Here is a 72,089-nt window from a genome sequence, read left to right as displayed (position 1 = left end):
TTTGTTGCCATGAGCAGTTGTGGAGGCCAAGTCACTGGGTACATATAAGGCAGAGATAGGTAGGTACTTGATTAGCCAGGGCATCAAAGGGTATGGTGAGAAAGCAGGGAAGTGAGAATGACTGGAAGAATTGGATCTGCCCAGGATTGAATGGTGCAGCAGAGTCAATGGGCCTACTTCCGCTCCTGTATCTTATGGTCTTATGATTTTATGATTATTAGGGATGAGGTCTCAGGGTACTTGGAAGCACATGATAAAATAGGCTGTAGTCAGCATGGTTTGCTCAGGGGAAAATCTTGCCCAACAAACCTGTTGAAATTCTTTGATGCAAATGAAAGCAGGAAAGACAAAGGGAAATCAGTTGATGTTTCATACTTGGAGTTTAAGAAGGCTTTTGACAAATTGCCACACATGAGGCTGCTTAACAAGCTATGAGTCCATGGTATTACAGGAAAGATTCTAGCATGGATAAAGCAGTGGTTGATTGGCGGGAGGCAAATAGTGAGAATGAAGGGAGCCTTTTCTGGTTGGCTGCCAGTGACGAGTGGTGTTCCACATGTGCTCATGTTGGGATTGATTCTTATAGGTTGTTTATCAATGATTTGGATGATGGAATTGATGCCTTTGTTGCAAAAGTTGCAGATGATAAGACATTAGGAGAATGGACAAAGAAATTGCAGATGGAATACAATGTCAGGAAGTGAATGGTCATGCACTTTGGTAGGAAAAATGAAAGGTTTGACTATTTTCTAAATGGAGAAAATATATTTAAAAAACAGGTGCGAAGGGGCTTGGGAGTCATTGTGCAGGATTCCCTAAAGGTTAATTTGCAGGTTGAGTCTGTGGTGAGGAAAGCAGGTGCAATATTAGCATTCATTTGAAGAGGACTACAATGTAAAAGCAAGGATGAAATGTTGAGACTTTATAAAATGCTGGTGAGGCCTCACTTAGAGTATTGTGAGCAGTTTTGGACCCCTTATCTTTGTAAGGAGGTGCTGAATCTGGATTGAACTTCTTGTCATATGAAGAGTTTTTGATGGGTGGGCTTGTATTCACTAGATTTCAGAAGAATGAGAGGTTACCTAATTGAAACCTATGAAATAGTAAAAGACCTTGATAAGGTGGATGTGCAGAGGATGTTTCCTCCGGTGGAAGAGTTGAAGATGAGAGGAAACAGCCTCAGAATAGAGGGGCGTTCTTTCAGAACAGATGAGGAATTCTTTGCCACAGGCAGCCATGGAGGCCAAATATTTATGTACATTTAAGGCAGAGGTGGTTAGATTCTTGATTGTTCAGGGTATGAAGGGATAAAGGGTGAAGGCAGGAGATTGGGGCTGAGAGGAAAATTGGATCAGCCGTGATGAAATGGTGGAGCTGACTCAATGGGTCAAATTACCCATTTCTGCTCCTATATCTTATGGTCTTATGTCTTGGGTGGTGAGGGTCCTTGATGTCAGACGCCTTCTTTTTGAGGCAACACTTATTGGAGATGTCCTGGATACTATTGAGGCTGGTGCCCATTATGGAGCTGATTAATTTGACAACTTTTTTATTGTTTATTTTTATTGTGCAATGACATTGCATTTGATCAGTTTTGATTCAGCCTGAGAGTGTGCTGCAGTGTTACAGTAAGAAGTTGCTGCCAAAGTGTCAGACAGATGAAAGTAATAGACTTGAACTTGATACAACGGTACTGAAGCGAGAGGTTAAAGACCTCAATGTACACTCCATCCAGTTGATCAGCACAGCTCTTTAGTAATTGGCCAGGTACTCCGTCTTGGCTGAATAACTTTCATTGGTTCACCCTTAAGGCAGCTCGCATGTTGGCCTCCGAGACTGAAATCACTGGCTCATTGGAGGCTGTAATGCCTCTTCTGTGTTTTGACAATCAAAGCAAGCATAGAGGGCATTGAATTCATCTGGAAGTGAAGCCCTGTTATTGTCTTTGTTGCTTGAATTAACTTTATAAGAGGTGGTAGCATTCAAGCCCTGCCACAACTGTTGAACACCCTTCATTGATTCAATCACAAACAAGAGAAAATCTGCAGATGCTGGAAATCCAAACAACTCACAGGAAATGCTGGAGGTGCTCGGCAGGCCAGGCCAGTCTTTTCCGTAGACACTGCCTGGCCTGCTGAGTTCCTCCAGCATTTTCTGTGTGTTGTATCATTGATTCAAGCTTAGTCTGGAATTGTCACTTTGCCCGTGAGATGGGTTTCCAGTGATTGTACCTGGATCTCTTCTAACTTTCTTGGTCTTGAATACCTCTGATCCGGCCCTCTGTAGTTGGCAAATCTCATGGTTCACCTGGGGCTTCTGGTTGGGGAAGACTCTGAATGATTTTGTGGGGACACGCTCATCTACAACTGCTTTAGTAAACTCTGCAACAACCAAGGTGTATTCGTTCGATTCACCGAACATGGCCCAGTCCATTTACTAGAAGCAATCCTGTAGCCACTCCTCTGCCTCCCGTGATGACATTTTTGTTGTCTTAATCTCTGGAGCTTTAATATTTAGCTTTTGCCTGTATGCAGGTAGGAGAAGAATCGGCAAAAGATCAGATTTACCAAAATGTCTGGCACAGTAGGCACTCCTTATCTTAGTCTAACAGTGGTCTAGTGAATAATGAAAACTAGTAAATTACAGAGAGCTCGTTTATGATCCGTAATCTACCCATCAGACCCAGTTAACAAATTCGGAGTGAAAACTGAGGAGCTTGTTCAGTGGGCAACTGGGGGCTCCTACTTCTCAGAAATCAGCCCAATGATCAACTTCTTGCAGAGGGAAGATAGCAATTATGACCTCCTGCAATACCAGTAAATGGCTATTGGTGGCACTCCTGAGCTTATAGATGTGACTTGCTGCATCAGAGGGGGAAACAAACATTCCTCCCTCAAAATTCCAGACTATGCTAATTTGACTTTCTATGACAGAGGAGATTTGGAGTACATCTTATCTTCTGCCACTCTAATGAAATGATAATTTGCTTACTTCAACTTCTTAAATTAGAACTGGTGAAAAGGTGCCTGCAATCACCAACAAGTTTTACTACAAGCAAGGAGTAATGTCCGGATCATAGAAGAATACTTAGTGTGTAAATATTTTGAAAGCAAAATGAATTTTATTCCATTAGGTAACATTTCAAGACCCTATAGAAAATCCTGGCAATTCTGGGCAATGTTTCTCATCCTCTGCATGTCACCTCGGATGACAGAGGAGCACCTTTATTAATAGACTAAGGTAACTGTGCTGTTCCAAAGAGCCCTATCTGAGGTCATCCTTATCCTTGGCTATTAGGCTCTATAATGAGTCAACTTATGGCAGGGGAAGTGATTACTTCCCCAACCCCCCAGTCCTGTTAGACTGTGTGTAATAACTTAATTTTTTATTCTTTCTGCTTCTTTTCAAATGTTTATTATATATTATTATATTAATACAGATTTCATATTTTTCTTCAATTGTAATATTTGTACTTTGTATATTTGAATATCTGTGTAATACAACTGAGATCAATAAAGTGTCTATCTAACCTATTGATCTAATGCTCACCATAAGCCTGAGGGGCAGCCCCTCATCTTTGATCTTAGCACCCTATTGCCATCTACATTCAGTACTGCATACTCTCTATGTATCAGAACAAACTAGTTCTGTTGCAGTCATCCATCTGTAATAATGTCTTGGTTTTTCTTTCTTCACTAGCATGGCCGTTTCCAACTCTGCATCTTGCAGCTTTAATGTCCATTTATTTGTGCTTTCTCTCTCTCTTTCATATTTCTTCCATATTTAATTCCTTCTGCCATTTCTCCACCCAGATATCCAATTGATCTATATCTTCTTGTATTATTTGACAATTATTTGACAATTTTCCTTCCTAACTACCATTTTTTGTGTCATTTGAAATCTTCCTAATTAAGCCAGCTGCATTTTCATCCAAATCATTAATATATCCCAACACAGACCCTTGCAAAGCATCATCATTCACATGCCTCTAGTTAGAAAAATATACTCCGAGCACAGTTTTCTACTTCCTAATCAAAGTTAAAGCTGAGGTATGGTCATACGGACAAGTACATATCAGGTCTGGCCATACTGACACTTCCCTGACTGCACGTACACAACTCTGGAAGAACTCAGCAGGTCGGGCAGCATCTGTGAGAAAAGAGTAGCCAACGTTTCGGGCCAAGATCCTTCATCAGGACGTGCAGGCACCTCCCAGTCTCCACACAGTTAATAGGGCTCACCTACCACTCGTTCCAGTCTCATCCTATTTAAGCCCATTCCTCATCCACTGTCCTTGTTCGCTCACCGAACCAGTCGGCCTCAACCAGTTGATTCTGGCTTTCACTCTGTCTAAAGTTTGCCTTGTTGCTTGTTGTGTTTAGTTTCTGTTATCTCTTGTTTTGTGGCCCCTTGTGGCTTGTTATTTTGAGTTCTACTATCAAAGTTATCTCCACTGCTTTCCTTTTGGGTCAAGACTTCTCTACATTTCTTGAGAGGATGAGTGAACCTTTGATTAGCCCAGAAATCGTCTGTAGACAGGAGCAATGATCTAGCAACAGCATGAAGCCATTGATCATCTGTCCGCCACTTTCATCCAACTGTCTGCCTTGGCGCATCAATTCCACGCCAGTCAGCCTCGTCACTGTGAGCCCCATATTCCCATGCCCAAACGCTTCAACGGATCTCCAACTTAATGCTGCAACTTCCTCACCCAGTTCATCCTACACTTCGAACTCCAGCCATCTCTGTATTGTACGGACCGGACTCATCTATGTTGGCATTCATTTCAAGAGGGATAGTGTATAAGAGTAAGGAGGTGTTGATGAGGCTCCATGGGGCACTGGTGAGACCCCATTTGGAATACTGTTTGCAGCTTTGGGCCCCCTATCTTAGAAAGGATGTGCTGATGTTGGAGAGAGTTCAGAGAAGATTCACGAGGATGATTCCTGGAATGCAGGGGCTAACATATGAGGAGCGTTTTTCGGCTCTTGGATTGTATTCATTAGAGTATAGAAGAATGAGAGGGGATCTCATAGAAACATTTGGAATGTTGGACAGAGTAGATGTGGAAAGGCTGTTTCCCTTGGTGGGTGAGTTCAGGACCAGAGGTCACAGTCTTAGAATTCAAGGGTACCCATTTAAAACAGAGATGAGGAGAAATTTTTTTAGCCAGAGGGTCGTGGATTTATGGAATTCGTTGCCACATACAGCTGTGGAGGCCCAATCATTGAGGGTGTTTAAGGAGGAGATTGATAGGTATCTAATTAGTCAGGGTATCAAAGGATATGGGGAAAAATCTGGAAATTGGAACTAGATGGGAGAATAGTTTAGCTCATGGTGGAGTGGCAGAGCAGACTCGATGGGCCGAATGGCCTACTTCTGCTCCTTTGTCTTGTGATCTTGTGATCTCTCACTCAAGACCGGTGAGCTCTGACCTTGGCCACTGCTAAATGGGACAATAAAGCCATTGTTTGCAACAAATATGAGGATTTCACTGCCGAGAGGAGTTGTGTTTTAACCATCCAGGAAGCGGAAGGGAGAAAGTGGATCTGATGCTTTTCCTGTGTTGATGCTCGTACTCTGTGGCATTCAGGATCCTTGCAGCGGAGTGCAGCTGAAATGCAGATGTGCTGCTGGCCCATTACCACCATGACCTCTCAGAGGGCTTGAAAGATGAGCTGTCTACCTGGAAGCTGTCCACAATGACCTCAAAAGCCTCATCACTCTGGCTCTCCGTATTTACAAGTGTCTTATAGAACAACGCTCCAGATCATTAGTTCTATACCACGGACCATTTCAAACTGCAGGATCCTCAGCACCAATGTCTTCAGAACCCATCAAGTTCGGGAGAACTCCCTTAACTCCCTTGAGCACAAGGGTCGGTGGAAAAACAACTTGTGCAAGTAGTGTGGAGCAGGTGACCACCAATGCATCAAATGACCTTTGCATTCAGAAAGCAACCACTCCTGGTAGAGATGAAGGACTTTGTATCTGGCAAACTCTGTCCACACCATCGTACAACACCTGCCTCACTCTCTCTGTACTCCTCCACACTCCATTAGCTCTACAAGCACAAGAGGCTCGAGTGAACCCAGGCACAACAACTTTGTGTGTGTGTAACATGGGCCCCCTACCAAATCTATCTCTTGTTCCATCAAGGCCATTGGCAGATGTCTCGAGGTCTGTGATAATCAGAACACAGATATGAGCATCAGAGAGCATTCAATTCCTCCTAATCAACTTATCCAACACTCCTCTCATTTTGGGTTACCCCTGCCTCTCCACTCACGACCCTCACTTTGCCTGGTCATCCACTTCACTGCTGAGCTGGGGACTCATCTGCCTGAAACCTGAGTTGACTTCACGCCCTAAATCCACGAAGACGGTGGAAACCCTTGACCTCACAAACCCCCACAGGCTTATCACAAATTAGTCATCACCTTCAGTAAAAGGGAAGCCGCACCCTGCCACCTCACAGACTATGCAACTGCATGACCATCCTGCTCCCGGGCTCCATGCCTCCCTCTCTTCTCCTGAGACCCTCGCCATGAATGACTACATCGCTGAGGTTTTGCTGCACAGCTTCATTTGCCATTCTAGTCCCCAGCCAGTGAAGGGTTCTTGATGTCAAAAAGAAAGATGGGAGCATTCATCCCTGCATTGACTGCCACGTACTCAGCAAAATTAACATTAAAATCTGCTACCTTCTCACCTTGATGGATAGTGTAAGGATTAGATCTTCACCAAACTATGGAGTCCATACATCCGCTAGGGGGATGAGTGCAAAACACTGTTCATAACACCTACTGGTCACTACAAATACTTGGTGATGCCTTTCACACTTTCCAACAGTCCAGCCATTTTCCAAGCGTCCATCAATGAGGTGCTCTGAGATATGCTACATAGATATGTGTTTGACACCATGCTCGTCTTCTCTAAGTACTCCCAACACCTTGTCTGTCATGTCTGCTTAGTCCTTCAAAGTCTCCTTGAAAATCAAGTTCGAAAAATGTCAGTTCCACATCCCAGTCATTCCTGAGTTATGTCCTTTCACCCCAAGACATAACCATAAAGTGAGAGAAAGTGCATATTATCATTGAATTGCCCCAACCATGCACACCCAAACAGATACAGCGCTGCCTGGGCTCATACCACCGTTCCATCAGAAACCAAAGACAAATCACTGCTCTTCTCACCTCCCTCACCAAGTCCCCTACCTCACAGATGATCTGGTTTGCTACCTACAGGCCATACTTTCGAGGAGCTTAAGAGGTGCCTCACCACCGCTCTCATTCTCTGCCACATTTTGTGATAGAAGTAGATGCATCTGACATAGGTAGCAGGTCCATCCTCTCCCAGTGAAGACACTTGTGTCTCCTTCTCATGCAAGCTCAACCTCACACAGTACTGTTAGGGAGTAGGAGACAGGGAGTTACTCGCCATTAAATGGGCTTTGGAGGGATGGAGACAATGGTTGATGGGAAACACTGAGCCCATCCTGATCTGGACTGACTACCAGAACCTCATTTCCATACAAAAAACCTGCCAACTGAACCAAATAAAGTTTGCTGGGCCCTCTTCGAGCAATTCAACACAACCATCACCTACTAAACCGGTTCCACGAACACAAAGGTGGATGCCTTGTTACGACAGTTTGTCTGAGACCTTGAGAGCTAGATCCACCAAGCCCGACAGCACGAGGCTGTTCCAGCCAGCACATCTGACAACCACGTGTACATGGCCGCTGTCACATCCCCTGAAGCACTCCTGTGGGCCCATCCTCACCCCCTCTCTGGCCATTCAGATGCACAACAGACTCTGGATTTTCTGTGATGCCGGTTCTGGTGGCCCATCATGATAACCAGGTCTAATTCTTCCAACCCGGGGCTGTCTGGGCTCCTGCAGCCCCCATTGGTACCTTGACGCCCAAGGTCCCACAATACCATGGATTTCATCCCTGGGTTGGCAAATTTTGGTGGGGTCACAGCGGTTGACTGGTTCTCTAAGACAGCCCATTTCATTGCCCTCGCCAAGCTTCTGTCAGCCATTGACACAATGGACCAGGTTCTTCAACATGTAGTCTGTCTCTATGGCATGCCTTAGGATTTAGTGTTGGGCAGGGGCCCACAGTTCATTTCCCTCTTCTGGTCAGCCTTCTGCTCCTTCCTCCACCTGCTGCTGTCCCTCAGGATCAGAACTACATTTCACCTAGTTAAGCCTGTTTTCTATGGACCACTTAACCCACCTGAGCCTGAGCCTCTGGAAGCTGGGAAGGTGGAAGATGGTCCAGTGTACATGGTTCACCAGTTACTGAATTCACGTTGCTGTGGATAGGGTGTGCAGTACCTGGCTGATTATAAAGCTACGCCCGAGACGAAATCTTGCCAGTCTCCACCCAGTTGATAGTATTCACCTAAAGCTTGTTCCAGACTCATCACCTGCAGCCTATTTAATCCCAGTTCTCATATACAGTCCTTGCTCACTCACTGAACCATCTGTCTTCAACTAGTTTCTTGTAGCTTTCATTCTCCCTGCCTGAAGTGTACCTTGTGGTCTGTTGTGTTCAGTTTCTGTTCTCTCTTCTTGTGGCCCCTTGTGGCTTCTTATTTTGTGCTCTGTTGTTAAAGGTATCATTTACTGCTGCATTGTCTCCACTGTTTTGCTTTTGGGTAGGGCCTCCTCTACTTTTCCTGACACATATATGTACAGGTGTAATGAAAAATTTTCTTGTAGCAGCATCACAGGCACATAGTCTCATATAAGCAGCATTCACAAGAAAAACTTAAATTAACCATGAATTCTAAACAGTTTTTTTTTAACAGGAAAACAGAATTAGAACAAAATGTCCATTTTGACACTAAGCCAAAGTTGATCTAAATTTGCCTACTCACCGTGGATACCATGTGATTCTGGACAAGCCTACCATGAAAGACTTTCTCAAGCTTCTCAAGTGCTTTACTAACATCCATGTACACAAAATCTACTGTCCTGTCCTTGTCAATCATCTTCATCATCTTCTCAAACACTACAGATTTGTAAGACATGCCAACTGCCCCTAATAAGTTGTAATAAGTCCGTTCAGTTCCAAATGAACTGTAAATACTGTGCTCAAGAATCTTCTCCAATACTTTCTGTAGAAATGATGCAAGACTCACCGTTACATCATTTTCTAGTTTATCCCTGCTATCTTTTTAAACAGAGGAACAACATTGACTACTCTCCAGTTGTCTGGCTAAGGTGCACACAAAGATTTCTGTCAAGGCCCCAGCAGTCTCCTCACTTGCTTTCCTCTGTATCTTGGGGTAGAGGCTGTCACACTCCTAATACGTCTCAAGACATGAAACAATTTCGTCTTTTTAATTTTGACATAGTTAAAGTCAACATAAATATCAGCAAATCTCTCACTAATCTCATCATCATCCATGTTCATGAGGACTTCCGCTTCCTCAGCCTCCAAGCATAATTCACATAAAATACTGGAGTAACTCAGCAGGTCAGGCAGCATCTATGGAAAAGAATAAACTGACAACATTTCAGGCTGGGATCCATCTTCAGAACTGGAAAGAAGGGGGAGATGTAGGAGTGAAAAACCTTTTTGTGTGAGCTGCTTTGGATTTCCAGCACCTGCAGATTTTCTCGTGTTTGTGATTCAAAACGTAAATCTTCTCTTTTGTCTTTGAGTGGACTAACCTTTCCTATCTTCTGCCCAACATGTATAGAATGTACATGTATAGAATGCCTTAGGATTTTCCTAAATTCATAGAAGGCTCTTTAAAGTGCCAAATTAATACACCAATCCAGATATTGTTGTGTTGTGAAGGAACACTGCAGCACCTGGAGGACGACCATGCAATCACAGAGAATATTAGATAATTCTACACAGACAATGCTACAAGTAATGATTGAATCTGAGTTTTTGACTTGATGTAGCTGTAGCACCACTAACTGCAACAATGTACCAACCACAGTGTTGGGCAACCTGCCAACTAAACAGTTAGAACATGTTTGTTTTAGAAGTGATGTGATGAATGTTCATTGAATTAAGACAAGGATGAGGAAAATTTTCTTCTGTAAATGATGAATGAAGAATTTGAGTATGAGATGAAGGAGACCAACATTGCTATATATAAATCATATATAAGCCAAATAAACCATAGCCATAAGGACATAATAGAGGAAGAAACTGATATAAAATCTCAGCCATGATATTATTGACTTGCACTGCATATTTGAAGGTGTTGTGTATTCTCAGCACATTAACTTGACATCTTCTTGACATGCTGTGAACTGGATTCTGAATGTAAAATGGTTTTTTGCTGGTATGAATAAATTTGAATTCTTAAGTGGATCTAAGGCGATAATTGTATTAATGTGTGTTTCTCTTTTAGTGAATAGAGCTGTGAGGTTGTGCAGCCCAGAAACTTGCCACTTGGCCCACTGCATCCATATTAATTCCACTTGCCCCATTACTTCCACATCTCTCTTTACCTTGCTCATTCACACAGCTGTCCAGCTGCCTCTTAAAGTGTCGTCATTGTCCCTGCCACCTTCTCTACTTCCTCTGGCAACTCAATCTGGATACCAAACATTTGGTGAAAAGAACTTACCCCTCAGATTCTCTTTAAACATCTTCCCTCTCAGTTTAACCCCTCAGTATGCACTCTAGTTTTAAATGCCATACCAGTAGAATGGAGAGGAAAGCAGAATATTATTCACTGGTCATAGTTCCCCTGAGGGCTGTAGGCTTAGCATTTAAGTGTAATTAGCTTGCAGCTAATAATCTGAGTACATTGAAAGGAATAGAAGATCTCTAATACTAGGTAACATTTAGGATTTTAAAAAATCTCAGAAACCATGGAGTTATATGTATGATAGTGATCTATGTTAATTGATTGAGCTAAATTTGGAACACAGGAGTTGCCATTTCCATCTGAGTACTGGGAGAATTAAAACACCAATGTTTTTTTCTTTATGGAATCTTCCTCTATGAGCTTCAGAAAGGACATTTATCGTGACTGTCACGGAGAGGTGGGGATAGGCTGCTGAGGCCTGGAGGGTTATTGGATATAGTAGCAACTATCCTACATAGTTATGTATTTGAGGTGTGAGCAATCAGAATAGAAGTGAGCTGCCTTAAAATATTAAGCCTGATTCTGAAATTTAATGAAACAAGACAACATAGAGAAAAGGAAGCAAACAAATGTTTGTGAAATGAGAGATTTTTGAAATTACTATTAAAAATAACAAGAACAGTTCAAAATATATCATGTTTAGAAAATGTATACTACAGCACATCAATGCTGACGGAGTACTGTATAGATTGTATGTGAATAATTTGCATACATATATTCACATTTGCCTCCATGATACTTGGTTATGACATAAGCAGGTTAGAATCCTTGCCAGCTAATATTATTGTGCTCAGGGCTGTTTTCCATCTCTCTAAAATAGCTTCCTTTGACACTGGTCCTGTTCTATTATGCTAATCCAATCTGAATGCAGATTCCATTTACCTCAGTGAGGTAAATAATCTGTGAGCTTTGGCGTTCCTTTTATTAAATTCAGTCACGCATTTGAGCAGCTGATGTAGCACTTGTTTAGCTTAACACCCTTTCTGGAATGCATGCCTCTATAGGGTAGCCACCACTTTTTACAACACGATCAGGAGTTCACAGTTCAACCAGCAGTTGCCACTGACACTTCCTTCAAGTGAATCTTTGAAGAGAACTTTAACCTGCTGAAAGCTTTGATTTCTTCCCTCCAAGTCTACTGGCAGTTTAGTGTTTGAATTGTGAGATTCTATGTTGCTGGATTTCACAGCTGCAACGATGCACAATTTCATAAAAGTTTTAAAACCCCTACTTTGTTTTTTTTGAGCTGCAGTGGTTCATTTTGTTTCTGTTTTCTGGCTTAGAGATGATTTAAATGACAACTCTTAAGATCATGTGTTTATGAATAGAATCCTGAGACTATATCCATATTTTTATTGTATTAAGCAAATAAATAAAGCAGTATCAAGAATATAAATTAATCAAGTGAGAATAATTTAGAAGATTGTAAAAGATTTAATTTATTTCTCAGGGTTACGTGAGGACTGCTTTAGTCACACTCTTGCCTCAGGTCAAGTTGCAATCATCTGTGCCCCATCCTGTCAATATTCCTGTCTATAATTACAGAATATTAACATGCAGTACTTGACTTTTTCAGAATAGAATATTATTTTGCAAATTCTGAACTAAATATCAAAATATCAAAAATGTTTGTTTATCAATCTATATAATCTGCAGTCAGAACTTAACAACAGTGTTTTTAATATAACATCTTCAGATACATATGTCACCTGAAACCCCCTTTTACTGGGCATCTCTGGAAGTATGGCTTGTTAGCTCCTTGCTAATAGCCACTGCATTCTGAGACGAGATACCCACCTTTCCCAGGCTTCATACGCCTAGTGTGTACATGACTTTGGTCTTGCCAAATCCATGACATTTGGATGTCTCACCCACCCAAACCCTGGTTTGCGCGAATACTGTGTGATTTACTGCCCCTGGCAATTTCCTGTTGGCAAGAAATGACAGATTGTTCACTGCATACAATTAATAAGAAACATATTTAAGAATGTAACTTAAGCGAACAATTATTAAAGGGAAAACAAAACGAAAAGGGCCCATTATACTTAAACAGACACATGCACGGTGGACCTCAATTCTTGAACTTGTCTGTAATGCACGCGCTGGGCCCTCTGCCTGAAAGCACACACCACCTTCTGAATATCGCTTGAAATCCATCTCGAACAAATGGTCTCTCCCACGGGAAAGTTGGTCCTTCCTCCTCAAAGCCATTCATCTGCACAAAACACCTTGTGCAACAGGGATAGCATCTCGAGCCATCTCCCTCCTGCCCTCTCCCAGCTCCCACTAGCAAAGGCCTCTTCCCCTAGTGCTCACTAGAACCTTCTCGCTATTCTACCATCCTGACTGGCTGACTCCACCTTCCTGAGGTAAACAACAAAGCCTCTTATCTCAGCTCAAACCCAAACAAGCTGAAAGCAAAGCAGACTGCCCTTCCAGAACTGCTAAAACAGCAGTAAAGATCTTAACCGGGGCATTATATGTTAAAATGACAAAAAGCTGGAAACACCTGAGCAGATCTGGCAGTATCTGTGGTAATCAAAAACAGTAACCAGTCCTAAAAGGATCTTGGATCTGAAACATTAATTCTGTTTCTCTTTCCACTGATTCTACCTGTTGAATGCTTCCAGTATTTTCTGCTTTTATTTCAAATTTCCAATAACAGGAATCTTCTTAAGTTTCATTAACACGTTGTATTGTTTGTTTGGGGCATAGGTTGAAATCCAGTTTAATGCAACAATATGATGACTTTCTTGTGAATGTCACTCCTGGGGCTATGACTAAGTCTCTAGAGAAACAGGCAAATGTGAAGATCCTCCCAGTAGAACCTTCCCCAATTTAACAGATGACTGAATGCAATTCCAATAGCTACAATGACACTGATTATATCGATATTTTATGTTGGACAGATGGTGCCATTGCTGTATATATTCAGAGTGGAACACATTGTATCTGACAAGACGTTTCTGAATGTTCAAACACGTTTACTGGGGCAAAGTAATTAGCGTGAATGGTCTAGCAGCTTCTGAGGCATGAGAGCTCAGACATCCAAAATCAGTGTTTTAAGGGCTGGCTCTTTGTATGCAATTATTTCAGTTATTAATAGGTAGAGCAAATATACCTATGGCCATGTTTAATGTGCTAAGTAAAAGTTTCATGGTGGGTAATTAACATAGCCACGTCATCTTGGGTTTGGTTGATTTAAGGATTTTAATTTCAAAACCAGATCTTTTGAACATCCTCCTACTTTAGACCAGTGCTTTTTAGACACCACTGTTTTTTTACAATACTGTTCTTTTAATTTCAAAGCTGATGACTCATTTTACCCTATACTTCAGCAGTTATTTTGTTGAAGACTTGTTCTCATATACGTATATTAGTAACACCACAATTCTTTTGTCTAGCAATCCCTTGGCATTGGAATGTGTGACCCACTTCACATCCCCCACACATCCTTAGATTGCATCGGCTGTTAATGCAAACAATGTGTTTCACTCTGTTTCAATGTACATATGATAAAAAAGTGAATCTGAATCCAACCCTAATACAAACAAATCATAATAAATTGAGCTGAAAGCCATGTTGATTTCATTTTTATTTATACTTCAAGCCTCGATTTACCAGATATAGAACAAAATCTCTACACACACACAAGAGACTCTGCAGATGCTAAAATGCAGTGCAACTTATCAAAAATTCTTGAGGAACTCAGCAGGTCAGTCAGCATCTTTGGAGAAGAATACCAGAACTGTTTAATATTTCAGGCCAAGACCTTTCAACGAGACCAGAAAAGAATGGGGGAGAAGCCAGAATAAGAAGTGGTGGGAGGGAAAGGAGTACAAGCTGGTAGGTGAAGCCGGGTGAGGGGGAAGGTGGGTGGGTGTATAGAGTGAGAAGCTGTGTGGTAACAGGTGGAAAGGGTAAATGGCTGAAGGAAAAGGAACCTGATAGGAGAGGAGAGTGGGCCATGGGAGAAAGGAAGGAGAAGAAACACCAGATGGAGGTAATAGAATTACAACACAGACCTTTAATGACTGTGTCATCTCCTTGAATGCTTTCTCCGATTAGTCTCCTGGCATCTTGATTTCCTAAATTGCTCAGCTAAATGAAAAGTAATAAATTGTGAAACAGGACAGAATGGTCATTTTGTAAACAGGCCAAGAGATCAAAAGTTACTATGTCGGTTTCCTGATTAGAACAATATTCCTTAAGTAAACATGAGATAAGTTTAGAATTTTCAGTGTAGAATGGATGATATTCTACAAAGAAAGAAAGTATACTAGTTGCTGAACATATGATCTGAAAATTGAAAACATTGTAAATACTCTGCAGGACTCTCAGCAATCACTGCCTAAGGACTGAACATTTCCAACAGTTCTTAAATAGTGATACTAATGTGAAGTTAACAATTCCATGAATTATGTATGTAAATTTTCCTGAGTTAGATATGTGAATTGTTCAGCTGTGAGTAATTAGAAGCACTTGAAACATTAGACATTGAATGAATTTGCAATTTGTTTGGGAGAGCTAAGTCAGTGTTTTCAAATAAAATCAGAAAATACTGAAAATAGTTCTGGTAGCATCTGCAAAGCCAGAAATAGAATCAATATTTCAAGGTGATGCCATGAATTCTGAGGAAAGGTCATCAATCCAATGCATTAACTTTGTTTTGCTCTTTACAACTGCTGACTATCCTGCTGAATATTTGAAACATTCCCCTTTTAATTTTATATTTCCAGCAGTTTATTTTGCTTCTCTGCTACTGTTTAGGAGTCAGCTGTATGATATGGCTTCATGGGGTTATAGATTCCTCTTTGCAGGGTTGATGCTGTTTGTATCACATTCTAACACAATGATTTTGTGTGCATATTGCTGTACTCTGCACAGAAATAAGACAAAGAAAGAAACTGATCGGTTAATTTTGGAGAGAAGGTGACAATTTGTATTGTTCCTTTGAGTGTCTACTAGATCAAAGAACATTGAAGATTGAAGTTTGAACAGTTCAGCACAGTACAGGTCACATTGCCTACAAAGCTGAGCCAACTAGTCAAACCACTCCAAGATTGATTTAACCCTTCTCTCCCATACGGCCCTCCATTTTCATTCATTTACATGCCTGTCTAAGAGTCTCTCCAATGTCTCTAATATAACTGCCTTTATCAACACCATTTGCCACTCACTGCATAAAAAATGTACCTTGGATATTCCCTCTTATATTTTCCTCCAAATATGTTAAAGTTATGCCTTCTCAGATTAGCTATTTCCACCCTGGAGTAAAGACGCTGGATATCCTCTCTATTAAAGCCTCTCAGTTATCTTAATACAACTCTATCAGGTCATCTCTCATCCTCCTTCAGTCCGTAGAGAATAGCCCTATCTCATTCATAAGACATGCACTCCAATCCAGGCAGAATTCTGATAAATGTCCTCTGCATCCTCTCCAGAGCTTCCTTACCTTTCCAATAATGAAGGACCAGAACTGAACTCAATACTCCAAGTGCTTTCTAACTCGATTTTTAGAGAGTTACATTACTTTGACTCTTGAACTCAATCCCCTGGCTCATGACATCATATGCCTTTGTACTCTCCATACGTACCAACTGTGAGGGATCTATGGATGTGGAACCTCTGTAACTCCACAATGCTGAGTATCCCGCCATTAACGTTGTACTGAGCCATCAAGTTTGACCTTCACATTTCACACTTCTCTGAACTGAACTCTGTCACTTTTCAGCCCAGTCCTGCATCCTATCAGTGTCCCATCATCACACACAGCTACCTTCTACACTAAACACAACATCATCAGCATCCATGTCATCTGAAGAATTACAAATCTATCCTTCCACTTACTCATCTAAATCATTTATAAAATTCACAAGAAGCAAGGGTCCCAGAACAATTCCCCATGATCACCATAAAGCATGGACCTTCAGGAATAATACTCTCCACCTGCTGCCAACCCTCTGCCTTCTGTGGGCAATCCGGTTCCGAATCCACACAGACAAGTCTTTCTGGATCCCATGCCTCCAGACATTCTGTATCAGCCTAGCATGAGGAATCTTGTTGAAAGCCTTACAAAAATCCACATCTACTGGTCTGCCTTCATCAGTTTGTTTTGTCACTTACTGAAAGAATTCATGAGGCATGAATTGCCCCTTATGAAACCATGCTGACTATCCTTAATCAGGCTATGCCTCCCCACATGCTTGTAAGTGCTGTCTCTATGACTCCTCTCAAATCATCTGCCCACCACTGATGTAAGATTCATTTTTCCATAAATCCCAGACATCTCTACTCCCTTTCTAGCACAAAGGGATGGTATTTCCCGCAGACCCCCTAACTTCTGGTAATACTCCTGTGGCCAGTGAGGATGCGTATATTGTCACCAAAGACTCAGAAATGTCTTCCCTCACTTCTCACAGTAATCTGGGGTATGTTCTATCTGGTCCTGGTGACTAATCTCTCCTGATATTTTCAAAAATTATAGTACATCCTCTTTCTAACATCGACATGTTGTAGCATCTCACCCTATTTTACACTGACCTCGCATTTGTCAAGGTCCCTCTCTCTGGTTAATAAAGTTCATCAAATACCTTACCTTCCTCCTCCAACTCCAGGCATATGTTTCTTCTTTCCTCCCTGTTCAGTCCTACTCTCTGTCCAGTCACCTTCCTGTTCTTCACATATGTGTAGAGTGCCTTGGGTTTTCCTTAACATAACTTACAAAGACCTTTTCATCTCTTCATCCAGACCTCCTGAGTACATTTCAAAGTTTCTTCCTGTCTACTTCATGATTCTCAAGAAACCTATCTGATTCTTGCTTTCTAAGCCTTAAGAATGCTTCCTTCTTCCCCTTGATTCCTTCACCCTACCATCCCTAAATAACCTCCACATTTCTATCGCATACATATTTCCCTGAGTACATCTGTTAGCAATTTACACTCCCAAGTTCCCGCCTAATAGCATCATAGTTCGTCCTCCCTCATCAAGTATCTGAAAAGCAGGATGTCCAGGGTAGTAATCCTTGGATTACTGCCTGTGTCACTTTCCAGTGAGAGTAGGAATAGGATGATTTGGTAGATTAATGCATGGCAGAGGAGTTGATGCAGGGGGCAGGATTTCAGACTCCTGGATCACTGCGATCTCTTCTGGGGAAGGTTTACAACATTTATGACATTTACAAAATTGAAGGGTTACACCTGAACCTGAGGGAAACTAATATCCTTGTAGGCAGGTTTTCTGGAGCTGTTGGGGAGAGTTTAAACTAACTTGGAAGAGGTATGGGAACCGGAGTGATAGAGCTGTGGATGAGAGCAGTTGGTATACAAGTAGATGCAGTATATAGTGACAAAGTGAGAGAAGTCAGGCAGATGATAGGGCGAATTGCAGTCAGTGGGATGAGTTGAGGTGTAACATGGGAGCAACATTGAAAAGGCTGATAAATACAGGACTGAAGTTGTTATATTTGAATGCCCATCTTATACAGAATAGGTAGATTGTCTTGTAGTGTAGTTAGCGATTGGCAAGTATGATGTTTTGAGCATCACTGGGTCATGGCTATAAGAGGATCATAGTTAGGAGGGTAACTGTCAGGAACGCAGCCGGATGGACCCAAACGCAGGACGCAGACACTGAAGTACTAGAGGGAGGACAGGATGGGGATCATGGCATTTAAGGGTAGAGCTGGGGTCAGGTCGATAGAGTGTCAGGCAGGCAGAACGGGGCGGGCTCCTGGAGTTCAGGCAGGCAGAACGGGGCGGGCTCCTGGAGTTCAGGCAGGCAGAACGGGGCGGGCTCCTGGAGTTCAGGCAGGCAGAACGGGGCGGGCTCCTGGAGTTCAGGCAGGCAGAACGGGGCGGGCTCCTGGAGTTCAGGCAGGCAGAACGGGGCGGGCTCCTGGAGTTCAGGCAGGCAGAACGGGGCGGGCTCCTGGAGTTCAGGCAGGCAGAACGGGGCGGGCTCCTGGAGTTCAGGCAGGCAGAACGGGGCGGGCTCCTGGAGTTCAGGCAGGCAGAACGGGGCGGGCTCCTGGAGTTCAGGCAGGCAGAACGGGGCGGGCTCCTGGAGTTCAGGCAGGCAGAACGGGGCGGGCTCCTGGAGTTCAGGCAGGCAGAACGGGGCGGGCTCCTGGAGTTCAGGCAGGCAGAACGGGGCGGGCTCCTGGAGTTCAGGCAGGCAGAACGGGGCGGGCTCCTGGAGTTCAGGCAGGCAGAACGGGGCGGGCTCCTGGAGTTCAGGCAGGCAGAACGGGGCGGGCTCCTGGAGTTCAGGCAGGCAGAACGGGGCGGGCTCCTGGAGTTCAGGCAGGCAGAACGGGGCGGGCTCCTGGAGTTCAGGCAGGCAGAACGGGGCGGGCTCCTGGAGTTCAGGCAGGCAGAACGGGGCGGGCTCCTGGAGTTCAGGCAGGCAGAACGGGGCGGGCTCCTGGAGTTCAGGCAGGCAGAACGGGGCGGGCTCCTGGAGTTCAGGCAGGCAGAACGGGGCGGGCTCCTGGAGTTCAGGCAGGCAGAACGGGGCGGGCTCCTGGAGTTCAGGCAGGCAGAACGGGGCGGGCTCCTGGAGTTCAGGCAGGCAGAACGGGGCGGGCTCCTGGAGTTCAGGCAGGCAGAACGGGGCGGGCTCCTGGAGTTCAGGCAGGCAGAACGGGGCGGGCTCCTGGAGTTCTAGTTCAGGTAGACAGGCTCCCGGGGTCCAGGCAGGCAGACAGGTCCCCGGGGTTCAGGCAGGCAGACAGGTCTAGGTGGCTAGATAAGTTGGCAGAGAGCCTTCCCTGGGCAGGCCACATATTCCCAGGTAGGGCCATCTCCCAGGCAGAAACACCGGAGGCCTGGGCACGACGCAAACGCCTAGACAGGTGCTGGGCACAATCCCAGGGTTCAGGCGGAAAAGGAGGGTGGGGCAGAGGAGAGCCCTCCCTGGGCAGGCTGCATATGTCCCAGGTAGGGTCACCTCCCAGGCAGGAATACCAGAGGCCTGGGCACCATGTGGACCCTAGGCGGGTGCGGGGCACAATCCCAGGGTTTGGGTGGAAGAGAGGATGGGGCAGAACCACCACCAGGCAGCAGCAGGTTGGCCAGATCTGCCCGACGGAGGCAAGGGGTAGGAACGGGCATAGGTCCAGGGTGACCAACACAACAGTCATGATAACAGGAAAATCAGGAAAGGCCAGCAGACAGCACAACCATGCAAACAACACAAACGAGCAGAGAAGCAGGACCAGCACATGGGAAGAAAGGTGGGGGAGAGGACCTACCTGGTATTACTGGTACAGGGCAGAGAAACACAATGAGGAGTAGACCTGAGCCTGGGCAGGATAACAGAATGCAGAGAAGAGTTCAGAGCCAGCAGAGAACAGGAAACAGAGCAAAACAACCACCCGCCTGGTCCCAGTCCCAAGGCCCCTTATAAACACCTGCAGCTCAATAAGTCACAGGTGTGCCTCCTTGAGCCAGGAGGGTCCTAACTAGTTCACAGGTGACAGGAGGGACAACTGCAGGACCCGGAATCCGGAGCCCTCGGACCGGATTGAGATCCGGAACGCAGATTCTGGACCGGACCAGACCCTGACAATAACATCCAAGGATACACATTGTATTGAAAGGTCATGCAAGTAGACAATGTGGGTAGGGTGGCTCTGTTAGTAACAAAATTCAATCAAATCCTTAGAAGGAGATGACACAGAATCAGATTTTCAATCCTTGTGGGTGGAATTAAGAAACTGCAAGGGTAAAAGGACCCTGATAGGAGGTATATACAGGGCTCCAAACAGTAGCAAGGATATGGGGTACAGATTTCAATGCAAAATAAAAAGGGCATGTAAAAAAGGCAATGTTACAATATCATGGGAATTTTAAAATGCAGGTAGATTGGGAAAGTTAGGTTGATGCTGGATCCCAAAAGATGGAATTTCTACAATGCCTCTGAGATGGTTTTTTAGAGCAGTCTGTGGTTGAGCCCACTAGGAGAAAGTCAATTCTGGATTGGGTGCTGCTCAATAACCCAGATTTGATTAGGGAGATTAAGGTAAAGGAAGCCTTAGGATGCAGTGATCATAATATGATAGAATTAATTCACCCTGCAGTTTAAGAGAAGATAAAGTCAGCTCTATCATTTCTCAGTTGAATATGAGAAATTGAGTCACCTCAAGTCAAGTCAAGTCAAGTCAACTTTTATTGTCATTTCGACCATAACTGCTGGTACAGTGCATAGTAAAAATGAGACAACATTTTTCAGGACCATGGTATTACATGACACAGTACAAAAAACTAGACTGAACTACGTAATAGTAAAAAACACAGAGAAAGCTATACTAGACTACAGACCTACACTGGACTGCATAAAGTGCACAAGAACAGTGCAGGCATTACAATAAATAATAAACAGGACAGTAGGGCAAGGTGTCAGTCCAGGCTCTGGGTATTGAGGAGTCTGATAGCTTGCGGGGAAGAAACTGTTACATAGTCTGGTCGTGAGACCCCAAATGCTTCGGAGCCTTTTCCCCGATGGCAGGTGGGAAAAGAGATTGGATGAGGGGTGCGTGGGGTCCTTCATAATGCTGTTTCCTTTGCGGATGAAGCGTGTGGTGTAAAAGTCCGTGATGGCAGGAAGAGAGACCCCAATGATCTTCTCAGCTGACCTGGGACTATACTCTCTGGAGTTCAGAAGAATGAGAGGAGATCTTATAGAAACATATAAAATTTTGAAAGGGTTAAATAAGATAGAAGTAGGAAAATTGTTTTCATTGGTAGGTGAGACTAGAACTAAGGGATATTGTCTCAAGGTTCAGGGGAGAAGATTTAGGATGGAGATGAGGAGGAACTGTTTTTCACAGAGAGTGGTGAATCTGTGGAATTCTCTGCCCAGGGAAGCAGTTGAGGCTTCTTCACTAAATATATTTAATACAGTTAGATAGGTTTTTACATAGTAATGGAATTAAGGGTTATGGGGAAAAGATGGAGCTGAGTTTATGGACATATCACCCAGGAACTTATTGATTGGCGAGGCAGGCTCGATGGGCTGGATGGCCTACTCCTGTTCCTATTTCTTATGTTCTTATTATCACAGTGGAGTAAAGGGAATTACAGAGGTATGAGAAAGGAGCTGGCAAAAACTGTTTGGAAGAGGATCCTAGCAGGGATGATGGCAGAACAGTAATGGCAGGAGTTTCTGGGAACAATTTCAAAGATATAGGAATAGTAAAATATTCTAAAAGGAGAGTGCTGCAACTATGGCTTACAAGGGAAGTCAAATACAGTGTAAAAGCAAAAGAGATGGCAAAATTTACGCGCAAGTCAGATGATTGGGAAGCTTTTAAAAACCAACAGGATGCATCTTCAAAGGTGAAATACGAAGGTAAGCTACTGTAACTCAGGAGATTTATACAAAGATGTCGTGTTAGAAAGCTCCATCTGTGGAGGGATGAAAATAAAGTTTACCGAATTAAATAAAAAGAATTTGATAAAATAGCTCTGCGAGAATGGGGCATGGCTGATGCAGGCATGGATGAGCAACAGAAATGCAGTAAACTATAGAAACTAGCTAAAGATATAAATTGTTAAAAGTGGAATTAATAGTTAGTATTTCTACCTTACTTACTGGAAATCCTCAGAATAAAACCCCTGGAGGAGAGATGATATTGATAAAAGATTCATTGAAGCTATGACTATAATGAGCACTGGCTACAGCGAGCTGCTATCAACAGAGAATAGTGTCCAAGATCTCTACCATGTAACTGGAATTAGTTCTGTCAAATCATGCCAAAGGACTTGGTCAATGTTTTTTTGTGTACGTATTTTGGATCGACTTTCGACGAATGAGCCACTATTTCATCCAATGAACCTAGAAACAAGATGACAAATCACCTAAGATCGAAAAACCAGTGCAGGAATGAAATGTTTCAAGACGTTGAGGATTTCATATGGTTGGATGTGTAAATTTATTTCTCATTTGAAGGATCTAAGCTTGATTTTCTGGTTGAACTTATTATTTTTGCAAGGACTTCAATAAGTTGCTGAATGAGATTTACATTTGTTTGGGAGAGCTGTGTCAGTGTTTTCAAATAAAATCCATTGCTGAATGGAGTTGAATCGCCACCAAAGAAACTTACAAAAGACTTTGAGCATGTACGAACACTAGTGTACCGGAGGAGGCCAAGATAAAAAGCATCCCCCCATGATAAGGCAACCCCCACTCTGATGGATAGGTCCCCAGTTGAAGTAAGGCCAGTGGGCCCCTATTAGGTAAAAGATATGCCTCAAAGATACATCAAAATCAGCCTGAAGAAATTCAACATTACGTCTAAAAGTTAGGAAGGAATTGCACACAGTAGAAGTACCTGGAGGAAATCTGTTCAGAAGGGAGACGCACTATTTTTTCACTGTGCCGGAAAGAACAAGCAGCAGCTGAAAAAGGAGAGAATGAACAACCAAAAGACCCAACCACTAAACACAGTCTCCACTTACTCGTGTCCACCTTGCACCAGAACATGTGGATACAGATTGGCCTCTAGAGCACCAACAAGAGAACCCCTGAGGAAGTATTCTACACGACTTGAGTGATCGCATTATGACTACTTTGCCTTGAGAATGCTGTAGATCCAATCAGAGAAGTCCATGACCCTAGTACCTGGAAGGTAACATACTGTCTTAGAGTCTCTTTCATTTCCACAGAATCTTCTGCCTATTCCTCTAACAATTGAATCCCCTATTACCAATGCATCCACTTCTCTCCCCCCTACCCTTCTGAACCATAGAGTCAGACTCAGTGCCAGAGAACCGGTCGCTGTAGCTCTCCTGCTGGTAGATCATCCTCCCAACAGTATTCATTGTAATTAAGGGAAATGGCCACAGGACAACTCTGCATTATCTGCCTGTTCCCTTTCTTTCTCTTAACTGTCATCCTGTTACCTGCGTCCTGCAACTTAAGTGTGACTGTCTCCCTGTAGCTCCTATCTATCAATTACACATTATTCCAAATGATCCTTTGGTCATCTACCTCCAGCTCCAGCTCCCTGACATAGTTTGTAAGGAGCTGCACCCGGATGCACAGGTGTAGCCATCACAGACACTTGAAGTTTCCCAGATTTCCCACATCATTCAAGAGGAACACCCAAGTGCCTTGGGATCTATTCCCACTCCCCCACCTACCAAATATTATAAAAAGAAATCCAAAAATCCTTAACCTAGCCTCTGCCTCTTCCCATTGAAGCCTCTTGAGCCAAAGCCTCAGCTCCCTACTCTAATACTGTTTAAGAATGCCTAAGTTTTGTTATCAATATTCTAAAAAAAAGTCTATTTAAGAAAGATTTTTGCTTTCTCAGGGGGCGGTCCAGGGGAGTAAAATGAAGAACAAGATGAAAATTGATTGCTTGTGATTATCTTGACTATTTCTTATAATAATAAAATCATTTTTTAATTATTAAAGATCCAGACAGGCTATTTCTGTCACACAGATCACAAAACTGCCAGCATCATTAAAGATCCAGACAGGTTATTTCTGTCACACTAGCCATAAAACTGAAGGCTTATTACCATGTTCACAAGCCTCAAGCAGGATTAAAGCACTGGAGAATATTTATATAAAATCAACAAGATATATTAAATTCTGGTCCTTTTGAAATCTTTAAAGAAAATTGTCTGAGTATATGCAGTTAAATGCATCAGTCTAGGTCACTTAGGAACTGGAAAATATCAAAGAGCTGACTCGCAGCCTATAATCTCACAAGAAATGTTAGTGTGGACTCACTGATCATTGCTACTCTTCTACCGGCTGAAGATTTCAGAAGTTTTCATGACTTTGAGCTTCTATCCAATGCTCAGTGATCTTTGCCAGGAGAACCCATCTTAAGTCCATGTCAATTCAGATTTTATAAAGGGTATACTTGTTAGCCAACAAGTATCTCCTTTGGTTTACTGAACTGCCTAACTTACTGATCTGAACGGAACAAGCAGAGCCATGGAAGGTGAGGAGATGAGTCTGAAAACATGACATTTCCATATAGAAATGTTGCAAATTATATGTTTTGGGAGTCAGGCCACTGAACCACTAAACCAGTTTCTTTGGTTCTCACACTTGTCACAAGAACATTGTGTTAATTTGTCTGTTATATGGAATGTTTAAAATTATTGAGCCTAATTTTATGTTGATATCTTTCATAAACATTGAGAAAAGAGAATGGATTTTTTTAAAGTGCACATGCTGGAAATCTGAAACAAAAACAAAAAATGCTGGAAATGTTCAGCATTCAGGCATAATTTGTGGCAAGTGAAAAAGAGTTAGTGTTTCTGATGAAGGAGGCATTGACTTGATACATTAACCCTGGTTCAGTTTCCACAGATGCTGCCTGATCTGCTGAGAGCTTCCAGCATTTTCTGCCTTGGAGAAAAGAGGCAGCTTCACTCTGAACTGAAGTCAAAATCAGATTCCACCCCCACCCCAACCCCATCCCGGCAGTATAAAATGGATGTGCTCAACAGTGTCGTGTAGCCTGCTGCCCAAAAACTGGTTTCACTCTTTGTGTGCTTATGAATGGGTAGTACTGCATGCTGTGCTACAGTGAATGTACCACTTTGAAAGCACCATGAGAATAATTTTTTTTTGTGTAACATGATTAATCTATTTTGCATAACGTGTTTTCAAAAGAAGACAGTGTCAAGAGCTGTAGAAACCAAGTAACTTAAACAAAGGACCCAGGAGCTATTGTGCTGCCATTGATGAATGAGAAATATTGTCACGAGTTATGGAAGAAGACATTAAGAACATTATTCTGAAGTTAGGAAGTGTTGCTGAAGGGCTGTTCAAATGTATGTACTTGTCAATGCCCTCTACTATTCATGTAAAATGATTCAACGTCAATCATGTATCAATGATTCAGATGAAAATATAGATGAATGGATTACCAAGTTTGTGGATGATGCCAAGATAGGTGGATTTGTGGAGACAGTAAAAGAGTGTCAAAGAAATACAGCAGGATATAGATTGATTACAGGTGTGGGGAGAGAGGTGGCAGATGGAGTTTAATTGAATTGACTTTATTTCTTACATCTTTCACATACATGAGGAGTAAAAATCTTTACGTTACGTCTCCGTCTAAATGTGCAATGTGCAATTTATAGTAATTTGTAATAAATAGTATGTACAACAGGACTGTCAATATTACATAGAAATACAATTATGTCAGCATGAATTAACCTGATGGCCTGGTGGAAGAAGCTGTCCCGGAACCTGTCGGTCCTGGCTTTTATGCTGCGGTACCATTTCCCGGATGGTAGCAGCTGACACAGTTTGTGGTTGGGGTGATTCGGGTCCCCAGTGATCCTTTGGGCCCGTTTTATGTATCTGTCTCTGTAAGTGTCCTGAATAGTGGGAAGTGCACTTCTACAGATGCGCTGGGCTGTCCGCACCACTCTCTGCAGAGTCCTGGGATTGAGAGAAGTACAGTTCCCATACCAGGCAGTGATGCAGCCAGTCAGGATGCTCTCAATTGTACCCCTTTAGAAAGTCCTTAGGATTTGGGGGCTCATACCAAACTTCTTCAACCGTCTGAGGTGAGAGAGGTGCTGATATGCTTTTTCACCACACAGCCAGAACGTACAGACCATGTGAGGTCCTCAGTGATGTGTATGCCAAAGAACTTAAAGCTGTTCACCCCCTCTACCCCAGATCCATTGATGTCAATGGGGTTAGCCCATCTCCATTCCTCCTGTAATCCATAACCAGCTCCTCTGTTTTTGTGCCATTGAGGGAGAGGTTGTTTTCTTGACACCACTGTGTCAGGGTGATGATTTCTTCTAAAAGCTGCCACGTTATTATTTGAGATTAAGCCAATCAATGTAGTATCATCAGTAAATTTAATTAGCAGCTTGGAGCTGTGGGTGGTGACACAGTCATGGGCATACTGAGAGTAAAGGAGAAAGCTTAGGACACAGCCCTGAGGGGCACCTGTGTTGAGGGTCAGAGGGGCAGAGATGAAGGAGAAGGTGATCTGACAGGAAGTCCAGGATCCAGCTGCACAAGGCAGGGTGAAGGCTAAGGTCTCTGAGCTTCTTGTCGAGCCTGGAGGGAATTGTGGCGCTGAATGCTGAACTGTAGTCCAAGAACAACATTCTCACATGAGTCATTTTTCTCCAGATGTATGAGGTGTTGAACTTCAGGAAGTCAAAAGAAAGGCAAAAGTATATAGTTAATAGTAGAATCCTTAATAGCTATGAGGTATGGATGAATTATGGGATCAGGTCCATGGTTCACTGCAAGTGATTAAGCAAGTCAATAAGTGCCAGTAAAGAAGATGTATGGGATGCTTGTCTTCATTAGCAGGGGTGTTGAGTGTACGAGTAAGGAAGTCAGGCTACAGCTATTGGAGCATTGCTTGCAGTTCTGGCCACACAGTTGCAGGAATGATGGCCACTATGGAGAGGGCATGCATGTGGTTTACTAGGGTACTGCCTGGATCTGAAGGCATGAGCTTCATAAAGAAAAAGTTGGACAAAGTTGTGTTCTCCCTAGAGCATCAGAGTCTGAGGGAAGACCTGATAAAGGTTTTTAAAATCATGAGAGGCACAGATAGAGTAGACAGAATCTTTTTTTCCAGGGTAGAGATATCAGAGAAAGACTTTAAGGTTGTGGGGTTGGGGGTTGCTTTAAAGGTGAGGCATGATTTATTTTTACACAGGGAGAGGTAGGTGCCTAATAGGTCACCAGGAGTAGTAGTGAATCTGGATAGTTTGGTGGCATTTAAGCGGCTTTTAGATTGACAAATGAATATGAAGGTTATGGAGGGATATGGATGATAATCAGAAGGAAGACATTTACTAACAATTGGCATCGATTGGCACAACCTCATGTGCCAAAAGACCTGCCCAGTGTCTTATATTGTAATACTGACATTGTTTAATTTCTTGTAGAACTGCTAGAGTTGAACATTTCAATTTCTCTAGTTGTCACAATTAAGGAAAAGCATAACTTTTCTGATGTAGAGTTGCTTACCAGTTAAGGTGACAGCATTGCACTACACTTTAAGCAAGAAGTTAATTACTAAATGATTTATTTTGAATGAGTTTGTGTTGTTAAACACAATGACCAAAGGAGTTCTATGTTTTTCAGAAATCAGTACAGTTGTTGAATTGTGCAAGTAATCAGTATTATAGCCCATAATGAACTAAATACCATTTGAAATGGGGGAATGATTTCCAACAAATGAACTGTAAAGCACACAAACACCACTTTCAGAGATTTAGGAAGCAAATTGGAGGCAACTTGAGGAAAAGTGACCAAATTGATTTCTGATTCAGTTGCCTATTTCTGTTAATTACCACAATTTATTATGTGATTTCAAAGCCTTGCTTGATTTTTCCTGTAAGGCTGCAGGAGTTACGTTGGTAATGGAAGAAATTATTTCTATTGCACCTTGTTGGCAATAGACAAAGAAGAACCTCATTATAAGTTCTGTGCAGAAATAATTGTTTCTTGGTATCTAACTTTGCTCGCAGCTGGCCATGGGTGATTGTGTAATATCGATTGCTGGAACACTGGTGATATTCTCTGTGTTTCTTTCATTCCCAATAAGCCTGATTTTCAACACCACTTTGTTCAGACCTATTTCACACACAAAGCAGTTATAAAACGTAGATGCTCAGAGTACAGGAAGAAGCCTCATTGTGCTGGAGGTGTCAGTGAGATCAAGAGGATGTGTCTAGGATATAACTAGGTAGCCTTGAGAATTCTTTGCATTATGTCCATAGCTATATATTTACCCTTATGAGCCTTAGACATTGTTGACATTTTAGGACAGGGAAAAAAACCTGCTTATCATCAAAGCAATTCATTCTGTCAGCACATTCCCTATAGGCTTCTGGAGTTGTGCCTCATGAACCCACTCTTTCAATTGGACTTTATATCCCTAAAAGCTAATGGTCCAAAGGCTACCTATCCTAAGTACAATGGGGCCTTCTGAATTTTGGCCTGATTTTCAAGAAACTATTATGATCCTAATTGATAGGGCTGAACAACTTTAAAATTGATAGTGCTCACTGCATTCTAGAGAATTTGAATGGAGGTCTGTGAACAGCTCTTCTCCTGCAATATATGATCATATACAATTCTAGCATTCTCGCAATAAATACAACCGTGTCTTGAAGTCAAGAGCTTTGGGACTAGAAGCCTGCTGCCTTCTGCAAAGCACATTCATTCACCTGGATTCTCAGTTTTTATACAATATTAATACTAACCTTTAAATTTCATTTTTTCTGTTGTTTTTAATTAAAAAAATAATCCAGGAATTCTCTTCATCAGCACAAGATTAACTTTTACATTCCTGTTAGTCCCAGAAATGGGATCAGGAATCAAACTGATTTGAAATCTCTAAGTAATTCAGTTCTTATGACTCATTGTTTGTGCTGTCGTGCTGCAGTTATAAATAACATATATTGTTTAGTAAGTTATTGCTCAGAACAAGGGATAATCTTAGCAGCTGTGCATAGGCTTAGAAGCTGTAAGGAATCATGGAAGCAGTTCTCATGATTTACTAGTCATCCAGATTCTAAAACACACTGCCTTTTATACTATAGATTTTTAAAGTATCGAATTTATTCTTACCAATATTGGTTATTATATATTTAACATGTTTGCTTAACAATTTGTGTCTGCCATTTTAGCATGCACTTAGTGACCATTTTATTAGATACAGGGTGGAACCTGGTGTGATCTTCTGCTGCTGTAAGTCATGCACTCTTCTGCCCACCCCTGTTGTAACGCATGGTTATTTGAGTTACGTTGCCTTCCTGTCAGCGTAAACAAGTCTGGCCATACTCCTCTGACTTCTCTCATGAGCAAGGCGTTTACTTCCACAGAACTGCTGCTCACTGTTTTCATTTTTGTTTTTCACACCATTCTCTGTAAAATCTAGAGAATGAACCTCTTGACTATGTCTGCATGCTTTTATACATTGAGTTGCTGCTACATGATTGGCTGGTTAGATATTTGCATTAACAGCAAGGTAACGTGTGCACCTAATAAAGTGGCCACTAAGTGTAAATATTAAACAGGTCAGCTCAAATGGATTTGGACCTGTAAAAAAGAATGCTGGCCTAGGGCTGCTACATAATTGGTTCAAATTACCATCTGTAATTTCTCAGCCCTGAAGTTACAACAATTTCTGATGGTTCCTATACATAATTTATTTACAGTGCTACATCCTTTACTGTACTTCATTTTATCTACATTATTGTGGAGTTAGATTTGAAATTGCATTGTATGAAAAGCTACAGTGACATCAAATTTAAATTACCCTGCCATATTACAAGTTTGCACCATGGTGTGATATTGAAGCAGGTCTGAAAAGCTTGGATATGGGTTAAAGGAGACAAATATTTGTATCCCACAATAACATTGTACTGAAGAAAGTCATGGAAACTGAATACAAGTTCTCTTTAAAGAATCCATGTTTTTCAGTTGATTATTGTTTCTAATAGAAAACAATGATCATACATATTGCTGTATTTATTATTTCTCCTATGTTTTACCAAATCATTTTCCTAAGTGGTGGACAGTAAAGATAAGTGCAGCTGTAGATAGGCTTCCCTTTTTAAATATCTGCACACGTGACCCAATGAATGCTAGCTGTGTGCTTCTTGGCCATGGTCAAGACATGAGCTGCTCTAAATCTAATCCTTCCAAGCTTCTTTAACCCCTCCAAGGGTTCTGCCCTATGGGTTATAATCAGACTCTTCATATGTGCCTAGGCCTTCATTAGATATATTTTTCCTAAAAACAAAGACATGCAAACAATGAAAAAGGAATTCCAAATGCAAAATTAAGAACTGTAGATGCTGAAATTATGAAATTAAAACAAGAAATGCTTGAAACACTCAGCAGGTCAGTTGGTATCTATGAAGAGGGAAGCAGAGTTAACATTACAGGTCACTGTCCACTCATCAGATAATATTAAATTTTTAAAAAACTGTGGTTCTATTTAAAAGCCATTCTTAATGCCCTAAGAGCTTCCTATAGAACCTTACAGCCAATGAAGTCCTTTTGAGGCGTAGTTATTTTTGTAATAAAGGAAATATTGGGCAGTTTCCATAATTGGGAATTATTAGCACACAACGTAAGCCATTTCTGCAAACTTTTTCTTCTCGCTGACTGGTTGCATTCTCACTAATATTTGCCACAACTCACTTGCATGTATTTATAATAATTCCTACTTCTGTCATACATATCCTATACTATTTTTTAGTCCCTTACATCTGTACTCTTATAACTCAGTTGGTAGAGCTGCTGGCATTACACAGGTTCTCCTTGTCACAATCTGCCACTCTTGCACCTCCTTCTTTGCATATACTCAAGCAATATCTCCTTAATAAGCACATGTTTGCTGATAATGAATGCCAAGGTGCACAGGACCTGGTTTGAAATTTGGCTATATTACACAATTAGTTGTGCCATTCTCTTTGTATGGTATGCAATCCAGCTTTGCATTAATGATGTTAGCTGTTTACACTAATTAATTGACTCATTAGTTGCTTGTTAATTGTTAAAGAATCTTGTGAACTTCCTTTTGATTGGTTCTATTTTAAGAATAATGTTAACTTCAGTCAATTTTAAAGTGTAAATCAAAATATACCCTGAAGCAAATCAATGCTGTAGCTAATAATTTGCTGCCAATGAAATTTTGAATCACCTTTCTATAAATACTAAATGAAAGAACTGTACTTGTGAAAATGTTAGACATGTTTACGTGACTTGACTGTCAACATAGTGCAAACCACTGCACCCTGCTGGAGATGGAGACCCCTCAGGCAGAAAGTTTCTCTGCAATAATGTCTTTGAAGATTTGAATGAGAGGGAGGATGGAGAGGAAGCATGCATCTGAATCAGCTTGATCCTGTGTACACCCCAGTGTTTTAATAGCCACTCTGAAAGGGCCTCTTTGTTGTAAACAATTAAACAAAGTTAATGGAAATAAAATTCAAAGAAATGTAAACCAGGCTGCTGCTGGATATTGCACAATCAATTTATTCTTAGCAAATCCTACACTCAAGTTTTCTCCATTTTTCTAAGGGTTGTTAGGCTACGTCTGTATCACAAGTTACTGATTTTGAAGTTTCTGTGCTCTATGGATTCCAGACTCTGAGAATGTACATTGTAGACTGCACATTAGACATATGAGGAATGGAGATATCGTGAAAAGTGTACGTGGTTTTTTTCGGAACCTTTCATAAATTACTTCTGGAACTTTGTGTAAGTTGTTGCAACCAAATAAAATTTACAAGCACATTGCTTTAAGGAGTGGAAGATAAAATTATAATCTTCCTTCACAATGTTGCATATACCATATTGAACATAAAAGAAGTTTGCATAGTCTCAGCATGCCACCTAAAACTTTGACGAACGTCTATAGAGGCACAGAGAGGATCCTGACTAGTTGCATCATGGTCTGGAATGGATGCACCAATGCCCAAGAATGGAAAGTAAAAAGTCATGGGCACAACCCAGTCTATCACAGGAAAGCTCTCAAGAAGGAGCTAGTTAGGTATCTTATGGATAGGCGAATCAAGGGATATGGGGACAAGGCAGGAACCGGGTATTGATAGTAGATGATCAGCCATGATCTCAGAATGGCGGTGCAGGCTCGAAGGGATGAATGGTCTACTTCTGCACCTATTGTCTATTGTCTATAAAACCCTCCCACTATTGAGCACATCTACAAAGAGCACTGTCACAAAAAAGGGCACGCATCATCAAGGACCACTGTAATCCAGGCCATGCCCTTTTCCTGCTGTTGCCATGGAAAGGAGGTTCAGGAGCTTTCAATTTAACAAACTCCTGGTGTTTTTCACCTTTACCTTCTTAATGACTTTTATTTGCTTTCTGTTAGCTTTTAAAAACTTCCCAATCCTCCAACTCCTCACTAATATTTGCTCTATTATGTGCCCTTCCTTTAGCTTTTATGTTGGCTTTGACTTCTCTTGTTAGCCATGGTTGTGTCACGTTGCCTTTAGAATATTTCTTTCTCTTTGGTAAGTATATATCCTGTGCCTTCAAAATTGCTTCCAGAAATTCCAGTTATTGCTGCCCTGCTATCATCCCTGCCAGTGTTCTGTTCCAATCAACTCTGGCCAACTCCATTCTGAAGCTAAAGTCAGATGTATCAGTGTTACAGACTTCAGCTTCTCCTCAAATTTCAGGGTGAACTTGATCATATTATGATCACCTTCCCCTAAGGGTTCTTTTACCTTAAGCTCTCTAATCAATTCTGGCTCATTACATAACACGCTGTACAGAATAGCTGATCCTCTAGTGGGCTCAACCACAAGCTGCCATAAAAAACCATCTTATAGGCATTTTAGAAAATCCACCTCTTAGAATCCAGCACCAACCTGATTTTCCCAATCTACCTGCATATTGAAATATATTGACTATTGTGAAATTGCCCTTTTGGCATGCATTTTCTATCTCCCATTGTAATTTGTTGACCCGTATTACTATTTGAGGGTCTGTATACAACTCCCATCAGCATATTTTTACCCTTGCAGTTCCTTAGCTCTAACCACCATGATTTAACACCTTCTATCTCTATGTCACCTCTTTTCAATGATTTGAATTTTTATTTTACCAACAGGGCAATGCTGCCCTTTCTGCATCCCTGCCTGTCCTTTAGATATAATATGTATCCTCGGACTTTAAGCTCCCAGCTACAATCTTCCTTCAGCCATGATTCAGTAATGCCTACAACATCATACATGCCAGACTGTAACTGTGCTACAGGTTCATGTACGTTGTGCTATTTACTTTGTGCATTCGGTTCAGTATTCACCCTTTGCAGTTTTGCCTACCACTCATCCTGTTAACTGCAAATCTGCCCTATCGACAACCACTCCTTAACACACGTTGCCTCTGTTTGTAAACCAACTACTTCAATAGACAATAGACAATAGACAGTAAGTGCAGGAGTAGGCCATTTGGCCCTTCTAGCCAGCACCGCCATTCACTGTGATCATGGCTGATCATACACAATCAGTACCCCGTTTCTGCCCTCTCCCCATATCCCTTGACCCCGCTATCTATAAGAGCTCTATCTAATTCTCTCTTGAATGCATCCAGAGACTTGGCCTCCACTGCCTTCTGGGGCAGAGCATTCCACATATCCACCACTCTCTGGGTGAAAAAAGTTTTTCCGCATCTCTGTTCTAAATGGCCTACCCCTTATTCTTAAACTGTGGCCTCTAGTTCTGGACTCACCCATCAGCGGGAACATGCTTCCTGCCTCCAGCGTGTCCAATCCCTTAATAATCTTATATGTTTCAATCAGATCCCCTCTCATCCTTCTAAATTCCAGTGTATACAAGCCCAGTCGCTCCAATCTTTCAACATATGACAGTCCCGCCATTCCGGGAATTAACCTTGTGAACCTACGCTGCACTCCCTCAATAGCAAGAATGGCCTTCCTCAAATTTGGAGACCAAAACTGCACACAATACTCCAGGTGGGGTCTCACCAGGACCCTGTACAGCTGCAGAAGGACCTCTTTACTCCTATACTCAATTCCTCTTGTTATTAAGGCCAGCATGCCATTAGCTTTCTTCACTGCCTGCTGTACCTGAATGCTTGCTTTCATTGACTGATGTACAAGAACACCTAGATCTCATTGTACTTCCCCTTTTCCTAACTTGACTCCATTTAGATAGTAATCTGCTTTCCTGTTCTTGCCACCAAAGTGGATAACCTCACATTTATCCACATTAAACTGCATCTGCCATATACTTGCCCACTCACCCAACCTGTCCAAGTCACCCTGCATTCTCATAACATCCTCCTGACATTTCACACTGCCACCCAGCTTTGTGTCATCAGCAAATTTGCTAATGTTACTTTTAATCCCTTCATCTAAAACATTAATGTATATCGTAAACAGCTGCGGTCCCAGCACCGAACCTTGCGGTACCCCACTGGTCACAGCCTGCCATTCCGAAAGGGACCCATTAATCGCTACTCTTTGTTTCCTGTCAGCCAGCCAATTTTCAGTCCATGTCAGTACTCTGCCCCCAATACCATGTGCCCTAATTTTGCCCACTAACCTCCTATGTGGGACTTTATCAAGAGCTTTCTGGAAGTCCAGGTACACTACATCCACTGGCTCTCCATTGTCCATTTTCATTGTTACATCCTCAAAAAACTCCAGAAAATTAGTCAAGCATGATTTTCCCTTCATACATCCATGCTGACTTGGACTGATCCTTCTACTGCTATCCAAATGTGTTGTAATTTCCTCTTTTGTAGTTGACTCCAGCATCTTTCCCACCACTGACATCAGGCTAACCGGTCTATAATTCCCTGTTTTCTCTCTCCTTCCTTTCTTGAAAAGTGGTCATCTTCAGAACTGTCATTCCGGTTCCCATCACCCTGCCAATTAGTTTAAGCATTCCTAAGCAACTCTAGCCAACCTGCCCATAAGAATCTTAGACTCCCATTGGTTCAGGTGTAACCTGTTCCTTTTTTACAGGTCATACTTTCCCAGAAGATGTCCCAATGATCCATAACTCTGAACCCCTGCCCCCTGCACCAGTTCCTCAGCCATACATTCACCAGCTAGATCATCCTATTCCTACCCTCACTGACAAGTGGTACAGGCAGCAATCCAGAGAATACTACCCTGAAGGTCCTGTTTCTAAGCTTTCTACCCAGTTCCCTAAAATCTCCCTTCATGACCTCCTCACCTTGTCTACCTATGTCATTGGTGCCAATATTTACCAAGACTTCTGGCTGCTCACCCTTATCCTTGAGAATGCTATGGATCCAACTGAGATGTCCCTGATCTGGCTACCAGAAAGCCAATATACCATCTGGGTGTCTCTATCACAACCACAGACGCTCTTCTCTGTTCCTCTAACTAGGGAATCTCTGATCAAAACTGAAGTTCTCTTCATTTCTCTGCTCTTCTGAGCCTCAGCACCAAACTCAGTGGCAGAAACCCAGACTCTGTGGCTCACCCTGGCAGGTCGTCCCCCTCAATAGTATCCAAAGGTCTATACTTATTATTGAGGGGAATGGCCACAGATGTACTCTGCACTGGCTGGTCATTTCACTTCCTTATCCTGACAGTCACCCAGTTAATTGTCTACTGCAATCTTTGGGTGAGTACCTCCCTATAGCTTCTGTCTCTCATCTCCTCATTCTCTCATATGAGTCGAAGGTCATTGAGCTACAGCTCCATTTCCTAAAAATGTTCTCTCAGGAGTTGCAGCTGGTATGTAAACTGGGCTTTCATAAGTAGAGGGGACCTGTATTGGTAGGTTATCTATCACCTGAAACAGAGACAGAGATGTCAAGAAAGGGATTGCAAGAATCAGAAATGAATCATGTGACCATGACATTAGTGTAGAAATCAGCAGCATAAGTATTACAATTTTCAGGTTCTGCTCAGGTGCAAGAAACAGTAATGCACTCATAAATGCAACAGAAATACAGATGGGGGACAGTGCCTGACTTCCTCAACTTCCTAACCAGAAGACCGCAATCTGTGCAGATTGGTGATAATATCTCCTCCTTGCTGATGATCAACACTGGTGCACCTCAGGGGTGTGTGATTAGCCCACTACTCTACTCTCTGTATACTCATGACTGTGTGGCTAGACATAGCTCAAATATCATCTATAAATCTGCTGATGATACAACCATTGTTGGTAGAATCTCAGATGGAGATGAGAGAGAGTACAGGAGCGAGAGATGCCAACTAGAGGAGTGGTGTTGCAGCAGCAACCATTCACTCAATATCTGTAAGATGAAAGAGCTAATTGTGGACTTCAGGAAGGGTAAGATGAAGGAACACATACCAATCCTCATGGAGGGATCAGAAGTGGAGAGAGTGAGCAGCTTCAAGTTCCTGGGTGTCAAGATCTCTGAGGACCTAACCCAGATCCAACATATCATTGCAGCTATAAAGAAGGCAAGACAGTGACTATACTTCATTAGGAGTTTGAAGATATTTGGTATGTCAACAAAAACACTCAAATTTTCCATTGTACTGTGGAGAGCATTCTGACAGGCTGTATCACTGTCTGGTATGGAGGGGTTTAGGGGTGGTGCTACTGCACAGGACCAAAAGAAGCTGCAGAAGATTGTAAATTTATTTGGCTCCATCTTGGGTACTAGCCTATAAAGAACCCAGGACATCTTCAAGGAGCGGTGTCTCAGGAAGGTGGTGTCCATTATTAAGGACCCCCAGCACTTTGGGCATGCCTTTCTTTCACTGTTACCATCAGGTAGGAGATACAGAAGCCTGAAGGCACACACTCAATGATTCAGGAACAGCTTCTTCCCCTCTACTATCCGATTCCTAAATGGATTTTGAACCCATGACACTTCCTCAATTTTAATATATGTTATTTCTGTTTTTGCATGGTTTCTAATCTATTCAATCTACATATATTGTAATTGGTTGATTGGTTATTACTTTCTTTTTTCTTCTATATTATGTTTTGCTTTGAACTGTTGTTGCTAAATTAACTAATTTCTCGACAAATGCCGTTGATAATGAACCTGACTCTGATTCTGCTGGAATTTCCAAGACAATGGGCCAAGTGTTCATAAATGATATCTGGTACAGGTGGGTACTTGATATTTTGGGCCAAAGAGCTGATTTCCATGTGATTCCACAAGGACTCTAAAGCCATATCTGAAAATATTAAGGTGCTTGGTTGCAGCACACATAAGGTGACTGTGAATGTTTAATAAATTAAGTCAACCTTAATTATAAATAAATTAGCTGGGACAGATATCACAAACACAATTATTAGTATACTATTACCAGAGGGCACAGCCTCAGAATACAAGGCTGACTCTTTGGAACAGAGAAGAGGAGGAATTCAGCCTGAAGGTGGTGAACTTGCAAAATTAATTGCCACAGATGGCTGTCGAGGCTGTCATTGGGTGTGTTTAATTTAGAGATTAATAGGTTCTTGAGAGGTAAGAACATGTTATGAGTGATGGACAGACCTGATGGAAATGGGGGTGCAGAGTTAATCATTCACAACCCCCCTCCTGAGAATTACGAACTATTGCCGTCGCTGTGCTGCTACTGAGAGAGAGAGATAAAGCCCAGGCAAGAACATCTGCTACAGATAAGAAGGAGAGAGAGACTGTTGATTTTTTGTGTTTTGACTCTTCCTGGATTATTTAGCCTTCACTACAAGGACTTTACTTAGCTCATTAACATTCCTCAGGAGACAGCAGGAGTGGCCTGATTTGATGGACACAGTCACTCAGAGTTGATGGACAGCTGAGACCCCGTTAGTAGGGATAAAAGACAGGTCTGGGGAGACACCCTTCAGACACACCAGTGGACACTGACTGAGTCTTGGGAACCCACAGAAAGGTGGGGGCTTCGGAGACCGAACCAGGAGATCGGTTTGTAAAGCTCACAGTGTTACAGCAGGGCCGGTGGGGACTTGTGTGTGTGTGTGTGTCCACTCATGCCAGAGTGACGAGTCCACTACAGAAGAACGGTCTAGCTGAAGGACTGAGGGGTCATAACTGAATGACGACAACAATACAACGGAATCAGAAAGCAATAGATTTGCCTGCTGTAGCTGCCTGATCTCTCATTCTCTCTCTCTCCAACGATTACAACATAACAACCATAACTACCTCAGCACACATGAACTAAACTTTATACTTTTCTATGATAATTCATTTACCCCTAGACATTGATAGAGCTGATTTATTATTGCTTATTATTATTCCTACACTTCTAGGTTTATTACTGCTAACTTGTTTTATATGTATATTTGCATATTTGATACTGTATTGTGTAGCTTACTAATAAACACCTTTAGTCTTGGTACTACCAGACTCCAACTGATACTTCTGTCTTTGCTGGTCTGACACCCAGTTATGGGGTACGTAACAGACATAAAAGGCTGTGAGGAAAAGGGAGGAAAATAAGGTTGAGAAGGATAATAAATCAGCCATGATGGAATGGAGCAAAACACTCAGTGGGCTGAATAGACCAATTCTGCTCCTATATCTTATGGTCTTTATCTACAGAATATAATGGTTTGGCATAATAATACATTGACATAAAAATCTGTCAATAAACATGGTAAAGTGCAGTTTCTTCACTATCCCAAGGAAGGTACACAGTACATTTGACCTTGGGGACTCTTAAGGATGTTTGCATGAAATGGAAAAACAGCACATTTTACCTCTGACACGGTTTCATCTATCGAGTTTTGTGGGCTTTCAGGTTCATTCCGATAGCCCAATCAGCAGTTGGAGTAGGCCACAGCGACGAGGTTTCTCGCAGGTCGGTGATGACTGTGTGAACGTACAGAAGGGACAGTGGGAAGTTGAGAGTAGTGAGAGCAGGAATGTCAGGCTTCAGCTCAAAGGAGACTTCAGTTTGAAAGAAGCGCTGGTTCTGGAAAAGCTTCTGTTAAGGTTTTCTTGTTTCACTTACCATACCTAGTGTAGTAAATGGCTACTGGTGTCAGATGTTGGAGTCCAGGGAGACTCAAAGTCTCCCAGGGAAATAAACTTGTGTGAAGTGCATCCAGTTGCAGCTCCTTGAAGACTGTGGCGGGAACCTGGAGCAGCAGCTTATACGGAAGAGTAAGATGAATATCAATCAGAGTCACAGGGAAGTAGTCACCCTGACGTTGTAGAAGACGAGTAGCTGTGTGACTGTCAGGAGAAATGAAAATGTGAATAAGCAGAGCACCCAGTGACCATTCCCCTCAATAATAACTATACTGCTTTGGATATTGTTGTGGGGGATGAACCTCCCAGGGGAATGCCATGGAGATAGGGTAACTGGCACTGAGCGTAGGTCTGTGGTGCAGAAGGGAAAGAGGGATAAGAGGGGAGCAGTAGTGACAGGGAGCTCTACAGTCAGGGGAGCAGACCAGAGATTCTGTGGGTAACAGGACACCCAGATGGTATGTTGCCTCCCAGGTGCCAGGGTCAGAGACATCTCGGATCACGTCCGTAACATTTTGGAGAGGGAGGGGGAGCAGATATCTTGGTACAAATTGATACCAATGACGTAGGAAAGAAAAGCAAAGAGGTCCTAAAAAGGGAATTTACAGAGCTGGGTAGAAAGCTGACAAGCCAGACCCCTCTCCCCTGGGTAGTAATTTCTGGATTGCTGTCTGTGCCATGCACCAGTGATGGTAGAAACAGGATGATCTGGCAGATTAATACACGGCTGAGAAGCTGGTGCAGGGAGCAGGGCCTCAGGTTCTTGGATCATTGGGATCTCTTCTGGGGGAGGTATGACCTGTTCAAAAGTGACGGGTTGCACCTGAACCCAAAGGGGACCAATATTTCTCACTGACAGGATTGTTAGAGCTGTTGGGGAGGGTTTAAACTAATTTGTGCATCGAGGTGGGAACTGCAGTGAAGGGACTCAGGATAGGCCGGATGATAAAAAACCAAAGATATCATGCAGTCAGACTGTCAGGAAGGACAGGCAGATGATAATTTGTAGTCAACAAGGTGAGTGTCAGTGCATTAAGGATGCAGAATCAAAAAGGGTAGCAAATACAGTACTCAAAGTGTTATATCTCAATGCAGAGAGGATAAGAAGTAAGATCTTGTTGCACCATTACAGATTGTCAGATATGAGGCTGTGGCCATCATGGAATCGTGGCTGAAGGATGGTTGCAGTTGGGAGCTGAATGTCCAAGATCACACGTTATATCGGAGGGATAGAAAGGTAGGTGGAGGGGGTGGCATGGCTCTGCTGATAAAGAATGGCATCAAATCAGTAGAAAGATGTGACATAGGACTGGAAGATGTTGAATCCTTGTGGGGTAAGTTAACAAAATGCAAAGGTAAAATGATGGCCTCCCAACAGTGGCTGGGAGGTGGACCACAGGTTACAACAGGAAATGGAAAAGGCATGTCAAAAGAGCAATGTTGTGGTAGTCATGGGAGATATCAACATACAGGTCGATTGGGAAAATTAGGTTGGAAATGGATCTCAAGAGAGTGAGTCTGTGGTTTTTGTCTGTGGAGTTGTTTATCATTGAGCTCACTTGGTGATCTGCTATATTGGATCAGGTGTTATGTAACGAACTGGAGGCGATTAGGAAGCTTACAGTAAAAGAACCCTTAGGAAGCAGTGATTACGATATGATTGAGTTCAACCTGAAATTTGATAGGGAGAAAGTAAAGTCTGACTTAGCAGTATTTCAGTGGAGTAAAGGAAGTTACAGTGGTATGTGAGGGGAGTTGGCCAAGTAAATCAGAAGGAGATCCTGGCAGGAATGACAGCAGAGCAGCAATGGCTTGAGTTTCTGGGGAAAAGTGAGGAAGGTGCAGGATAGCTGTATGCCAAAAATGAAGAAATACTCAAATAGTAAAATAATATAACTGTGGCTGATAAGGGTAGTCAAAGTTAATGTAAAAGTAAAAGAGAGGGCATACAACAAAATAACAATTAGAGGGAAGACAGAGGATTGTGAAGCTTTTAAAACCCTACAGAGCGCAACTAAAATAATCTTTAGAAGGGAAAATTTGAACTATGAAAGCAAGCTAGCAAACACCATCAAAGTGGATAGATCAAGTATTCTGATCCCGGAGCCCGCTGATGGCTTGTTGTCCTGAGTGGTGAGCAAATATATGAGGAATGAGTTGTTGCTCATATATGATTCCTCAAATCAAGTATATGAGGAATGAGGATTGCGAAGTTATATTCAAATATATGAAAGCAAACCAGCAATGCTAACATTTAAAAAATAACGCAAAATTTACAAGTAAAATACATCTCTTTGAAGCCAAGGAAAATGAGTAAACATTGTCAGGCCTTGGTTAAGATGAGAAGTTTGTGATAGTACTAGATCAAAGGAAAAGGCTATAACATTGGCATTTAAAATTGTAAGCCTCAGGGGTGGAAGCATTTCAGAATTCAGCAAAAGAAGATCAGGGCATTGATAGGGAAAGGGAAAATAGACTAGCAAAAAACTTACTGTAGCAAGTTTAATAGATAAACCAATTTAACAGATAATCGAAAATGTTTCTCCCTTACAGAGGGGAAAATGAGTCAATATGGCTGATGCTATTTCTGATGTTTTGATGTTCAACCAAACTGCCGATATAACTCTATCAGGTTGAATTTTGATAACCTACTGCTAAGGAGTTTAAATTACCGTCACCACAGTCCCATACATACTGAAAAAGCAGGGCACATTTTATACTGAGAATAAGCGAAGAGCAAAGGAAATAAACAAATATTTTCTGTTTGTTTCCAAGGAAGACTTTAATTGACATAGTAAGAATTTAAACTGATAAAGTTAATGGGAGTGGAAAGCAATAATTTACCAGGATACTGTTCCTAACATATCGAGATAGTGGATGAACTTGTTAACTTCCAAAATCATGTGAATTCTAATAATCCAACACAGTCAATAATTCCCTGAGCTTTGCCATGCTGAATGGTGCTTCTGTATTAACAAAAGCATCACCACTGCTTTGAGTCAGGTACACACCTGTGCATCAGTTCAGTGGCTTGGATGTTCCACTGATCTTCACAGATATTAGCATTTAATTCCATGTCACTGCATTCTGGACATGACCTTCGCCAGAGTTGGCAGATGCTCTGTTGTTTTAAGATCTGAAATGAGGATTTCATCCATAAAGCAGATGATATGATTTTTGCCACTGCAAAAGAAAAAAAGAGAACATAAAGAGGGAGATTAGTTTTATCTGCTGCAGGTACACTGAAGCATCAAAACATAAATGGAAGCGTCAAATCAAATCAGCAAGGATGGCGCGGGGGGGGGGGGCAGCTGTAAGTGTCACCATGCTTCTGGCACCCCAATATAACATGCCCACAACTCACCAACCCTGACCACAGGTCTTTGAAATGTGAGAGGGAACGGGAGCACCCAGAGGAAACCCACATGGTCAATGGCCTTACAGCAGGGACTCTCTGTATACTATAGACTAAAACCATTAAACAGGAGGTCAGTGGACCCCTGCCTTAGAGAGAGTGATGGGAATTGAACCCTCATCAGTGATTGCTAGTACTGTAAAACTATTGTGCTAACCACTAAGCTCAAAATCTAAAAAACAGAAAGAAGAAACTTGCTGGTACTGTTGAAGCGACTTTGGTGTTGACGATGAGGTAAATTTCTGACCTGGGATCCAGAGGATATGCCCAAATCAGTGAAGAGACTTCTAAGAGTCAAGATAGCAAGTTAAATCCCCTGCACTGGATAATGGATATGTTTCAGATTTAATATGGTATGTTTCCATGACCTTGTCACTGCAAGGTCTCATTGTCTTGCTTTAACTTTAGAGGAATAACTTTATAACTTTAGAGGAATTCCAGGTGAGTCATCCTGCCTTGTTTCTTCATGTAGTTAACTGTCCATTAGACTCTAAGACATAAGAGCAGAATTAGGACATTCTGGTCTGTTCCACTATTCCATCATGGCTGGTTTATTATTCATCTCAACCCCATTCTCCTGTCTTATCTCCATAACCTTTGGTACACTTACTAATCAAGAACCTATCAACCGCTGCTTTAAATAGGCTCAATAACCTGACCTCCTTAGCCATCTATGGCAATGGATTTCACAGTTACAACACCCTCTGGCTAGAGAAATTCATCCTCATGACCTCTCTAAAGGGATGTCTTTGTATTTTGAGATTGTGCCTTCAGGTCCTCTCCCACTACTAGAAACATCCTCGCCACTGTCAGTGGCTTCGTTCAAGTCATGGGACACAGTCTGAGACCATGGAGAATTTCTTTAGCCAGAGAGTGGTGAATCTGTGGAATTTGTTGCCGCATTGGGTACAATTAAAGCAGAGGTTGATAGATTTTTGATTAGTCAGGGCAGAAGGGGAGAAAACAGGAGCTTGGGGCTGAGGGAGAAAATAGATCAGCCATGATGCAATAGTGGAGCAGATTCAATAGGCCTAATGGCCTAAGTCTGCTCCTGTATCTTATAGAGAAGGGAAGTGGCTTCTCCTTCTACATAGACATTTGCCCGATAATCCTCTTCCTTCCTCTACTGGTCCCTGATTCTTTTCTGCCACAAAGAGGAGCATTTCATTACCATGTTCCAGATTCCCTGTCACTGCCGCCCTCACAGTGATGAGCAGATAATATTGAACAGGTTGGGACTAGCAGTGCTGAGATATACAGCTCTGATGCACCATCAATAACTCACACTGAGATGTAAGGCGAGATATCGGCTTTTATTGACTGAAGAAGGAACCAGCAGTGAGTGACCATCATATTACATCCTGGAGACTGAGGCCGAGCGTCAGGCCTCGATCGCCTTTATACAGGGGCCTGTGGGAGGAGCCACAGGAGCAGTCAGAAGGGGGCGTGTCCAGACAGGCACATAGTTCACCACAAGCTCTGGGCTGGACTCTGAACTTGCGCAGCCGATCGAAGAGTGTGGGATTGGGCAAAAGCATGTTCCATTAATACAAGGAACAGGCACTGCCGGTCCCCAGCAAATCTCCACACTGTGTAGCCAGACTGCTGGGTCACCTAACACCAATCCTCACAGGCAGCCTCTTTGTGACAGGCCATGAGCAATTACTTACTGGATTCACTCCAAGTTCCCAGCACAGAACCAAGCAGAAGTCAGGGCGGTAGGTGTTCCTGCCAGGTTCCTTGCACAGCAGGGCTGTCAGAATTACATCACCACAAGCATAAAGCTAGAATGACCCTTTTAACAGTGATTCAGTTAACACTTTCATCACAGTATATATATCTTAAACATTAAGCAAGGTACTAGTGTAGCCATTAAAATCTACCCAAAGCATACTAACCCATCACTGCCTGTGCTCTTTCAAAGTTCAAATTAAATTCATTATCAGTACAGATATGTTACTACATCCTACCTTGCAATTCACTTTTTAGATGGTGTTTATAGGAAAACGAAATACAATAGAATTCATGGAAAACTATAAACAAAGATTGGCAAACAAACAAAGGGCAAAAGCAGGTGAACTGTCCAAACAAAAATAACATGAAGGACACGAGTTGCAAAGAGTCCTTGTAAGAGGGTCTGTAGGTCATAGTAGTTGAAGTTATTCACACTAGTTCAAGAGCCTGGTGGTTGTAGGGTAATAACAGTTCTGAACCTGGTGGAGTGGAACCTAAGGATTCTGTATCTCCTGATTGATGGGAGTTCTGTGAGAGGGTATGGCCTAGATGCTGGGAATCTTTGATGATAGCTGTTGCTTTCTCAATTTGCTTTGAAAGATGAAGCTCTTTCCTCAGTTCGAATTGATCTTTTCCAGCCATTTGGATTCTAACTGTGCGGGCTGTTCCCCTTCATTAGAACCAGGAGCAGAATTCAACTGTACTTCACAGGACCATGAATCTCTCCCACAACAGGAATTCTGTCTCAAAATATGAGAAGAGGTGAACGTGCAATGATCGGCAGGGAAATTTTCCTGGTGTCCAGCTACAGGCTTATTGTCTTGCACGTAGGATCCATCCGTGATTAGATTGTCACTCCACTCTCTTGAGTTGTGTAATCACATAATTTGATCTAAAGGAAATTTAATGTCCTCTTTCACCTCAATCATGTGCTGAGTCCGAGCAGAAAATTTTGGACTTTGCATGTATCTACAGTTTCCTGATGAAATCCGCAGAGGAATTGATTATGTTTTTTCCCTTCCACAACTGTCACAGGACAGTTATTTGAGGAACATGTTTCTGAGGATATGATGTTTATTGCTGAAATGCATGTGGTCTGCTTTGTATTTAGGCACTTGTGTGATGAGAAGGCTCCTTGAACGGTGCACCTTGGGTCAGAATGGTGAGCTAACCCACTGGTATTTTCACAGGCAAGTGAAAATCCAGGCTGATTTTAAAGATAAATCCTCTCATGACAACAACTGTCTGTGATAATTCTTCAAAGACAACAGGCTTCCTTTCTTTCTTTCTTGAGGGCGTCATCTAGACATGCAAAAAATCCACAAGCGCTTGCTGCTACTTCAGTACAATAATGCCACGAGCAAAAGCTTCTTCTTCCTCGGTGTCAATGATGCAATCCAAAATATTATACCCTGAGTATTGGTTTGCACTTGGAATACTTTAACAGAGTTTCAGCAACTTCTGTATCTAATAAATCCACTGATTGATGCAGGCACTATAAAATCTGTACAGTGAGGAATATATTTGTCTTTTTCAGATCAGCAAAAGCATTTGATACATTCCTCCATTCAATTTGTTTCAGATAAGAATCAACGTCTTTGTTTAAATCTTCAGATTACAGTACTGCCCAATCATTGGCATAATTTTCCACAAAGTTTTTCTTCAACTGTAGAACTTCAATTATAACAACAACATTGGTAGTTATTCATGCATTCCAAAACAATGTTCAGGACAATTACAGTATCTGGGGCTCAGGTTAATCCTGTCTTTGCTGCCAGTCTGATAAGACTGTAGTAACAGTAATAATACAGAGAGAAATGATGCATCTCGGTTCATCATCTTGGTTCATCTGGGTGAAGATACAGCCATCTTTATCACCTTTCTCCACAAACCAGCACTTTAGCAACCCAAAGGCAGACAAACACATTATGTTTATTTTATTTAGAAATACAGCAAGGTAACAGGCTCTTTAAGCCTACTGAACCCATGCTGACCAATTACACTATGTGACCAATTAGCCCAAGACCCATACATCTTTGGAATATGGTAGGACAGGAAACTGGAGCGCTCGGAGGAAACCCTCATGGTCATGGGGAGAATATATAAACTCCTTGCAGGCAGCAGTAACATTCAGTCTGGGTCACTGGTGCTGTAGTGTTATGTTAACCGGTGCATTACCATGCTGCCCATGTGAGATCCATTGCATTTGTCAATGTACTATAGATGTGGAATTCATACTTTCAGTGTTATGGGTATCTAAAACAAGGAGTCAGAGTCTCAAAGGAATCAGCTGGCATTCACACAGATATCTAAAAATATACTTCTCTCTGAGAGTAGTAGGTCTTTGAGGACTGGGTAAATTCATGAGAGACTGATAGATCTTTAAATGTTAAAGAATTGAAGGGACAATGGTTTAGTTCAGTAATATGGTGCTGACATAAAAGATCAGCCATGTTCCTGAACAGTGGGGCAGGTATAAGGTTCTGAATTGCTTCCTTCTTGCTTCTCATTCTTCTGTTCTTAATGTATGAGATTGTTATAAACAATCTTATCTCATAATGTCCCTCACTGAAGGCAACCCATTATTGTCCTTGCCAAGTTTGACTTAAATGCAACTCAGGACCCATCAACATGGTTTGCTGTTAACTGCCCCTCTAATCAGGTGCAATTAGAAATGTTCAGTAAATGCTGGATCACATTGAGATCCTCATCCTCTGAATCAGTATGAGACAGAAAAGGAAAAATACAAGCTCTTTTTGTCTACTATTTCTTCTAGTATGTGTGAAGTTTTTTAAACCCTCAGATTGACAGATTGCATTGTCAATAATGGGCTTGCATTTTAAAAATAATGGAAACTCTATGCTGGTGACACACTGGGACTTTTGAAATTGCTGATGACTATGAAGTACTTTTCACCTTGGATATTTTACTGTAATCCATACAGGAGCCATAGGCTCTGTGAAATGGGTCCATTTTAAACAACTTCTTTCAAAATACAAAGATCTGCCGAGCAATTGTCCTTGCAGTGTTTGAGTCAATTCTTAAGTTGTTATCTGCTTTTGAATTTGGTTAAACCCGAGGATTTCTGATTTTATCCACTTGTGAGAGTTACTTGATTTCAGAAGGATATTGAAAGATTTTCTGGGGAGACTAAAGTGATTTACTTGGATGAGTAGGATACAAAGTATTTCTTGCCTGTCAGCAAGTCCAAACTTGACCTTGGTTGAGATGAATATGAACTGTTAATTTGTGACCATGCCAAATACTTTGCTGCAAGTAGAACAAAGGTAGGAAATGCTAGTCAGACTCTCACAGTGTATTGAATCAGGACTGTTCCTCGTCTCGTATTGCAATCCTGCATTGTCCAATTACTGAATACAATTATACTGGAAGCTACAAGGTGGAGACTTGTATAATGCTGTGATTGTCCAAGCAACAGCAAGCTGCTTGTTACAATGATAAACAAGAGATATGCATAATGATAAACAGATGCTAGAAACCCAAGCAACACACACAAAATGCTGGAGGAACTCAGCAGGCCAGGGTATTTTTATCCATAGATCCTGCCTAGCCTGCTGATTTCCTCCAGCATTTTGAGTGTGTTGCTTGTTACGATGAGATTACGTGAATGCAACAAGTCCACATCTCATCGAAGGATCAATAGTGCCCTAATTAAGTAACATTAACATAGATGTACCATAAGAAAAAATATATGGATTGCACTGATATGTAGGTTAACCCTCCCCTCCTCTCTCGGTGATTTTGATTTTAGGAAAATGCTTGTCTTGGTGTAACATGCATTTAGCTTTTCCCTCAAAGCTTTAGCTCTATAATGAACAATAATGTACAGTATTTCTATGAACAATATATGGTGTTTTATTGTTAGGAATACAGCAACATGAAAAAAAGTTTAAACACGAGATTCTGCAGATGTTAGAAATCGAGAGTAACACATACGAGATGCTGAAGGCATTCAGAAGGTCAGGCAGCATCAATGGAGAAGAATAACTGTCGATGTTTCGGGTCGTGATCTTTCATCGGGACTGAAAAGGGGAGAAAGCCAGAAATATATAATAACTACGAATTGTTCCAAACCTAATTTTATTAGACAAATACACAAATGCAACATTAAAAAACTTGCACTTCTCACCACCCTTTTGAGTCCCTTCCAAAAGTGCCTGGAGAGTAGGTTCTTGGTAGCTGTTTTATTTGAATGGAAAGCAGTGTAGGGAAAGAAGTTGAAGGAGACAGCAAGCAAGAAAATATCACAAACAAAATATGCAGGAATATTTCCTAAACAAATTACCTTTAGTGCTATACAATACACATGGTAATACTGTAGAGAATTGCTAAGGCTATCTTACAGGCACTGAGCTGTGATGGATGAGAGTGATGCAGTGACAGCACTGTAAAATGATAACCTCATTACTCCAACCTATAACTGCCAAGAGAGCCTTGCAAACTTTCTGCTTCACATCTGCTCTGTTCTACATTTTTTCACCAACCACTGCATAAATCCTGAGGAATCGGAACACATTGAGACAGGTTGATGAAGCAACAGATATACATTAATAGAGGTTTACGCATGACCTCAGGAAGTGGCGGTGCTACAGCCAAGGTGTGAATATCAAGATTCCGCAAGCAGCCATCATCAGGCCGATGAAGTTGTTTTTCAAGATATTGTGGTGAGGTGGGATGACCACTGGAGAAATCTCCCCTGTTGTTCAAAATGGATTTGCGCTTTGTCATGGAGACCATAATTGAAAAGGACAGCCTTACTCAGCAGTGAATTGATGCAATGAATAAAAATAGCTCAACTCAACTGCACTCTCAAGCCGAAATTAATCAAAATAATAACAGGAGAAGAATTTTCATAGAATATCGAACATAGAACATAGAAATATACAGCACATTACAGGCCCTTCGGCCCATAATGTTGTGCCGACCATGTAACCTAGTCTAGAAACAGCCTAGAATATCCCTACAGCGTAGTCCTCTCTTTTTCTAAATGCCAGATACCCTGTCTAAGAGTGTCTTAAAAGACCCAATTATATACACCTCTACCACTGTCGCTGGCAGTTCATTCCATGCACTCACCACTGACTGTGTGAAAATCTTACCTTTGACATCCCTCTTGTACCTACTCCAAGTACCTTAAAACTATGCCCGCTCATGTTAGCATTACAGGTCTGGGAAAAAGCCACTGACTATCCACATGATAAATGCCTCTCATCATCTTACACACCTCTATCAGGTCACCTCTCATCCTCCATCGCACCAAGGAGAAAAGGCCAAGTTCAGTCAACCTAATCTCAAAAGACACGATCGCCAATCCAGACAATATTTTTGTAAGTCTCCTCTGTACTTTCTCTGTAGTATCCACAACCTTCCTGTAGTGAGATGACCAGAACTCTCCAAGAGTCTAACTAAGGTCTTACATAGCTGCGACATTACCTCATAGCTCTTGAACTCAATCCCATGGTTGATGAAGATCAACACACCATATGCCTTTTTAACAACACTGTCAACCTGTGCAGCAGCTTTGAGTGCTTTGAGTGTCCTGTAGACATGGACCGTAAGATTTCTTTGATTCTCCACACTGTCAAGAGCCCTACCATTAATACTATATTTTGTCTTCAAGTTTGACCTAACAAAATGAACTACTGCACCCTTATCTGGGTTGAACTTATCTGCCACTTCTCTGCCCCGTTCTGCATCCTATCAATGTCCGGTTGTAACCTCTGACAACCCTCCAGACTATCCACAACACCCCCCAACCTTTGGTATCATCAGCAAACTAATTAACCCACCTTTCTACTTCCTCATCCAGGTTATTTACAAAAATCACAAAGAAGAGGGTTCCCAGAACAGATCCCTGTGGAACATCACTGGTAACCGACCTCCATGCAGAATACGAACCATCTACAACTACCCTTTGCGTTCTGTGGGCAAGCCAGTTCTGAATCCACAAAGCAAGGTCTCCTTGGATCCCATGCCTCCTTCCTTTCTGAATGAGCCTTGCAAGGGGAACCTTATCAAATGCCTTACTGAAATCCGTATGCACAACATCCACTGCTCTACCAAATGTGTTTTGTTACATCCTCAAGGAATTCAATCAGACTCGTAAGGCATGACCTGCCTTTGACAAAGCCATGCTGACTATCCCTAATCAGATATGTCTCTCCAAATGCTCATAAATCCTGCCTCTCAGGATCTTTTCCAACAATTTGCCCACCACTGAAGTAAAACTCACTGGTCTATAATGTTCTGGGCTATTTCTACTCCCTTCTCTTGAAAAAGAGAACAACCTTGTTCAACCTTCCAATTGTCTGGTACTTCTCCCATCCCTACTGATGATGCAAAGATCATCATCAGAGGCTCAGCAATCTCCTCACTCACTTTCCACAGTAGCCTGGGGTATATCTCGTCCGGTGCCAGTGACGTACCTAGCTTAATGCTTTTCAAAAGCTCCAGCACATTCTCTTTCTTAATGTATAAATGCTCAAGCATTTCAGTCCACTGTAAGTCATCTCTGCAATTGTCAAGTCCTTTTCCCTGGTGAATACTGAAGCAGAACTATTCAATAAGTACTTCTGCTAATTCCTCTAACTCCATGCACACGTTTCCACTGTCACACCTGATTGGTCCTATTCTCATACGGCTCATCCTCTTGTTCTTCACACACTTGTAGAATGCCTTGGGGTTTTCCTTAATCCTGCTCACCAAGGCCTTCTCAATGGCCCCTTCTAGCTCTCCTAATATCATTCTTATCTCCTTCCTGGCAACCTTGCAATTTTCTAGAGATCTAACAGTACCTACTTTCTTGAACTTTTCATAAGATTTTCTTCTTAACTAAATTTTTACATCCATTGTACACAATGGTTCTTTTAGCCAACCATCCCTTCCCTGACTCTATGGAACATACCAATGCAGAACGCCATGAACATTTGCCATGTTTCTGCTGTGCATTTCCCGAGAACATCTGCTCCCAAGTTTCTGCCTAATAGAATCATATTTCCTCTACCCCATTAAATGTTTTCCCCAATTGTCTGTTCCTATCCCATTCCAGCACTATGGTAAAGGAGATAGAGTTGTGATCACTACCTCCAAAATGCTCTCCCACCAAGAGATCTGACACCTGACCAGGTTCATTTCCCACTGCCAGATCAGGTACAGCTTCTCTTCTAGTTTGTTTATCCACATGTTGCATCAGAAAACCTTCCTGACCTCATTTAACAATTTCCACCCCTTTCAAACCCCTTGCTTAAAGGAGGCGCCAGTCAATATTAGGAAGGTTAAGATTATTCATCACAACAACCCTGTTATTATTGCACCATTCCAGAATCTGCATCCCTGTCTGCTCCTTGATGTTTCTGTTACTACTTGGGTCTATATTGCCCCCTTCCTGTTCCTGACTTCCATCTATCCCTGATTAGCAATGCCACTCCCCCACTTCATTTGCCTCCCTCCCTGTCCTTTCTGAAACATCAAAAGCCTGACACATTCAACAGCTGAGACATCCAAATCTCTGTAATGGCCACAACATCATAGGTCCATGTATTAATCCACACTGTAAGTTCATCTGCCTTGCTTATGATGCTTCTTGCGTTAAAATAGACAGATCTCAAACCATCTAGCTGAGCGCATCTTTGCTCTGTCATCTGCCAGTCCTTCCTCACAAACTCCTTACAAGCTGTCTCTACTTGTGCTCTAACCACCCCATCCTCTGCCTCTTCACTTCTAATCTAGTTTAAAACCTCCCCAATAGCATTAGGAAAACTCCCTCTCAGGATATCGGTTGCCTTCCAGTTCTTGAGCAGCCCATCCCACTTGTACAGGTCACCCTTTCCCCAGAAAAAGGTTCTAATGGTCCAAAAACTTGAAAACCAGCCCCCTGCACCATTACCTCAGCCGCTATCTTCCTGTTCTGACCTTCCCCAGCTTGTTGCATCGGGGGTAATCCAGAGATTACCACCTTGGATGCCCTGCTTTTCAGCCTCCTTCCTAACTCCCTAAGCTTACTGCGCAGGACCTCTACCCCTCTCCTGCCTATGTCATTGGTAACAATATGTACCACAACCTCCGGATGCTCAGAGGCTCAGCAATGACCACAGTGCTATTGGTCTGGCTGCTGCTGCCTTGCCCAGATAGATCATCCCCCTCAGCAGTGTCCAAAGAGTTTTAACTATTGCTGAGAAGAATGGCTGCAGAGGGACCCTGCACTGACCAATTACTCCCTTTACCTCTCTTGGTGTTCACCCATCTACTCCCTGAATTCTGCACCCTGGGTGTAACCACCTGCTCAAAAGTCAATTGCTCTGCCTCCTGGATGATCCTTAGTTCATCAATTTTCAGAACTAAGTTAGTATAAAATCTTTGGCTTCAGTAAGGTCATCCCTAAGGTATATTTCTGCAGAAGCTCACTGGATCGGATCAGGTAGCTCTGCAAGTTGATGAAATATCAGAACACATTTTAGTTGTTCAGTGCACTAGAGAAGAAACCACATGCTTAAGCTTGTGGTTGGGCATGACTGATACCTCAGTTTTCTGTGGTGGGAGAGTAAAACCAAAGCAGCTGAACATCAAACCCTTTTATACTGCTTGAGGTGAAAGTTTGAGTACAGAAATCAAAACACAAACCTGTTTTCACTAGACTAGCTGGTATATGCCCATAAAACAGTTTAATGTACACATAATTGCATCACAATTATCATATCATTATCCAGTCCCTATTACTGCATCCAAGCAGCTGAGGAAGAGTGGAATTCAAAGATACAAAGAGAACTTTAAAACATTGAACATAGAACAGTACAGGTCCTTTGGTCCACAATATTAGACCATAAGACCAAAAGATATAAGAGCTGAATTAGGCCGTTTGGACCATTGGGTCTACTCCGCTATTTCATCATGGCTGATCAATCTTTCCTGTCAGCTTCACACTCCTAGCTTCTCCCCATATCCCTTCATTCCCTAACCAATCAAGAATCTGTCAATTCCTGCCTTAAATATACATAAGGACTTGGTTTCCACAGCCACTTGTGGAAACAAATTCCACAGATAAACTGCCCTCTGGTTAAAGAAATGCCTCCTCATCGCCATTTCAAAAGGATAACCCTCTATTCTGAGGCTGTGTCCTCTAGTCCTAGACTTTCCCACCATAGGAAACAGCCCGTCCACATACACTCTTCTGAGGCTTTTCAAAATTCAATAGGTTTCAATGACAGCACCTCTCATTTTTTTCTGAATTCCAGCGAATCCTGGCCTAGAGCCATCAAACAATCTTCATATGACAAGCAGTTCAATCATTTTCATGAACCTCCTTTGAATCCTCTCCTTTCTAAGATAAGGGCCCAAAACTGCTCACAATACTCCAAGTGAGGTCTCACCAGTACTTTATAAAGTCTCAACATACATTGTTGCCTTCATATTCTAGTCTTATTCAATTGAATGCTAACATTGTGTTCACTTTCCTCAACACAGACTCAGGATACAAATTAACCTTTAGGGAATCCTGCACTAGGGTTCCCAGGTCCTTTTGCACCTCCATTTATTTGAATATTTTCTCCATTTAGAAATAGTCTACCTTTTTATTTCTTCTAAGCTACATGATCATATACTCCCCAACTGCGTATTCCATCTGCCACTTCTTTGCCCATTCTCCTAATCTATCTAAGTCCTTCTGTAGCCTCTCTACATCATCAAAACTTCCTACCCCTCTACCTATCTTTGTATCGTCCACAAGCTTTGCAATAAACCCTTCAGTTCTGACGTCTAAGTTATTAACATATAATGTAAAAAGAAGCGGTCCCAACACAGACCCCTATGGAACACCACTCGTCATTAGCAGCCAACCAGAAAAGGCTCCCTTTATTCCCACTCTTTCCTTCTTGCCAATCAGCTACAGCTTTATCCATACTTGTATCTTCCCTGTAATATCATGGGCTTTTAACATGTAAAGCAGCCTCGTGCATGGCACCTTGTCAATGGCCTTCTGAAAATCCAAGTACGTAACATCAACCAATTCTCCTTTATCTATCCTACTTGTTATTTCTTCAAAGAATTCCAACAGATTTGTCAGGCAAGATTTTCCCTTGAGGAAAACATGCTGACTACAGCCTATTTTATCATGTGCCTCCAAGTTCTCCAAAACTGCATTGTTAACAATCGACCAGTATCTTCCCAACCACCGAGGTCAGATTAATTGGCTTATCATTTCCTTCCTTCTGCCTCTCTCCCTTCTTGAAGACTGGAGTGACATTTGCAGTTTTCCTTTCCTCCAGAACCATGCTAAAATCAACTGATTCTTGAAAGATTATTACTTATGTCTCCACAATCTCTTCAGCCACCTGGCGTGTACTCCACCTGGTCCCAGGACTTACTTGCCTTCAGACCTTTCAGTTTTCCAAGAAGCTGTTGAGCCAATCTTTTAGGCTACTTCAAGATCAATCTAACTCTCCCATATAGCTCCACATTTTTCTTTCATCCTTATGCCTATCTAAAAGTTCCTTAGATCTCACTAACATACGTGCCTCTACCATCATCCAGCGCATTCCAAGTGCCCACCGCTCTCTGTGTCACAAACCTATACTTTCCTGCAAACACAAAATTATCCGCACTCATACTAGCCATTTCCATCCTGGGAGAAAGGCCCTGGCTGTCCATTCAATGTATGCTTCTTATCATATACACCTCTATCAAGTCACCTTTCATCCACAAAAAAACACTAGCTTACTCAACTTTACCTCATAGGACATGTTCTAATATCCAGGCGGCTTCCTGATAAATCTCCTCAGCACTCTGTCTAATGCTTCCACATCCTTCCTATAAGGAGGTGACCAGAACTGAACACAATACTCAAAGTGTGGTCTAACCAGGGTGTTACAGAGCTGCAGCAATACCTTGCGACTCTTGAACACATTTACTGGGAACATATTTTCACTGGGACATACTTTCACTTGAAAGCTTGACAAAAGCTGATGACATGAATTTGAATACAGGCAGATGTCTTTTTACAGTGAAAATGATAATTGCTGAGATTCTTTCAAACCAATCTTTCTGGAATGCTTAAGAAGACATGATAATTATACATCTTAGTTTTCCACAATAGTTTGGGACATGCCAGCTGTTCTAAAGACAGGTTGTGGATAAGAAGTTCAGGAATAAATTACTGTTTCTTGAGTTGAGGCTGTGCTTTTTCCCAATTATTCTGTGCATCACTTATTTAAATCATTGGGTTTATTTCACAAGAGCGCCAGCTTGTATTAGTCTTATTGCAAGTAGTTAATCTGACATTTTCAAAGATGAACTCTAAATATTAAAATTGATATGTTCTAAATCTGAAGGTTACCACTAAAATGTTTTTGCTCAGAATTTTGATGACACTAAAATATGTGCTGAAGTTAATGTACGAGGGCTTCTGGCTCAGAGTCCAGCACAGTAACAGGCCTTTTGGCCCATCTGATCCATGCCAAATCCATACCATTTAAACTGCCTACTCCCATCGACCTGCACCAGGACCATGGCCCTCCATACCCCTACCATCCATATACCCATTCAAACTTCTCTTAAGCTTTGAAATCAAGCTGGTAAGCATGACTTGTGCTGGCAGCTCACCCTCTGAGTAAATAAGTTTCTCCTCATGTTCCCCTTAAACATTTCGCCTTTCACCCTTAACCTATGACCGCTGGTTGTAGTCCCACCCTATCTCAGTGGAAAAAGCCTGCTTCCATTTACCCTATCTATATTCACTATAATTTTGTACTCCTCTAAAACATCTCTTTTCAATCTTCTACATTCTAAGGAATACAGTCCTAATCTACTTAATCTTTCCTTATAACTCAGGACCTCTAGAATCAGCAACATTCTTGTAAATTTCCTCTGTACTCTTTCAACCTTGTTACCATCTTTCCTTTAGGTAGGAGAACAAAACTTTACACAAGGCTTCACCAACGTCTTATACAACTTCACCATAACATATCATCTACTGGACTGAATATATTGGTTTATGAAGGAAGGCCAATATACCCCAAAAGCATTCTTTACAACCCTATCTATCTGTGATATTACTTTCAATGAATTATGGAACTGTATCCAGATACCCTTGTTCTACCACACTCCACGGTGCCCTACCGTTAACTGTATAAGACCTACCCCAGTTGGGCCTACTGAAGTGCAAACATCTCACTTGTCTGCATTAAATTCCATCTGCCCTTTATCACCCCAGTTTTCAGCTGATACAGATCCCTCTGCAAGCTATGATAGACCTCCAGACTTCCTACCCCAAATCTAGGTGTCATCCATATTTTTGCTGATGCACTTAACCACATTATCATCCAGATAACTGATATAGATGACAAGCAACAAAGGACACAGCACTGATCCCTGCGGGACACCACTAGTCACAGGCCTCCTGTCAGAGAGGCAATCATCCACTACCACTCCCTGGCTGCTCCCACAAAGCCAGTGTCTAATCCAATTTACCACCTCATCTTAAATACTGAGCTACTGAACCTTCTTAATCAACCTCCAATGTGAGACCTTGTCAAGTGTCTTGCTAAATACCATGTAGACCACCTCCACTGCCTTGCCTTCTTCCACATTCCTGATAACTTCCTCAAAATCTCTATAAGATTGGTTAGACATGACCTACCGTGCATGAAGCCATGTTTATTATCCTTATTCAGTCTATGCCTATTCAGATATTTATATATCCGGTCTCTTGAATACCTTCCAATAACTTTCCCACAACTGATGTCAGACTCACCGCTCTATAATTTCCTGATTTATGTTTAGAGCAGAACAACATTAGCTATCCTCCAATCCTCCGGCACCTCTCCTGTCACTAAGGATGATTTAAATATTTCTACTAGGGCCCCAGCATTTTCAGCACTTGCCTCCCATAGGGTCTGAGGGAACAGCTTGTCAGACCCTGGTAATTTATCCTGCTTTGCCTCACTTCTATAGACTCTGTGTCCATCTCCTGAGTAAAGACAAATGCAAAAAAATGCATTTAAGATCTCCCTCATCTGTTTTAGCTCCACACATGGATTACCATTCTGATCTTCCTAAGAACCAGTTCTGAACCTTGCAATCCTTTTGCTCTTAACATACCTATAGAGTCCCTTAGGATTCTCCTTCACCGTGTCTGCTACAGCAACGTTATGCCTTCTTCAAGCTCTCTGGATTTCTTTCCTATGTGTTCTCTTGTATTTCTTATACTCCATAAGCCCCTCATTTGTTCCTGCCTGCCAATACCTGCTATGCACCTCCTTTTTTCTCTTAACCAGGGCCTCAATATCTTTTGAAAACAAGTTTCCCTACATTTGTTATCTTTACCTCATATTTTGCCAGGCACATACAAGTTTTGTACTCTCAAAATTTTATTTTTGAGGGCCTTCCATTTTCCGAGTATACCTTTGCCAGATAACAGCCTGTCTCAATCCACACTTGCCAGATCATTTCTGATACCGTCAAAATTGGCTTTTCGCCAATTTAGAATCTCAACCCACGGAACAGTCTTATTTTACTGCATCTTTACTTTGAAACTAATGGCACTGTGATCACTAGAATCAAAGTGTTCCCCTATACAAACTATCTCATTCCCTAATATCTGATATCCAGTACTGCACAATCTGTTGTTTGGACTTCTATGTATTGATGAAGGAAACTTCCCTGAACACATTTGACAAACTCTATCCCATCTAGTCTTCTTAGAGTATGGGATTCCCAGTCAACATGTGGAAAGATAAAATCACCTACTATAATAAATGTATGTTTCTTGCTACAGTCTGTTATCTCTATAAGCCTGTTACTGTTGTGTGATCCTCAATATAGCCCCATTAACATGGTCATACCTTTCTTATTTCTCATTTCCACACATAGCACCTCACTAGTTGAGTTTTCCGGTCTGTCCTGACTGAGCGGTGCCATGACACTTTCCCTGATTAGTAATGCACCCCTCCTCCTATAATCTTGCTCTGTCATGTCATGTCTACAACAAAGTGACCCCAGAATAATGAGCTGCCAGTTCTGCTCCTTCTGCAACTAAATCTCACTAATGGCTACAATGTCATCATTCCAGCTGTTGATCTATTCCCTGAGCTTATCTGCCTTTCCTATGAAACTTCTTGCATTGAAATTTACATAACTCAGGACACTAGTCGCACCATGCTCAACCTTTTGATTCCTGACTTTGTCCGAGGTCTTACAAATATCTGCCTCCACAACCTCTCCACTAACTCTGGTTCCCATTCCCCTGCAACTCTAGTTTAAACCCCACCATGCAGCACTAGCAAACCTTCCCACTAGGATACTAGTCCCCATCCTGTTCAGGTGTAATCCATCTCTTCAGTACATGTCCCACCTTCTCTGTAAGAGAGCCCAATGATCCAAAAATCTTATGCCCTCCCTCGTACACCAACTCCTTAGCTACATGTTAAACTGTATAATCTTCCTAGTTCTGGCCTCATTAACATGTGGCACAGGTAGCAGTCCTGAGATCACAACCTTGGAGACCCTGCCCTTTAACTTAGCTCCCATATCCCTGAACTCCCTATACAGAGCCTCCTCACTCTTCCTACCCATGTCATTGGTACCTACTTTGACCACAACAGACAGACAGACATACTTTATTGATCCTGAGGGAAATTTGGTTTTGTTACAGCCGCACCACCAAGAATAGTGAAAAAATATAGCAATATAAAACCATAAATAATTTAATAATAATAAGTTAATCATGCCAAGTGGAAAAATAAGTCCAGGCCTAGCCTATTGGCTCAGGGTGTCTGACACTCTGAGGGAGGAGTTGTAAAGTTTGATGGTCACAGGTAGGAATGACTTCCTATGACGTTCAGTGTTATATCTCGGTGGAATGAGTCTCTGGCTGAATGTACTCCTGTGCCTAACCAGTACATTATAGAGTGGATGGGAGTCATTGTCCAAGATGGCATGCAACTTGGACAGCATCCTCTTTTCAGACACCACCGTCAGTGAGTCCAGTTCCACCCCCACAACATCACTGGCCTTACGAATTAGCTTGTTGATTCTGTTGGTGTCTGCTACCCTCAGCCTGCTGCCCCAGCACACAACAGCAAATATGATAGCATTGGCCACCACAGACTCGTAGAACATCCTCAGCGTCATCTGGCAGATGTTAAAGGACCTCAGTCTCCTCAGGAAATAGAGACGGCTCTGCTCTTTCTTGTAGACAGTCTCAGTGTTCTTTGACCAGTCCAGTTTATGATTGCTCACCTTCCCACTTCAGAATGCCAAGGACTCTGGCATCCAGGAGGCAACATACCATCCGGGCAACCACAGAACCTCCTTACTGTTCCCCTAACAAACTAATCTCCTATTGCCACAGTGTACCTCTCCTCCTTCCCCTTCCCTTCTGAGTCACAGAGACAGACTCGGTGCCAGAGACCTGACCACTGTGACTTTCCTCTGTTAGGACATTTCACCCTTCTGCATCCAAAGTGGTATACTTGTTGTTGATGGGGATGGCTTTGCATTTGCTCCTTAACCTCCCTTCCCTTCCAGACCGTCTCCCATTTTCCTGCATCCTGCACCTTGGGTGTAACTACTTCACTATATGTCCTGTCTTTGACACCCTCAGCTCCCTGAATGATCCAGAGTTCATTCAGTTTCGGCTCCAACTCCTTAACACAGGTTGTTGGAAGCTGAACTGGATGCACTTCTCACAGTTCTAGTCATGAGGGACACTGGAGGTCTCCCTGCCTTTCCACAGTCCCACAATCTGCAAGAGGAGAAATCAACTATCCTGCTTGGCATCTCTACTGTTCCAACTTAAGAAATGAAAAGAAGGTGGTGGGTGGGGGGAATGAGCTCTACCAACAATTTTTATTTTTTACCTTCAGTGATTGCTGAAGCCTCAAAGAGCTAAAGCTTCAGAATCTCCACTCCAACTTTGTCCACTCCGATGATGGCTGCTCCACTTGTCCCTGATTTCCTTTAATTTGTTCTTGACGCTGGTCAGATCTCCAAAAAATCTGCCATGTGTTGCTGCCTTTTATACTCCGTCAGTGAACCTGAGTGAAATTATGAATAGTGAGTTCCAGTTCAGTTCCTACTGGGAACTTGTTCATTGCTTTGCAAAGATTGCACTGCATGGTAGGGAAGCTGCACTGCAGTGGACAGGAAAAGTCTACAACGCCCATCTGCCCAATGCATCACCGGCACCAGCCTACCCTCCATCAAGCACATTTATAAAGGAAGGTGTCAGAAAAGGCTGATCAACACCTCCACCCACTAGCCCGCCATCACTATTTTATCATTTCCTGTCGTGATCATTTTATGTACAGACGCCCCTATGCTTAGCGTCACTTTATGGACATACATGCATGCAAGCTGTCATATGTATTTATATTTAAAGTGCTTTTAAATGGTAGTGTTCTTTATCTCATTGTGTTTTACTTTTGTGCTGCATTTGATCCAGAATAACAAATATTTTGTTCTCCTTCACACTTGCTTACTGGAAATGACATTAAACAAATCTGAGTCTTGGATTCACCTAATGCTAGTCATGGAGTTTCGTACTCTAGGTGTTAATTATTCTGGGTAATAAAGATCGTCGAGGTGACAACAGATCATAGTTTTTCTTCACAGGTAGCTGGTCACTTCCTATGCAGATGGCTGGAAGTCATGACAAAGTTTCGAAAGTTTCCTCAAGTCCCAGAGTGCTCTGGAAGGATTTAGGCACGCAGATTCTTGATTGGCAGACTAGAGATGATACTTGTATGTAGTTTCTCATTAAGAGTCATGGAGTTACGTTGCACACCAGATCTCCATTGAGTATCGTACCTAAATGTACTAATTCTATTTGCCTGCATGACATCCATAATCTGTATGCCTTAGCCAGTAGGGTCATGGAGTCATAGAAGCACAGCAGCACAGAAACAGACCCTTAGGCCCATCTAGTCAGTGCCAGCCTAGGTTTCTGCCTAATCCTATCCACCTTCATGTAGACCATAGTCATGCATACCCCTCTCATTATTGTAGCTATCTAAACTTCTCTTAAATGTTTCAATCAAACCCTCATCTACCACCTCATTCAACACTCAAACCACTCTCTGAGTGAAGCAGTTTCCCCTCAGAATCCCCTTAAATATTCCACCCTTAACTTCTGACCTTTAATTCTGGTCTCATTCAGTCTGCATGCATTCACCCTAACTTCACACCTCATAATTTTATAGACCTCTATGAAATCTCCCCCGATTATCCAGTGCTCTGGGGAGTAACTCAAACTATCTCTGTAAATAATATGCGTTTTGAATATTCAAGCTGCCAAACTCTGATTCTATCTGCCTCCACCACTTCCGCTAGCAGGACATTCCAGATGTCAAACACTCCCTGTGTGACAGACATACCACCTTGATCCCCTCTGAGGCTATCTCCCAATGTTAAATCTTCGCCTGATGTTTCAGAAAATCCATCATGGAACAAAGACTCTGACAGTCTCACTGGTCTATATCTCACACAACTGCACTATATGTGAGAGGACCTGCCTGCTCTGGCAAACCAAATTGCAAAATTGGTAAAGTTATAAAATTTTGTACCAACTCTTATATTCTGTGCCTCATCCTAAGAAGACAAGCATTGCCTATAGTAAACAGAAAAGATTCTGCGGATGCTGGAAATCTTGAGCAATAAGCACAAAGTGCTGGAGAAAGCCATCAGGTGCCAGGCAGTATCAATGCAAGGAAACACACAGTCAATGTTTCAGGCCAAAATCCTATGCTGCCTTTACTCATTCTATCCACCTGTATTGACATAAGAATGTAAGAACGTAACAAATAGGAATAGGAGTAGGCCATCTGGCCAGTCAAGCCTGCTCCACCATTCAATAATATAATGGCTGTTCTGGCCATGGACTCATCTCCATCTACCTGCCTTTTCCCCATAACCCTTAATTCCCCTACTATGCAAAAATCTATCCAACCTTGTCCTAAACACATCTGCTAAGGCCTCCACTGCTTCATTGGGCAGATAATTCCATAGATTCACCACCCTCTGCGAAAAGCAGTTTCTCCTCACCTCCATCCTAAATCTACTCCCCCGAATGTTGAGGCTGTGTCCCCTAGTTATCGACTCACTTATCAGAGGAAACAACTTTTCTGCCTCAATTTTTTCTATTCCTTTCATAATTTTGTATGTTTCTATTAGATTTCCTCTCATTGTTCTGAATTCCGGCAAGTACAGCCCCAGGCGACTCAATCTCAAATTGCCACTTTAAGAAAATTGTGGATATGTTCACTGAGATGTCTTGGTTCATCAATATCGCTTCAGTCACCAGCATTTACCGTGTATGTCATATCCTTATCTGGCATCCCAAAACATCACTCACACTTGCTTGTATTTCATTCTGTCTGCCAATGCCCCACACAATTCTCCGCCTGATTTATAGCCTTAAATAACTGCTCTCACTACCTACAGCACCACACAAATTTCATGTCACCCAGACTTATTGATCATATCTCCGACAGTCACTTACAGCTCACTAATATAAATCAGAAGTTCCAGCAGCGATCTTATTTCTAAAAGGTACCGGGAAGACTCGATGCCAGAAGTGAAGCCTGAAAAGCTGGATGCAAAGCTGGAGAAAACGGAATGGTCGCACACCTACACTCAATGACTTTGAATATATTACTAGCCTCACACACACTGGTCCTAACATAGTTATCACTAACTTCTACCACTTTACATCTATACTTTATCACACTTTCCCTCAATTGCCACTGTATTAATACTCAGAGATGTACATCATGCACTCATGTTTCAACATGGTAGACACCCCACACAGTCTTACACACAACACTCCTTCCTCTCTTGTCGGGAAACGTGCACCGTAGCCACCAGCAACCATAGAGTAGCATTGCCCACTACCAGAGACAGGCTCAGTGGCCTGGGTGGCAGTCAATGTTTTAACAGAGTAAGTGACAGCAGAGGCATATGGATCACTGCTAATCCTCTTTCTGACACCCTACATCCATCCATCCAAAACTGAATCTGAATCAGGTTTATTACCACTGACATATGTCAAGAAATTTGTTGTTTTGTGCCAGCAGTACAGTGTGATACATAAAATAGACTATAAATTACAATTTTATACACACACACACACACACACACACACCACAAAACACAGATCAACTGGACAGAAAAGGTTTGGAGGAATATGGGCCAAACAGTGGCGAATGTGACCAGTTTAGATGGTTATGTTGGCTAGCATGGACAATTTGGATTGAAGGGTTTAATTCTGTATTGGATTACTTTATGTCTCTATGAGTCTATAGCAGAGGGTAGTTCAGACATATGTGAAGAACAAATGGTAGAAGTGGACTGCAGCCAACAAAAAAGGACCAGGTAGCAAAGATGACAGCTTCCCACTGAGAGAGGTAAAGGCTATTAAGAGAAACTCGCATAAAGTTTCTGCTGCATAGATTGTGGGTGTTTTTGATAAGCCAGTAATTTATTTTATAGAAGTGTAAGAATGAGGTGAAGTTTTGAGATTACTCAATTTCAATTCTTCACAAAACTACTTTTTTCCATCACTTATTTAATTTCCCCAGGAACACAAAATGTCATAGGAAGATACATGTAACACTTCAGTGTTAAAGAATGGATCCATGAAATACCAAGGTATCAGTTTTATTCAGTCCTGGCAATTGCACTTCACAAATACATGCATGGTTCTTGCAGTGTTCCATCAATCATGTCCCATGGAGTATATGATCAGTTATGCATCTCATGCATAAACCATTAAAGGAAGCTAGAAATATTGAAAACATCCCTGTTGACAAACAAAATCTGTTCCAAGTTGTTTTTTTTATAATTTTTATGAAATCATTCAGAAGAGAGTGCAGCTCATTTCGTTCTATTTTCCAGCTTAATGAGAAATAAATTAGACTGCATAATTGCCAAATCTTCACAGCAATTAATCAGAGCCTTTTATACTTTTTTTAGTGAAATGGGATGCAAGTTCCTCAGCCTTCCTGGATTCCTCTCCACTCTCCATTTGATCCAGGGAGTAAAACTGGACATGGCATTCCAAAATGTTGACCTATGAGTTAGAGAGAGATTAAAAATGCTTTGCTATGTAAAGAAATAGCCTAAAGCTGTACATAAATAACTTATCATTGATTAGCCTCCTGCAGGAAATTTATTTATTTATGCACTGAGATACTGTGCAGAATAGGTTTGAGACACGCTGCCCAGCAAACCCCCAATTTAACCCTAGCCTTATCATGGGACAATTTACAATGATCAACTAACCTACTAACCAGCACACCTTTAGACTGTGGGAAGAAACTGGAACACTCCTTACAGGCTGTGGCAGGAATTGTACCCCAATCACCTGTATTGCAGAGCATTGTCTTAACCATTACGCTATCAAGCCACTCCAATGATCAACAGTTATACCTAAACATTCCCTTTTGTTACTATTTCCCGTGGAAGTGCATTCCCTATTTGTACCAAATGCTTAGTTCTTTTACCAACATGGAATGCTTTAAATTTTATATTAAACTCCTCATTCAATGAGTATAATTCAGCCATCTCTATTTGAATATTTCCTATCCTTTTCACATTAACTATGTTTACATTGCTATTGGCAAAACTTTCTACACACTAAAATCCACAATGTGTGACGATTAGGTGAATTACTAAGAAAAGAACAATGTACTAGTTGTTTAAGTTTGTAAAATGGTTGACTTTGAATCAAAAAATCATTAGATTTGGGACCTACTCTGGACACACAATTCCTGTCTGAAGCTACAATGCGGAACAAAGGCTGGCTAAAGATATCATTTTCAGAGGAGATGTTAGACCCATTCTGAGTGCTCCCATGGCACTGTTTCTAGTGCAGGACAAAACTCCGCCCTCATTCATTATTCTGTTTAAGAATTAGGTAATAATCTTTAAACTCTTATCTGTGGGATGTAGCTGTGTAGAAGTTTCTGCTATTTTCCTCCATTTAAACCATGACCACCCAACAAAAATACTTCATTTTAAGGACATCAAAAAGGGGATATGAACGATGCTACATGAATATAAGCCTTTCTTTTTACAACAGTCTACAATATAAATATTATTCCAAAGTCAGTTTGGAATAAAATTTATTATGTGTAAATCAGAACAAATGCCAGGGAGCAATTCAAAGATGTAATGTTGAGACTTTATAAAGCACTTGATAGAGTGGATGTGGAGAGACTGTTCCTTATAGTGGGAGAGTCTAAGACCAGAGGACACAGTCTCAGAATAAGAGGGCTGTCCATTTTGAATGAAGATGAGGAGGAATTTCTTTAGCCAGAGAGTGGTGAATCTGTGAAATTCTTTGCCATAGGCAGCTGTGGAGACCAAGTCTTTAAGGCAGAAGTTAATAGTTTCATGATTGATCAGGGCATGAAGGGATATGGTGAGAAGGCAGGAGACTGTGGCCAAGAAGAAAATGGGATCAGCCATGATGAACTGGTGAAGCAGACTCAATGGGCCAGCTGGCCTCAGTCTGCTCCTATATCTTATGGTCTTTGGGAAAGCATGAGTTAAAAAGTGTGATCAATGTTTGGAATACTCTTTGGAATAGATATAGAGAAACAAATCCTTAGATTGCACTTGGGTGCAGTGAGGCAAAGTGTCTGCTGATGTTTCTCAATGCTGGAACTGCCCAGCTGCTCTGATATGTTTTAGTAGGTACAGGTTAATTTTCAATGAGAATGGAAAAGATAGAACTTAGAAATATCTGCAGCCTTCCTGTTAAGTGTTTCTCCTTTCACCTTTTCTACCAATAATAATGCAATGATGATTTATTCCTTAACAATTCTCATTGACTATGCTAGCATGTGTGTTGACATGTGAGCATATGCAATATTTTGGTGTCTGCACATGTATCATATGTTTTGATGTGTTAACTGTGTGCATATTTATCTCTATACATGTAGTCATATCTAATTCCTCAAAATGAGTCACCAGAACTGTCTTTTGTGTGCTGGTAACTGGTAACTGTAAGAGCCTCTGAAACACAGATGCCAATCATGCAGTTTGGTATTCTGGTTCTGACTACTAGTTAGGAAGCTGAGTGAGTTGCCAAGAAATTCATCTCTCAGCAGTACTAAAGGCATTACTTTGCAATGTCAGTGCCTACATTCTGCTTTCAAATGTAACCTATTAATTTTGCAGGTGATGCACAACCAGCTGATGTGCCTACGTATTACATTTAGTGCTACAAATCAGGGATAATTTCCAAATAATTACATCTGTTTCTCAGTCCTGCTGTCAGAGCCGTTCTCTGTTCCAATATTTTTTTTTTCTGGTTTCTTGTCTCTGCAGTATTTGAATTCTGTTTGGGAAGTTTCAGTTCTTGCAAGTAGCTCGAAATTTCAAGGAGTCTTATGAATAGAGGACACAATAACAAGATATACTGTCTCTGCCTGAAGCATTATTATAACACAGTGACATCATTGGAGAAGTCTTCACTGTATCATTAGTTTACCTGTTGTAACTTTGTCAACGTGCGTAGCAATGACCTTCATAACTAGCCACTGCAGGGCAGCATGGTGGCATATTGGCTCACGCAATGCTTCAGGTTCAGCTGCAAGGATATAGACCATAGAACAGTACAGCACAGGAACAAGCCCTTCAGCCCACAATGTTGTGCCAAAGCAGCTAAAAGGTAAATCAAAAACCCCACAAAAACTAATCCCTCCAACCTAAACAATGTCAATATCCCTCCATCTTCCTCTCATTCACAAAACTTCTAAACTTCTCTTAAAAGTCTGTGATATATTTGCCTTTACCACCATACCTGGCAGCACCATCCAGGCATCCACTACTCTCTGAGTAAAAAACTTCAAATCTTCTTTGAACCTACCCCTTCTCACTTTCAATGCATACCGTCTGCTATTAGACATTTCTACCCCCGGATAAAGACACTCCCTGTCTACTTTATGCCTCTCATGATCTTCTAGACCTCTATCAGATGTTCCCTCAGCCTCTGCTGCCCCAGAGAAAACAACCCAAGTTGTCGAGCCTCTCTTGATAGTGCATACCCTCTAAACCAGGCAGTGTCCTGGTAAAGCTCTTCACCACCCTCTCCAAAGCCTCAACATCCTTCCTATAGTGGGGTGATCAGAACTGTACACAATACTCCAGATGTGGCCTAACCAGAGTTCTATAAAGTTGCAACATAACCTCTTGACTTTTGAACTCAGTGCCTCGACTGATAAAAGCAAGCATTCCACGAGCCTTCTTAACCACTCTTAAGGAGCTATGAACTTGGACTCCAAGATCTCTCTGCTCAGCAGCACTGTCAATGATCTTCCCCTAAACATTGCATTTGCCCTAAGCAGCTCCCATTCATTTGGGTTAAACTCTATCTGCCATTTCTCTGCCCATATCTGCAACTGATCTATATTGCGCCGTATTCTTTGCCGGTCTTCTACACTTTCCACAACTCCACCAATCCTGGTATCATCCACAAACTTACTAACACCTCCATCTACATTTTCATCCAGGTCACTTATATGCATTACAAACAGCAGAGCTCCCAGTACAGATCCCTGCAGGCACCATTAATTACAGACCTCCAGCTCTAATAACTCCTTTCAACCACTACCCGCCATCTAATATCAGAGGGTGTGCACTTAAGCTGAAAGGAGATAATTTCAAAAGAGATGTGCAAGGCAACTTTTATTTACACAGAGAGTGTTGGGTGCCAGGACTGTACTGATGGGGTGGTGGGGAGCTGTATGATAGAGCCATTCAAAAGTCTCTTTGACAGGCACATGAACGTGCAGGAAATAGAAGGATATGGACATTGTGTGCAGAAGGGATTAGTTTAGTGGGCATTGATCACTATTTTCATTAGTTCGGCACAACATACTGCGTACCAAAAGGCCAGTTACTTTGCTGCACCATTCTATGTTCTATGATTAATTCATCTCATTGGATTGAGCAGAATGAGAGGGGATTAGAGATAAATTATAAAATACTGCAAATGCACAAAATCCATCAGCATCTGCAAAGTTAAGCATAAATAAATATTTCCAGGCTTGTCATCAGAACTGGAAATTAAATCTGCAGCATAATATTGGACAAAGCAAACCATGGAAATAGTAAAGTAAGATGCCATCAGAATGTGCAAACAGATTTTAGTGCAAAACAAGAAGAATTGTCAAATTATTGCTTTATAATCAGGTAGCTAGCGTAATCTGGGCACTTGAACTTCTCCCAATTCTATTAATAAAGTACTTCCAGTGAGATGGCATCATGCTCAAATGCAGTGGCTTCTATGGGGTCATCCAAAGTTGTTGTGTCCCATTTGCAGTTGGGGACTTGATTTGGGTGCTCCACCGAAGGGTGGGTGTGGAGCAGCATTCATGCTGGGGTCAGGTCTGCCCCTCAGTGTTCACTCAGCAAGAAGACAAGCCGTACAGTGTTCAACTGCAGACTGCTGCAACATTTATGGACTCTGGGACTTGGACTTTTTTTTTGTGTGACTGTATTTTACTGCTATGCTATACGTGCTTGTTATCTTATATATGCTTGCTACCTTTTATGTGCTATATGTGCCTTGTGCTGTTTATGACTGTTAGTGCTGTGTTTTGCACCTTGGTCCCAGAATAGTGTTGTTTTGATTATGTGTATTTGTGGGTATTCATGTATGGCTGAATTACAATTAAACTTGAGCTTCAGCTAATCTCCCTTCCATTTGCATACATCAAAAACAATGCACACATGAATATAAAATGAGGAAAAGGCTTTGCATTTTTGCTGTCAAAAATATATTGTTCCTATGAATCCCAAAGTAATTTAGTGACAGAATCGCGTTCATGCCTTCTGCATTCTGTCTGCTCTGTGTGAAATGATATACTTGGCAGAATGCTTCTCACTTTTTGCTTGAGCTTTTGGTCTGGACCTCTGGTACATTTACTCCTATGCTGTGCTGTCAGCATCCATGACAGAAATCTGAAGTTCTCATCAGAGACCATTGCAGAAGTTTTTCTGCAGTTTGTTAGGCTGACTCATCTATTTGTTCCTGTGGAAAGTTTTGATTCTTGCTAATAGACAGAGATTCTGACATTATGGCATTTTCTCATTACATGGAAGGACGATATTAAGCTTATTGAATCTATGCAGTTCTCAGAAAAATTCCACCATTCCCACTCCCCTATTTATTTCCCTGTAATCCATCTCTCCCACATTATCGTCAACTTCAAGCTCGCCTTCTTCCTATCTGCACTGGAGCTAACTCACAGTAGTCGATTAACCTTTAGACATAGGAGCCAAACCAAGCTGTTGCAGAAAACCACATTATCAGAAAGAGAACATGGAAACTCCACACAGTCACAACCAGAAGTCAGGATTAAAGACCTAATGCACCACAGTGCTTCCTGTTGTGGAGGGGTGTAATGTCTTGAAACAATATTATGGTCTGGAGGAGATGCCTAGGGTAATTGCCAATTAATCGCTGAGACAAAGTTATACAATTTGACTCCATTTGAATTATTATAGGGTCTTGGAAAATCTAGAACCTACTATCTGGAGTAATTGATTCAGTGTAAGTAGGGCCTCAGTTTTGGGAATGTCACAGACTTTGGTTTGCTTATCCCGTAAGGTTAGGTTAGCTTGTTTGTCACAAGTACATTGAAACAGGAAACATACAGTGAAATGCATCATTTGCATCAATGACCAACAGTCTGAATATATGCTGGGGACAGATTGCATGTGCAGACGTGCTTCCACACAAACACAGCGTGTCCACAGCTTACTAACCCTAAACTGTATGCCAACTGGAACACCCATAGGAAATCCTCACAAACACAGGAAGAATGTACAAACTCCTTACAGACAGCGGTGGAAATTGAACCATGAATGCTGATAGCTGATTCTGCAATAGAGTTACACGATGGAAGATTTTGCAGAGCAGGCCACAGCCTTAACTTCAGCGTGGTGAAGAGCAGAGCAAATGTTTGGGAGAAGTGAGCAGAACTGGCCCGACCCTCGTCTCTGAACCTGACATCCGCCCCTTTCAACCCATCTAGCCCAGCATTTAAGTCATCCAAACATTGTGTCATTCCTTGCTCAAAGACCCAAGCCCTGTCGTATTGATACACTCCAGGCCTGGACCCTGCTGCTACATTATGGCCTTTGCCTGACCATTCTAAATCGGCCAGAGCTTAACTCAATCAAATCTCACTCTTGGTTTAGGTGGATGGGCTCCAAAACTCTTCCGCTCCAACTTTGCTTTGGTCCACTCCTTCCAACTCTAATCACTCGAATGTGCCTCGACCTCGATTGCACACACATACCTTGACCCTTGAATTAGGTTCACCTTTGCTCACCTCTTCATTGCTTGCAATGATCATTTACCATAATCTTTTTTTTGAAGTGTTACTTATAAAGTATTTGATTCATATTATGTAAGCTGGAGGTAAATTTCAATGGCAGCCACGTTTGAAAAGATTCACAGTCCCTTTGCTCAAGGGTTTTAGTGATGTTCCTGGAGTTATCATGCAGTAGAGAGGGGTTCTCTAGGTATTGAGATAGGTGGAATTCACATTGCAATTACAGTGGCAACCGTTTGCTATTGGGGAAGAGGCAGTTGAGAAACAAAATGGCAATGTACAACATTGGAAAATCCTGCTCACCCGAAATAGAATCTGTAGCTCTTATGCTCCACCTACCCCCCCCCCCACCCCCACCCTTTAACTCCTACCCAAATCAGAAGCTGTCACTTAGAAAGTTTCATTCAAAATTCATCACTTTGTGCATTGGGGTGAGAACCTTGCTCAGCAGATGGTCGAGCAGCACCACCGTGAAGCTGGCATTTCCACATTGAATCTTAACTGCCAGCATCTTTAAGCTAGCACAGTGGAAAATGAATCTAATTTCGTCTGGCAGCAAACTCCATTGTGCAGCAAATAGAAAAATCCACCTGTCATGTTCTGCCATTTTTAGCAGTTCTCAACTGCTTCACCCATCAGGGGTACAGTGAAGCTTCATATTTTGACTTCAGTCACTGAAAATATATAAAAAGAAAAGGTGCCACATCATTTGACTCAAACATATGGTAAAATAATGGGGTACTTGAGTATCACAACGGCCCCATTACAGGGCTTGGGGAATAGTAGCATTCCAATGCATCACCAGGACATTAAGGCACAGTATGGTTGCAGTAATGCTGTGAAAAGCCTGCATTCGGGTCTAATCAAGTTTGTTTCATCTTTCTATATATTTGTTACACTCTACAAGCTTTGCTCTATTTATCCAACACTCCTTCTGATTTTACATCCATTTTCACTCATTGGTTAAGGTATTCCCCCAGCTGTTCAGACTCTTGTAACATTACTTTTTCTGAACTGTTCAATATTATACAGCATTACAGCCATTTTACATCACACAGTAAGGAAATGGGAGCTGGTTCAAAAATATTTGTTGTCTCAGAAATGAGGTTGTGAGAGCATCATTTTAAAAACCTTTAATTCTGGCCCTTGATCTTCACTGGAGGCCCACCATGTTATTAGCTGCCAATATGATTAGATCTGGAATTCCATCTTAAACATCTCCATCCTGTTTCCTCCTTGAAAATACACCTTAAATGCTGCCTTTTGTTTTGTCAAATGTGTTTTCAACTTGTTATATATGTTGTTCTCTGACCCTTCTGTGAAAGACCTTGGGAGGCTTGGCAATGTTCAAGATGCCTCACAGCTTGAAATTGCTGTTGATGTTATTGTTTTTCTTTGATTAGAGCAACACAAATGACAGGATTGTGAACCTGGGATGACCTGATGTTGAGCTTTCTCTATTGACCGTTCTCCTTGGCTTTA

At 41.9% G+C, this 72,089-nt stretch overlaps 1 long non-coding RNA gene across 1 annotated transcript; it reads right to left on the bottom strand.

Annotated features, from left to right (window-relative positions):
* Positions 1-39,183: 39,183 nt before the first annotated feature.
* LOC132404571 (uncharacterized) lies at positions 39,184-43,881 on the bottom strand. Its single transcript, XR_009515584.1, has 3 exons — positions 43,802-43,881; positions 42,113-42,284; positions 39,184-39,305 (listed from the first exon to the last, which is right to left on the bottom strand). It is a non-coding gene; the product is annotated as an uncharacterized LOC132404571 (long non-coding RNA).
* Between the last annotated feature and the right edge of the window lie 28,208 nt (positions 43,882-72,089).

The sequence above is a fragment of the Hypanus sabinus genome, chromosome 2, assembly GCF_030144855.1.
Source record: "Hypanus sabinus isolate sHypSab1 chromosome 2, sHypSab1.hap1, whole genome shotgun sequence".
NCBI lineage: Eukaryota > Metazoa > Chordata > Chondrichthyes > Myliobatiformes > Dasyatidae > Hypanus > Hypanus sabinus.
The sequence above is the reverse complement of the archived record's forward strand: the minus strand, read 5'-3'. Positions and strand labels throughout refer to the sequence as shown.